This window comes from Zea mays, chromosome 3 (assembly GCF_902167145.1).
Source record: "Zea mays cultivar B73 chromosome 3, Zm-B73-REFERENCE-NAM-5.0, whole genome shotgun sequence".
NCBI classification, from domain to species: domain Eukaryota; kingdom Viridiplantae; phylum Streptophyta; class Magnoliopsida; order Poales; family Poaceae; genus Zea; species Zea mays.
Window position 1 is genome coordinate 8,149,451 of NC_050098.1, and position 70,000 is coordinate 8,219,450.

The 70,000-nt window shown below is 50.7% G+C and overlaps 4 protein-coding genes across 5 annotated transcripts; 1 reads left to right on the forward strand and 3 right to left on the reverse strand.

Moving 5' to 3' along the window:
- The first annotated feature begins 6,936 nt into the window (after positions 1–6,936).
- LOC103649650 (probable WRKY transcription factor 48) lies at positions 6,937–8,517 on the forward strand. Its single transcript, XM_008675381.3, has 3 exons — positions 6,937–7,546; positions 7,675–7,875; positions 8,031–8,517. Exons 1-3 carry the CDS (start codon positions 7,254–7,256, stop codon positions 8,356–8,358), a joined length of 822 nt encoding a protein of 273 aa, XP_008673603.1. The 5' UTR covers positions 6,937–7,253; the 3' UTR covers positions 8,359–8,517.
- Positions 8,518–11,922: 3,405 nt separating this feature from the next.
- LOC103649651 (probable WRKY transcription factor 72) lies at positions 11,923–14,569 on the reverse strand. Its single transcript, XM_008675382.3, has 3 exons — positions 14,137–14,569; positions 13,196–13,951; positions 11,923–13,038 (listed from the first exon to the last, which is right to left on the reverse strand). The coding sequence occupies exons 1-3, from the start codon at positions 14,236–14,238 to the stop codon at positions 12,253–12,255; spliced, it is 1,644 nt and encodes a 547-aa protein (XP_008673604.1). The 5' UTR covers positions 14,239–14,569; the 3' UTR covers positions 11,923–12,252.
- Positions 14,570–58,318: 43,749 nt separating this feature from the next.
- LOC103649652 (plant cysteine oxidase 1) lies at positions 58,319–62,715 on the reverse strand. 2 transcript variants are annotated; one of them, XM_008675383.4, is made up of 5 exons: positions 62,338–62,715; positions 60,844–60,962; positions 60,607–60,745; positions 60,287–60,511; positions 58,319–59,773 (listed from the first exon to the last, which is right to left on the reverse strand). In XM_008675383.4, exons 1-5 carry the CDS (start codon positions 62,573–62,575, stop codon positions 59,655–59,657), a joined length of 840 nt encoding a protein of 279 aa, XP_008673605.1. In that variant the 5' UTR covers positions 62,576–62,715; the 3' UTR covers positions 58,319–59,654. The 2 variants fall into 2 exon arrangements, with proteins under 2 accessions (XP_008673605.1, XP_008673606.1); XM_008675384.4 differs by having other exon boundaries at positions 58,603–59,770; positions 62,338–62,670.
- A 2,544-nt stretch (positions 62,716–65,259) lies between these two features.
- LOC100275548 (uncharacterized) lies at positions 65,260–69,900 on the reverse strand. Its single transcript, NM_001165451.1, has 8 exons — positions 69,694–69,900; positions 68,560–68,746; positions 68,404–68,495; positions 67,945–68,050; positions 66,681–66,889; positions 66,348–66,390; positions 65,891–66,147; positions 65,260–65,787 (listed from the first exon to the last, which is right to left on the reverse strand). The coding sequence occupies exons 1-8, from the start codon at positions 69,852–69,854 to the stop codon at positions 65,382–65,384; spliced, it is 1,461 nt and encodes a 486-aa protein (NP_001158923.1). The 5' UTR covers positions 69,855–69,900; the 3' UTR covers positions 65,260–65,381.
- Positions 69,901–70,000: the final 100 nt, after the last annotated feature.

Here is a 70,000-nt window from a genome sequence, read left to right on the forward strand (position 1 = left end):
GGCTTGTATTAGCGAAGATGTTGTCCTGCAGAACATTCTTTGAAAGAACACACCTATATGAGTTAGACTGTCTAACGTCGCAGTCTATGAGATTTGGGTGATCTCTAGTAAACTCATGAAGAGACCTTGGAGTACGACGTATATGCTCCACCCGAGAAGGGGACTACTGGTAGCCAAGTACTGGTCATGACTTCAAGTGAAACCAATTCACGCAAAACTTGCAATTCAAGGCATAGTCCATTGTCCAAGTTGTGGGTTGGTGTAACTTGGAGTTCTAGGCGGAAGTTCAACTTAACAGTCTCTGCTGAAAAACTAGTATATTAAACAGTAGTGAACAGTGGCGAAAACTGCAGATGGGCATTTGAGATCTGGTGGGGGATTGTTAGGATTTATGGGCTTGGCCCAATTAAGAATTTCTAATAATTCCAGGAAAATCTCAAAAGCCCATATAAGTGGATGGCAAAGGGATAGGTGGAACCAATAGCACCATATTGCTAGCTCTTGTGGAGTAGAGCTAGCTTAAATATGGAAGCCACACTCACTCACCAAGTCATGGATGAGAGGAGAGAGTGTGGAGAGCCACACGCGCGCTCGCTCGCTCGCCTCGCCTCGCCTGGCCGGGCCGGGGCGGGGCGGGGCGAAGGGCGCGGGCGCACGACATGCGCGTGAATGGTCCGCCGAAATCCGGCCCCTCGCCTTGCGGGGGCGCGGCTACCTTTTGCCGTTTGATTTTTTGGTTTCTTGGCTGTTACGCTTATCCTAACCGATCCCTATAAAATCTCAACTGATTGCGAGATTTTCGTGGGCGGATAAGCACGGGGGTCGCGGACTCGGCCCTATAAAAGGAGCCCGGCAGCCAGCCTCCAAATCATCTCCAGCTTCCAGTTCGCTTTCGTCTCTCTTCATAGCTGAGCCGCCTTTTAGTTCCCTTCGTCCCGACCGCAGAGGTGCATCTGCGATCAGGAGAGCAGGTCTCCGGAACCCTTCGTCTTCTAGATCCTGCACCGGGAGAGGGCGAATAAGGTTTTTGGGAAGCGTCTTCACGCGACTGCTCGTGATCTGCTGACCTCGTCGACCCTGCTGATTTCGCTACTTCGACATCGTCGACCCTGCTGATTCCGGCGCGTGCCATCTATCAGTAAGTCTAATCAGTACGCATCATCTGATTTGGCTTGTTATTTCAGTTCTTCTGATTTGGTCATGATTTATATTCGGAATTTAAACTGGAATCTGTCTAATTATTCAACAGCTGCAGACGTTCTTCGATTTTGTAGTTAATTTTCATGTACCCAGTTAGGGCTTGTTCGTTTTGCTCTCAATCCATGTGGATTGGGTGGGATTGGATGGGTTTCAATCCCAAACAAGTCAAAATCTTTCACAATTTTTTCCAATCCCATTCAATCCACATGAGATAGGAACAAGCCCTTACTTGGTTCGTCTGGCACAGCAGACTAGGTGGAAGTTGGCGCAGTTTTGGCCTCACAACTTTTGTCGGCAGTTTGATAGCTCACACTGTTCGTGTACAGTAATCTGTTCGTGTACAGTAACGGCAGTAAGTTTTGGCGTAAACTAGCAGGAGAGAATTTCTTCGTTTGTCTGGAGTAGAGATGTCAATGGGGAATTCCCCACCGGGTTATAGTATCCATACTCATCCCCATCATATTTGATCCATCCCTATAACCATCCTCATACCCATCATGGGTACAAAACTCATCACATACCCATCCCTATTTGGGTTTCGGGTCCCCAATAGGTCTCCATCCCCAATTAAGGGATAACTAGGTACTAACATGTAGCACAAATAATCTAGATTTTAGACATCACTACATCGACAAGCACTCATCCATGAACCATGATCCATTCATCCATCCATCAGAAAATACATAAGTACTTCGAGACCGATAGAAGAAATGGAGTTTTCTCACCTTCCTTGGTCACCATCTGAGTTCGTTGGCGCCTGAGAATCCATGGTTGTCACCGTCGTCTAGGCAGTGCATAACATATGGCTGGTTATTTTAGGGTTTTGTTTTTTACTAGTCTGCTAGTTGCCTTGTTGGGCTAGAACCTGGGGCCTGGTGCGCTGTCGTGCTGGGCTTGGTGGCCGGCTCGGCCTCAACTCATTCATACAAACATGACAGATGTACACGTATGAAATACCCATAGGTAATCGGGTTCGGATTATTGCTTCCCAAACCCATACCCGTTTACCCAATGGGTGAAGATTTTGTTCCATATCTATACCCATGGGATAATTTTTGTCTCAAACCCGTACCTTAATAGGGGAATTCCCCACAGGTTGGCGGATATCGGGCCCCATTGACATCTCTAGTCTGGAGCTGAACTTCCGAAGTCCACAGAATTTGATCTTTATCTGGAATGTGTATGATTATGACGGCATTGGAGGAGGCTATATTGTTGTTGTACCCCGCCTACCCGGCCCGTCTGAAGATGACCGGTCCTGCATCTGTATCTGTCGGCTGCCAGGCTTCAACAACGACAGCCTATAAATCTTATCTCTAAACTCTCGCGACCGATAGATACACATACAATGGCACGAGCCACGAGGTAGCTGCCGCGAACTCACCCAAGTGGACGCAGGAGCGACCGGCCTCGGCGCCGCCGTCCCTGTCGCGTACGTACGCACGGCGAGCCGTGGGGGTGAGGTTATGGGGCGCAGGGACCGGAGTTTGTCTCGCCGGAACGGACGCACGACGCCGCGGTTTGCACCACAGAAACGTACCCCGCGGTCGCGGTCACGGTCACGATGGTGGGGGTGCGTCGCTGCCGCCGAGGACGGACGCCACGGCGAGATGGCTACGCTAGCTGTTCCGTCGGAGATCGTTCGTTCGGTCACGGTCAGGCACCCGGCCGGGCCGGTCGCCGTCCTGGTGACGGTAATGTTTTCTCTTCTTGACCGGCTGATGCTGACGCTTCGATGTTGTGTGGAGAGCCGATCACATGTGTACTCATAATCTTGTGTTTATATATGTTTATGGTTATATCTGTTGCTCTTGGTGTAAGGTATGAACTTTCAAACTACACAGGATTTTTTTGCGATGCTTATAGATGTTTGGTGATGTTAAAGACTTAAACTAGGCAAAAAGTTGTAGAGAAATGATTAAAACACTTGTGTATATGTTGGAAGAACAATCTTTGTGGGGTGGGGGTACATACCAGAAGTTGTTTAGGGTCTGTTTGGTTGGGCTGTGGCTGTGAAAAAAATTGCTGTGGGCTGTGAGCTGTGGAAAAAGCTGTTGTAGGCTGTAAGCTGTTAAAAAGCTAAAAACTGTTTGGTGGAAACCACTAAAAGTTGTTAAAAATTCTTCGATATATGTTTTTATAGTTCTATCCGAAAAACCACTAAAAGCAGGTCCAGGGGTGCTTTCAGATTTGCACTACGGGAAAGTCGGCTTTTAGAAAAAGCTGCTTTCTGGATCCGGCCCTTTGGTTGTCTTTTGACTTTTAGGGGGCAAAAGCCAAAGCCAAAAGTCAAACCAAACACACCCTTAGTTAATTTCGGACACGGTAGCCCGAGCTAAGTTTTTTTCCTCAGATTTTATTAGTGTTTATTTTCAAATTCTAATTTTTTTTGAAGAATCCGGCTGAGCTTAAATAAAGTAAAATTATGCACAAGTGTGGTTTCGAAACTTGATTGTTGCCTCCACATATTTATACTTACCTATCCAACAAAACTCATATATTTTTTATACCTTACTAAAACAAAGTTTACTTATATATGATATATAAAAATCATAGCAATATACACAAACATATGACCAATTTTTCATGAAACGAGTCTAAGGGTACACACCGCGCGGCTAAAATTTTGTATCCACACCTAATAGATCGAATATCGTGTATTTACCCATTGAATATATTTAAGAAAGTTAATAAATAATAAAACTATATCGACAAAATCTCTAACCTATAAAGCATCGGTTTTTTCTAGTTTCCACCGTTATCCCTTTTGTAAAAAAAATCTTATACTTCTTTCTAATCTAATCCGCGATCTTGATGTGGATTGTTACCTCCTATACACCCAAACCTAACATGATACGAAGCCGCACGCAACATAGCGCTCCCGATTAATATCAGCTCGCTAGCTAAAGGAGGATGAATTAGTACCGAGCGTAGCTATAAAAAGAGGCAAATTTATTTTTCAACTCATATCTTTATCGGCCATTTGGATAAGATAAATTGCAGTATATATCTGTAGTTTAATATATAGTATGTAGGTCATATGTGCACTTTGATTTTAAATTTTTTTTGTAGGGAGGGTTCATCACACTACCTGCCACTTAGCCCTCATGTATCCGTTGCACCACTATACCATCAAATATGACAGTTAGCCGGTCAAGTCTAAGTACAACACAATGACAGTTAGCCGGATACAACACAATGACAGTTAGCCGGTCAAGTCTAGGTACCTAGCCGCGCTGCGGAGCCACAATGGCGCAACAGAGGTGCTGGTGTCTCCATGGCACGTGGGGCTGCAGGACGTGACCACGACTTGGTGGCTGGCGCATCTGGTGGCTCTGCCATGGTGCGACTACAATGGGTTTTGGGAAATTTTTTTTTGCCGTGAGGTACTGAGGTAGGCTTTGTCGCTCCGTTGGGCCTCATGGTCCACGACAAACTATTAGGTTAGTTAGATATGAGAAGTAGAAAGAAGATATTTTTGTCCAAATTAACAGAAATCCTTTATTTATTTGATTCATTTTCTATCCATGTATATACACTATATACATGTATATATATTGAAGTTATTTTGCAAAAAATAATGGGTATTCATTTGAATACCCTTGAATTCAATGGGGCCCGCCCCTACCGGATAGTATCACATCGCTAGCTGAAGGAGGATGAATTAGTACCGAGTGCAACTATATAAAAAGGGGCAAATCTATTTTTTAACTCATATATTTATCGGCCTTTAGGCTAAGATAAAATACAGTATATATTTGCAGTTTAATATCTAGTATATAGGTCATATTTCCACTTTGATTTTAAATTTATTTTTTGTAGGGAGGGTTCATCACACTGCCTACCACTGAGCCCTCGTGTATCCGTTGCACCACTATACCATCAAATATGATTAGTGTCGTAACGCACAAACATTATAGTAATGTAGTAAAGTTACAGGTAAATGACACAGTAAACCTGTGCCGCTGCCGTACCGGTCCTTGTTACCACACGAGCTAGCCATCCAACTCGTCAAGACTAGACAGACGAGGCCAAGCTTGCCGCTTGCCGGATCAAAACTTAAAATGACCCAAAGCTAGTAGCTGTCTCTGTCCAGAGTGTGTGTACGTCGACTACGAGATCGTTGCGTGCTCGGAGCTCGGGGTCTCCTATCCCCGTACACACTACTCGACCCGATAGGTCCAGCAACGAACTAATAAACGCACGTGCATTTTGTTTCTTTGTTCTCTCTTTCTTTCCCAGTTCCTGCGTGTGGGATGGGATGGGTTAACAATGACCAATGCAAATGCTTGCCCCCAGCCCCGGCCCTCGCTTGAGCGGTGGCTGGTTGGCTAACGATGCTCGTTGCATGTGCCTCGACGGCTCGATGGCGACGTCGTCGTCGTCTCTCCGCCAGCTACCTCGCCGGTTCGCCTGCATTTCGCCATATACGCACCACGTACATCGGTACATGGAAAAGGTGGCTACGTCTCTCTGTCGTCTAGTATACGTATTTCTTATTGTCCACCGGCGATCTCTTACTCCCCCTACTAGCTAGCTAGAAGCTAGAAGATATACCAATGCAAGTGGATGGAACTGAACGGAACGGAAACATGCGTTGCATTTCAGGGACGTAGTCGCCATCTCAAGGACAAATACTGATCAATAATAATTTGGTGTGACAAATAATTTATAAAATATTAAGATCAATAATATATATATATATATATATATATATATATATATATATATATATATATATATATATATTGTTTATTTTTATGTAATTATATGTCATCCGTAAGGTCACGGCATTGTACTTTTATTAGACATCGATGATCGATCCATTGGTAATTAAGGGCGAATATGTAAAAGGTAAACGGGTAAACAATAGACGCATTTCTACGTGCGCGCGGAACACGTCGCTGTCGGCCGTGGCCTACCACGCGCAGAATTTTACTATTGCAGATCCAGATCCAGTAGTACACGCTAGCTGTTTTATCGTGCAACGCGAATCACCCCGGACGACGTCGGCACGGTTACTTTTAATTTTCTGGCTCTTTATTTGTGCTGCTGCACCGGCGGCGCCGGCGCGGAACCGGCCGCCGATGGCTCGTGTGGCTACCTAGCTCGATGGCCGGCCGGAGAAAGTGAGACCAGCTTCGTCGTCGACACCGGTGCATGGTCGTCGTCGTCATTGCAATAATGGATTAGAGGCGGCCGGCCGGTAAAGCTCTGACAGGTGTATGTACGCTTGGCTCCAGCCGGCCAGCCCAGGTCCAGGTGCATGCACCGTACTATACTACGTACCGTGCCCAAAGTGCCAGTAATGCGCTCGATCGACCCATCAGGAAAATATCCAGCGGACGCTATTTTGGACCTCAAGATGACAACGACGACGGCGACCGTCCGGATGATCAGACTCGGTTCCAGGCCTTCATCATCGGTTGGAGTTTGTTTGGATGGCCACGGAATGCAGTCGTACATGCATGCTGGCCAGTCAGTGCGCGGTCAGGTCACCGCGCGCGCGCCCGGCCGGAACCAACGGCCGGCGGCGGTCTCGGCGGCGGCTCGTAGCTTCTATTGACTTGGCAGCAGCGCAGGGTTAGCTCGTCCCGTCGAAAACTCCAAAAGCCGGTCACGCCATTCGACACGTGCAGACTGCAGACCCATATCTGCGAATCGTCGAACGAACCTTCTGCGTGCGCGGCCGCTGTGTGTGAAGAAGCTCACAAGCCTGCTCGCTCGTTTGTTTGCTTCCAGATGCTTGAGCTCTCTCTCTCTCTCTCTCTCTCTCTCTCTCTCTCTCTCTCTCTCTTCGATCGCCTCATCATCACCTAGCTAGCTTAGCACAGCAGTACGTCCACAGACGACGACGATGTTGCCAGCGCCGTTCGGGCACTAGCTAGGTAGTATAAATTGGCGAGCTTGACACGGGGTCGCCTGTCCCGTCACACGCAACGCAACGGCAGCAGCTCAGCTCAGCTCGCTCGCTCGCTATAGCTCCACAGTGGCCGGCCGGCCGGTGTCCTGCCGTGTGCCGTGCGCGTGCGTCTACTCTAGTACTCTACTACATGGCGGCCTCGCTAGGACTCGCCCACGAGACGAGCTACGCCGCCTACCACCCGCCGTCCGCGCCCGCCTCCTCGTACTTCCCACCACTACCACCACCCGACCTCCTCGTGGCGGACCTCCCGCCGCCCGCCGCCGCCACCATGGCCGATGACTACTTCCAGTTCGGATTCGACGGCCAGGAGATGGTGGGCGCTCCCGCTCCCGCCTGCGGCGGCTACGACTGCTCGGCGCCGGTGTTCGCCAACAGTTCTTCAGACGCCGCCGCCGCCGTCGGCAATGGCATGAGCCTGCTGTAAGTTCCCGTACGTGGATAGGTGTCGTCGATATCTGCGTGCAAATGTGCGCTGCCGCCGTCACACGTTGCGTGGGTAGTGTGCTATGCTCATCCGATCAGTTGCGTGGTTGGATCATCGGATTCAGGAGCTATGGCGTCGACGGCGACGGCGACGGGAGGAGGCCGATGAGCGGACCACCATATGGCACCGGTGGGAACGGCGGCGGCCGGCCGCCGTCGTCGTCACGGATTGGGTTCCGGACGCGGTCGGAGGTGGACGTGCTGGACGATGGCTTCAAGTGGCGCAAGTACGGCAAAAAGACGGTCAAGAGCAGCCCCAACCCGAGGTACAAATCAGAATACAATACTCCAACACTAGCTAGGCGCCGACGACGATCGCTTCGTCACTTCAAGTTCCCCCATTCCATGGTCACGCCACGCCCATAAGCATGCATGACGTGGTGCTGATCGCCGCCGCGCGGCGCCGGCCGTGCGTGTGCAGGAACTACTACCGGTGCTCGGCGGAGGGCTGCGGCGTTAAGAAGCGCGTGGAGCGGGACAGCGACGACCCGCGCTACGTCGTCACCACCTACGACGGCGTCCACAACCACGCCGCGCTGGGCCCGGGCGCCGCCTCCTACCTGTGCCAACCACCGCCTCCGCGCGGCGCAACCGCAACCGCAACCGTAACGCCCTTCTCGCCTCCACGCTCGGCCTCGGCGCCGGCGCCCCTGGCTGCAGCGCCCAGCTGGAGCGCCGCCTGTGACGCGTGGGAGGCGCAGCTGCACGCCGCGGCGGCGGCTGCTCACTCGTCGGAGTCGTCGTACTGATCCGATCCATCATCGATCAGTTATTAGACGCACGTACGGATCACGTAGCTAGAATGTTCACGTTTTTTTTTGCTCACGTAGTACTCCTCTGTTTGCACTATCCAGCGACTAATAAAAAGAAACGAAGGGAGTATATAAGAGTACCATAGTACTACCATACATACTTGTCGTTACAGTACTCAGACACACACACATCTCTGATTAGCTGAGCGTTCCCTTCGATTTTAATAATACAGGTTCACGCATATATCTCGGTGCACTGTACTGAATACTGACTAAGCTAGCTGCCAGACTTTGCTTAGGAAAACAATACCTATATATGTCCAATAAGAACATACAGACTTTCTAAAAAAAATGGTAGATATTGTTGTCACCATCATCCTGATAAGTTCCCGGCCAAAGTTTGCACACAGGCTGCGACTGCTTAATGCTTATCTCCCATGTTAGGGCCCGTTCCTTTTCTGTACAATCCACGTGGACGAGAAGGGATTGGTGTGTTTCAATCCATAGCAAGTCAAAGTTTCTATTAATTTTTTCCAGTCACATTCAATTTATGTGATATTAGGAATAACATAGTAAAACAGAGTTGTATTTTGCGACGTGTATAATGCAAAAACATTAGTTAAAACGCGGGACTCCATTCGTCCCTTGGTCTGTACTCCTCATCTTCTCAGAGAAGATGAACAATATACAACATTACAAAAAAACTGTGGTGTTTTTGGAAACTACTCCACTAAGAACCTCAATTTTCTTCTCTTCTCTTTACACAAAGTTTGGTTTTCCAATTAAACCAAACATATCTTAGTTTTAAGAAATACTATAATTTTAGTGTTGTAAAGTAATACTATATTATTTGTACCATGTGCAATTGTTAACTATAGTATGGAGGGGATTGAGCGGGCTAGCTAAAATCCCTTAGGTCTCGTTTGAATGCTTTGAATTGAATTTCAGTCTAATAATCGTAATTTAGATGTAGAATCAGTTAGACTAATATGGTTTTATACAAAATATATTTATATACTGCTATTGGTTATATGGGGGAGATATTTATACGCTACATTTCTACAATAGCGGAACGATGCAACGAACGTGTCATAAGTTGCAGATTAGAAACATGGACTACTGATACATAAAATCAATTTTTATTTCTCAACCTACGAATTAAGAATACGCTTATATCTAAACTTTGGAAAATGATGAAATGTCAAATTCCAAACCAAATAATCTTAAGTAAATCCTAGTTCCTTTAAAAATGAAGGGACCCAAACTATCTATTACTGATTTTAGCTCCATCAATCTCCTTCAACCCTCTTCTCCCAAACAAGGCCTAAGAAGAAAACGTGGTACTGAATTGAACAAAAACACACCAAAACGGACTCCTAGATAGCCAAAGTAAGTCGGTCTGCTCCAGGTTCGAGGGCCGGCCTGGCTGGGTTTGGGCCATAGCCAGGTTTAATCTGGCCTGGCCGGGATCAAAGTCATCCTGGTTTAGACAGAAACCTAGTACGAGTATTTTTCAGAAACTGAAGAAGACATGAACAAAGCCCTGTTCCAGAAGCTGAAGAAATGGACAGCACTCAGCGCACGTCAAGACTGAAGAGCTAGCGGATCGTTCGTAAGTCTCCTACGATATATATTTAGTCAACTTTGATCGGTTCGCCTGTCCACGTCTTCTCCGACGAGCAGCAGAGCAATCGCGGCCCAGCTGCATGCGTCTCTGGCTAATCTCCAACTATTATTACGGTAGTTGTTTGACTTGGTTCAGATCAGCGTCCAAAGTCTTGATCCAGACCTCGTTTCTGGTGACCGTGCGCTGCTTCGTATACGCGCCTGCTCGGTCTCTAGCTTAGAGACGTACAATGTACGCCGACGGGCACCGTGCGCGGCTCGCTCGCCCTCCGCCTGGGGACGCCCGGCGACGACGCGCGCGTGCGCCCCGCCGGACCCGTCAGCTGAGCCGTTCATGGCGTCTGAGGTGGTAATCCGTCGGAGTAGTCATGGCCCGCCGCACGACGACGTGGACGACGCCAGTTAGCATGGTGCCCGTGTCGATCCCGGCCCGCGGCTCGCCGGGCACGCCGACGTCGTGCAACGAGAAGGCCAAGGTCCACGTCTTCTTGTCGCCACTGGGGGACATGCAGGCGGAGAAAATCCGATGCAGAACATGCAGATGATCACGGGGATGTGCATGAAGAGCATGCGGCAGTTCAACGAGTCGCTGGCCAAGATGAAAATGTACATGAGGAAGAGCGCAGCAGTTCAGCAAGTCGTCGCTGGGCAAATTTATTTATTATTATGATCTACAAGTATATTCCTCTGTCAATATTATTTGCTAATTAAGACATAAGTTAACATGCAGTTTCAGATTTTAGTCACCCCTATAGACAACCATATTGCAGTTTGGTCACAAATATTAGACGATTAAACATAATAGTACTATTAAGATTCAGCATCATCGTCCTTCTCTAACATAATTACCTTAAAATTATATTTCTCACAGCTACATATTTATATTATCATGACTCTTAATTTATTGTACTCTACATCCCAAATTAAAATTTATTTTAGTTAATTAATAGGTTCATACAATACTTAAGATATGTGTTTTATATACGTGTCTAGATTAATTTTCATCCACTTGAATATAGACATATAAACTAAGAGATAAAACTAATACTATTTTTTGGACGAAGAAAGTATTTATGTTTCTCAAATATTTAGGTCTAATTGGCAAGGAAAATACGTCAACGACAATTCATATCCCTTCATCAAAATTTAAATTACCATGATATTATTTCTTTCTTGCAAGCCGTGATCATGCTTCTATCTCTTCTCTTCTCTACGCATAAAAGGTATCAAAGCCTTTCGTCCAAACTGGTTGTTAGGGTGCTAACTAAATTGTTTCAATTTCACATTATAACTTAAATTATATTTTTCTAATTCTTTGTGCTTTGTGAAAAATTATATAATATTGATGATTGGTTACATATAGTATATATCATTTCCTTGGTAATAGTACAACATATGTTCGAATTTGAATTATCATAGTATTGTTTCTTCACCGTCTCAACACATGATGTGCATGATTCTAATAGTAACATATATCTTAATAATCATCTGTAGTTTAATTGTGCTTGCCTGGCCTGATCTTTAACGCTCATCGAGTGCAGTTTCCTTCTTGAAGAAATAAAAATAAAATTCAGCCAAGTCAAAACCTCCCTTGGGATGAACAAATCAAATGCCCCCTGATCTGTCTCGTTAAACCCTCCCTTGGGATGCACAAATCAAATGTCCCCTGATCTGTCATCTCAAAGCGAGCGACTTGCTTGCCCGGTCCAGCGGCATCATATCATTTGTTTCATTTGAAAGTTGATGAGTACGGTGTGCGTTACATTGTCCTTGTAATGGAAAGAAATAAAAAGGTATAAGGTTTAATTTGGATCCCATCAAATTTAACTTGAACAGCTTCATGAAAACTCTTTGGTGCATGTGTATACGTACTCTCTCGTCCTTCATTATAGTTATTTAAACTTTTTTAGAATCAAAGCATCTTAAATTTGATCAAATCAGGAAAGTTGGAACCACTTACAATATTTGAGAATAATTTGGTAGACAGGGAGTACAATTTTTGACTCGTTGTGCTATATGTACATCTATCGATCAAATTGATTATCCCTGTTACATTGACATATTATGATCACTATTCCCATTTCCCAAGCCGGCCAATTACTAACACTCCAATGAACAAAGAAAAATTAACCATGTGATGGAATTATTAATTACACATGAACCACCGATCCATGCATGCCTATGTGTGTGGGGTCAAAAACGGCGATCTGCCCTTGCAAGTCGATCTTATGCATGAGCGAATGCTGCATGCGCCATCGATCTTGATCACTTCTGGGTAGCAGCGGCTCCGCCGCGCCCCATGACGGACGTGATCGCCGCTGCCAGCACCGACTGGAAGCTCGGATCCGACGTGATCGCCTTCGCGAGCGTGTCCGTGACGGCGGGCGCCACCGCACCATGGCCGTCGCCCAGGCTATTAGCTCTCTGCAGGTACGACTGGGCGTACAGCTGTTCCGGTCTCGATGGCACGCCCAGGCTTCCACCGAACAGGTGCCCCAACGCCGACGAGATCTTGGTGTCGTAGGACGGGTGGGCGCCGCCGTACGCCAGGTACCCGCTGCTCCACGCCGCGGGGACCGCCTTGGACTCGAACCCCGCTGCTGCTGCGGCGGCGGCGGCGGCGTAGGGCAAGGAGGAGTGCACGAGGGAGTGCGGCGCGGCGGGGGAGGTGAGGTCGAGCGTGATGGTGGGGCAGGACGCGGCGGTGGAGACCATGGTGGTGGGGCCGAGAAGCCCGGCGGCGGCCGCCAGCGAGTGGTATTGGTGGCCGTGGACGAGCGAGGCCGAGGCGGCGGAGGTGGTGGATCCATAGGTGAGCATGGCCACCGCCGCGGAGGTCGTGGACGCCATGGCCGTCGCCGCCGGCGGGAGCGGGTGGTTGTGCGCGCAATCGTACGTGGTGATCAGGACCGACGTGTCCTCCGCGCACCGCTGCACCTGCTTCCTCACCGGGCAGTGCGGCGCCACCGTGCAGCGGTAGTAGGCGCGCGGGCACGGGTTCCCCTTGGAGATCTTCTGCCCGTACTTCCGCCATTGGCAGCCATCGGGCATCTGATGATCATCACCGAGACAAAATCACAAAACAATTATCATATATATGCATGCAACGCGCTAATCTGTGTTTATTTGGGACAATTTTCTCAAGTTCAATTTGAAAAATCCATATTAACAAGGGCAACAGATCGGCTTGTGTCACGCACGCACGTACCGTGGGAGTGTCACACTTGACCCTGACGGAAACCCTAGCCTTCTTGGCCTGCTGCTGCACCTCGTCGTCAGCTGACCCGTCTCCGGCACCGGCACTCGGGCTCTTACGGGCGGCGCCCGCGGCGGCCAGGGCAGGCTTCGTGGTGTCGGTGTCCCCGGCGCTGCCGCTGCTGTCGGAGCTCAGGTTCAGGACCGGCGCCGTGGACGCGTCGTGGCTGGCCTTGTCGTCGTCCGCGGCCGCCGCCGTGCCCGATGGCGGAAGCCCGCGCGCGAAGCCGAGACCGAGGGAGATCTGGTGGCGGCGTTCGTCGTCGGCGGTATTGGGCATCTCGTCAGCGGTGCCAGACGAGGACGCCGACCTGTCGTCGTGCCCCTTGCGGCGAGGGCCGCCGCCGCTGCTATTCGCCCTCGTGCCGAGGCTCAGGGAGACGAGGTCGTCGTAGGGTTCGTCGCCGTCGTCGGTGCCGGGCAGCAGAGCCGGCGCCGCGGGGATCTTGTTCTCTGCCGCCGCCTTGGCTGACGATGATGCCAGCTCGCGCACCTTGACGACGTCGAGGAAGTGCGTCTGCAGGGACTGGTACTGGCCGACGATGCGGGACAGCATCGACTTGAGGCGCTCGTTCTCCTCCCTCACCTCGCCCATCTCCGCCCTGGCCGCCTCCAGCCTGCGCTCCTCCTGTTTGACGCCCGCCGCCGCCGCTTCTCTTTGCGTCGACGGAAAGCTTTCGAAGACTATTGGGAGAGCGCTTCCTACCATCTGCGTGCGCGCGTACACAAATATAAGTAATAAGTAAAGGTCTCGTCCATGCTGCTCGATCAGATCTCTTTAATTCGGTAGCGACGTAGTGTTGAAGATCTATGACAACAAAACTAAATGAAGAAGAAGAAGAAGAGGAAGAGAGAAAGGATCGAGCGGCAGGTCGGTCATGTAGTTCATCGTACCGATGCGGCGATCTCTGGCTTGGTGGCGTCGGACCTCTTCTCCTCCTTGGCCTGCGGCGGCGGCGGAGGAGGACGAGGACTTTCCACGACCGCGACCTCCATGGAAATTCCGGCACCCAACCAACCAAGGTAGCTAGACGCACCGGCCTACCCTTTACCAGCTAGCAATCGGCAACAAGCAGCGCCCTGTCGTGTCCTGGGCGTAGTACCTCTCTGCCGAGCTCGCTCGTCTCCTTATAAAGAAGGAACAAGGAAGGAGAGAGGGCGGGCACAGCACTGCAAGCCCATGCCCAAGTGCCCAACAAGCAGCCTGCAGTTTCTGACTCGCTTGGGATAATTAAACAAACAGTGGTAGATGCCTCACCGAATCCCAGTGGCGGAGCCTAGCTATCACACGATTCAGTCGTGTCCAGTCGTCTTCGTCGTCCTCCTCGTCCATACGGATGGGCACATCAAGATTAAATGCCAGCTGGCCCACGCACCGGCCGGCCCCACGGGCAAGCGAGCGAGCGAGCAATAGAATAGTCGCCGCCGCCGCCATCGTCGTCTTCGCCGCAGCTGCAGTCTCGCCAACGTATCATGCGTGTCGCTGCCGCCGCGTTACGCTGGTCCACGGTTCTCAGCTACGCGAGGTACTCCTACCTACCTAGCCAGCTGCCGCCGGGCTCCGGCGGCGGCGACCGACCTGCCGGGCGGTCGGTCCATGGATCTGGCGGTTACCCGCTCTGAATCCATGGATCATGGACCTGATGACAAAAAATGCATGCGTCCGGCGATTTGTTTAGGGCGCGTGCTGTTGACTTTGGTACGGCCGGCCCGGTGCCAGCAAGTCCACGAAGCAACCGATCGGGAGGTTTATTTGAGGAATTCTTCAGCCATCGACGATGGATCAAATCTGAAGAAAAGGAATTCTTCAGCCGTCGTCGTCGATGCATGGATCAAATCGGGAGCTTTCCCAAATCGGGAGCTTTGCTTACGATGGATGAGCAATCAGCCACACAGTCGGCGTCACCACCCACGCGCTTACGTATATATCGCCACGTGCGGGATCCGAGAAGAGCACGCAGCGCATGCACACAGCGCATGCACACAGCATGTGATCGACCGACGCGAGCGTACATACGGGAGGCGGACGGAACGGAACGGAAGATATGCCGCCGCCTCACGACGATCGGCGGAGTCTGGTTGATTGGAAGACACGCTCCTCCAGCCCTATTTCAAAAAAGCTATGTGATGCGCTGAACACTATTTCAAAAAGGCCACCGATCGAACGCTTTTGTTTTGTTTTTGAATCGCAAGGTATTAGGAGACTATATATAGGAGCTGCACACATGCTGGATCTGACTGAATCATCGGACTCGTTTCATGGCTGCGCATGTCATGTGATGGAGGCCAGCCTTTTTCAACGATCTGGTCAAATCTTTGGAGTGGGCCGCACATTTTCCTTCTGCTCTTAATAATTAAGCAAAGACCTCGCCGAAACTATTAGGCGAGAAAACAAATGTCTTTTCTTCTTCCTCCGCCGGGTGTTTATTTGATTCTTGGAAGCAACCGCGCGCGCGCTGCTCTACGTCAGCACGGAGCCCTCCGCCTGCCACAAAATTCAAGCTCACCAGCCCACGGCGGGCGGGCGTACGGTTCTCGCCGCCGAGTTCGATTCCCGCCGGCGGTGTTCTCATTTCGTAGACTAGCTACCGGACGAACCAAGTCAGGAGGCCGGCGGAGATCATCCTGCTCCCAAAGTCGTCTTTTTCCACATGGATGGAAACGAAGAGCTGTACTCAAGTACTCGAGGTCAACAGTGTTCTGTCAGGACGGAGTTATGCAAGTGTCAGCGCTAGATAATGGATCTGTAGCGACACCACATTATTGCGGTCTCTGTTAAGTTTGGGGAAAACAGCAGGGATCGGACCGGCGCCGCAGTCAAGCTGGGATCACCTTGTTTAGCTAGCTAACCTGATGGGCCCAACGACGACAGAGACTCTACAGTTTGTTTCTGGGACTAAACGCTGACATGGAAAGAAGGACACGCCTGCTGTGTTCGCAACCGTACACAATACAATACAATCAACGCTGCATTAATTACCTGCTCATTTTCATAGTTAAACCACCGGATATCGGTGGCGAGTTGTTAGCGAATTAGTTAATGGGTTGTTGATCTGTCAAAACTAAGTATATACTTAACATGCATGTACAGGGCGCTGTTTGGTGGTGAGACTCTCATATTTGCTTCCTTGAAAGGGTTCAGACGACAACAACAGGGATCACTCACGTGTTGTTAATAATGGAGAGAAAAAAAAGAAAGTTGTTTAGTTACTTCAGTTGACTTTTATCATGGATCAGTATAGATAGCTGAGTTGCAGACTTGCAGTGTGGAGGGATAATTCAGCAAGGTGGAATCAAGTACCTTAAAGAAATAATATGTAATGTATATATATTTATGCTGTTAGGTAAAAACAATGACAGCACAGACAGATGTGAAAGTAGGAGACGTCAGTATTTTTGACTTGCGGATGTTGATCGAGTTTCAATGTACTGAATACTACTACCCAAGCTGAATAGATCTTCAACCCTGTGTGCTTAGCGTAGACTATTATTCTTTTGGCGAGGACCTCACTCCACTACAATTTTACTCTCCATGACTCCATGCAATGACTCATCAGCTACTATAGTTAGTTTATTGCCCCTATTTACCACCATTAACGATAACAGTGGGGATGGGCTATAGATATGGCTGCACTAGTCAGCTTCCAGGAAATAAATAGCCAAGCCAAGCTCGAATTGTCTCTGTGACTCACATATACTGACGCAAGATGTACTATTGTTCTCATTTATTCAAGGAAAAATATACTAGTTCGACTGTATAAATAGATAAACAGTAGTATCACCATAACAGGGATCGAGCATCTGTTGTTTACTGTTGGAACTTGCTCTCAATCGCAAGGAGGCCAACAAGGGTGAACAGTGGTGACAACAGGGTTACGTGCTAGAAGGCAATAGCTCTGTTAATCTGGCCTCCCACGGGCACTGTGCGGGGGTATTTATAGGTACCTGAGCGCCCAGCGCCTTGTGCTAAGGACGCATGTGCCCTCAGCTACCTAGGTTATCCCCAGAATATTCTCATAAAGCGGGGTCACAGACTGTAATTACAGGGATGCCTTTACAAATTAGGCCCGTAACAGACGGCGGCCACGCAGGGCCCGTTACAATGGGCCGGATCGCACGCGGGCCTCTCAGCTGGACGAGGCCGCACTGTGGGATGACTTCGTCGCCGGTCTTCGTCTGGTGCCGAAACAGCGAAGGGTGTCCCTGCCTGTTTTGTCTCTGTCAGACCGGCGGCTGCTGCGAAGGCTTCGAGCGAAGGGTGGCGTCTTTGCCTTCGCCCCAACATTTGCCCTCCGAGGGACCAGTTCGACAAAGTCACCTGGTGCCGAAGACGTCGCAAGATGGCGGAGACGCTGCCCTCGCTCGAAGTGGTTCCGCGGGGGTTTTTGATGTGACCGTTGATTGACGGCGTACTGTTGGATTGCGGGTTTCCCGAAGCGCCGCGCCCTGTCGGATTGCGGGTTTCCCGAAGAGCCGCGCCCTGCCTATAAAAGGGGGCGGGGGTCGGCGCTTTTTGAACTTCACTTTCCGCGCTCCGTGAAAACCCTAGCCGCCCGCCGTCTTGCTGCTCGTCTGCCCCCCGTGCTCTTGTTCGCCGGAGATCTGGCTCGAGTGAAGCAGACCGCCCGCCGCCGCCGACGGTACGTAGCGATGCCGTCCTCTTCTTCTTCCGCTGCCGCTACGCCGCCGGCCGATTCCTCGCCGCCGGTCGCCGCCTCGTCTGAGGAGACGCTGAGTAGTTTGATGGCGGAGGAGTTGCGCGCCGGCGATTCTGTTAATTTTGGCGTGTCGCGGATGTCGTCGGCCCGCGTGCAAGATATGCAGCGGTTGGGTTATTTCGGCGGCGGAGTTGCTCGTGCCCCGGGGACGGAGGAAGTCCCCGAGCCGGAGGGTGAGTTGGTTGTTTTCGAGGCGTTCTTCGCCGCCGGTCTCCGCTTGCCTGCGCACCGGTTTGTTGGCGAAGTCCTGCGCAGGTTCAACGTTCAAATACATCAGCTGACACCGAATGCCGTGGTGGCACTGTCGAAGTATGTCTGGGCGACGACTTCGTACGGCGGACAGCCATCGGTTGAAGTTTTTGCGAAGTATTATTGTTTGCACTGGCAGAAGAGGATGATTGGGGACGAAGTTGCTCAGTTTGGGTCCTGCACATTCACGCCGAAGACCGGCAAGACCACATGCAAGTAGTCGAGTTGGTTCCTTGCGCCCGCAACAAGTGGGGCAACTGGAATGAATTTTGGATTTATGTTGCTGAGGGTACCGTCGAAGGCCATGAGGGACTCCCCGTGTCCGAGATGTGTTCTCATTATTACTCAGCGTATCCGTCTTTTGAAGTGGCAGAGGAGGATGTGGACGAAGGGGCCCTTCGGTGCGCCGCCGGTCAGAGCAGTGGGCGCGATTTAGTTGAAGAGTTTGTGGCGTACGGGGTGTGGCCCTTGGCGCATGGCTGGGCGTTGGGCGAAGTGTGCCCTCGCCAGATGCCTTTTCACGGTGGAAGGGTGGTGCGAAGTCCTGCCTTCGCACTGAATCTGCGAAACCGCGACCCGGCCGCCTTTGTGTGTGATGCGGAGGAAGGGGCGGCGCGACTCGTTGGACGCTACGTGCCGAGGACAGAGGGCCAGCGCAGCTTTGATATCCGCGGGTCGAATGACCGTTTGAACATGGTTTTCGAATTAAATCAATTGCCGTATGACGGCTATCCTGGTCAAGACGACGCGGACCGCCGTGGGAAGAAGCCAGTGGTGGAGACTGGAGACGACCCTGCGCCGGCGGCCGCCCCATCCTCCAAAAAGAGAAAATTAGGTACTGCTATGGGAGGACTTGGGGTTTCTGATAGTTTTGCTAGAGAGTTGATGAGGACGTGCGCGGCCCCGGGGGGAAGGATGTCTTCGCCCGAGCTCCGGGAGTCTTCGGCTCGGATGCTGAGGGTTACCGGGGGTTGCTGGCCTAGGAATGTTCCTATCCCCCGCGCGGCTGGCGAGGACTTTTTTACATCTCGCATGGTTCGCGAATGGAGAGTTTTTCCTTACGGGCAGAATATTGCTGCTGTTGTGTCGGCAGTGATGGACAAGGACCGCCAGGGAGCAGCACAAAAGCGCCAGGCGGCTGTCCGGCTTCATGGAGCTAGGCCGAAGAGGCAGCGGGGGTCCTCGAAGGCTACGGCCTCCGGCGGAGGCAAGCCGCCGCTGGCGGCGAAGTCGGGCGCCCCTGCATCTAGCAAGGCGCCGGAGGCGACGGCAGGTGCCGGAGGCTCCAAATCGACGAAGGTGGTGCCGCCGCCCAGCGGAGTGGCGGAGGTCGCGAAGGCGGCCCGAGCGCTGCCGTCGGCGGGCAAGCGTGTCGCCGACTTCGCCACCGATATTAGTGTGGAGGACTATCTTGGTGGTGAGTTTTTTTTATTATTGTTACTTATTCGTCGTTACGTCGCAGAGTCGGACGAAGGCCAACTTGCTATAGTTGCACCTGCCGCGGTGACGACGACGGCTGCCGTGCCGCCGAAGGCGAAGGGCGGGGCTCTTAGCGCCGGAGGCGAGGTGGCGGTCCTCGCGGCTGTGAGGGATGAGGCAGGCGCTGCGTCCCGCCGGCTGAAGGAGGTGGTGGAGTCGCTGAGTCAGGTCCGCTGAGCCAGACTTCGGTTTTTTTTCTCTGCGGTCTTATGTGTGTTGTGCAGGTGGCTGACTTCGCCAACCGCACGGCGTCGGGGGCCCTCACGGCGGTTGTGTCTGCCGAAGTCGAGAGACTTCGGACACAACATGCTGACGCCGTCCGAGAGAAGTCGGCCGCCGACAGCAAGTGCCGCAAGCTGGCGGACAGGGTGGCCGCGCTGGAGGGAGAGAAGGCTGACCTCCGGCGCCAATTGGCGGGGGAGAGGAGGGAGACCAACGAGGCCCTCGTCCAGGCGCAGGCTGCGCAGGCGGAGGCCAAGCTGGCCCGGGCGGAGGGCAATCTTGCCAGGGAGCGCGCCGAGCAGCTGCAGGAGCGGCTCATCGCCCTGGAGAGCCGCGTGGAGCGGGCCGAGGCCGCGATGCACGCGGAGGCCGAACGGACGCGCACACAGCTTATGGATACATATCGTGAGCTGGGTGCGCGGACCGGCGACTTCGATGTACCGGACCGAGAGCCCGGGCTTCGCTGTCTGGAATGGGTGCAGGAGGAGCTGCAGGAACTCCCCACTGTCGTGGGGGGGTTTATGTCGTACGCCTCCCTGGTCACCTGCGAGGGGGCGATGAACGGGCTCTCTCGCGAAGGGTGCCGGCACTTCGAGGTCTTCGACCAGGCTGATGAAGATTTTGATCGAGATATCTATAAGGCTGAAGACCCCGTAGTGAAGGAGTCTGCCAGGGCTATCTATGACCGGATGTGGGGTCCGCACGGTCAGGAGGTGGTCAGGGAGCGGGCCGAGACGGCGAGGGCTCAGGTAATGTCTTCGTTTGTTTGGCGTTTGTTGGATGTGGGTTGTGCGTGTGTTTGCTGAATTTTGTGTGTTTTATCTTAGGCGGTGCGTGGCGAGCGGGTGGACGACTTCGGGGCGTTGAACAGCGCGCTGCCTGACCCGGAGCCGACCTCGGCGGAGGCCGTGTCTGGGGTCGCCCCGGAGCCAACCCTGGAGACTGCGCCGGATGCTCCCACATCCGCCGCGGCCGGCGAAGACCTGCCCCCACGGGTGGCCGAAGGCGCGCCTGATGCCCCCGCAGCTGCTGTGCCGAGTGCTGAAGATCCCGCGGCGGTGGCGGCGGAAACAGCAGCGGAAGCGACGGCGGGGCCAACGGCGGAGGCTCCCGCAACGTCAGGGCCTTCGCAGGTGGCGTAGTGGGTGTATAGGGTTGGAGAATTTTGGATATGTTGCTGAATTTTGGTTGCTGCGCAGGTTCAAGATTTTGGGCCTGCGCACGCAACCGCTACTACTGAATTTTTGGCGGCTTCGACCGCGGAAGGTGGTAATGAATGTGGTGGGTCTGCATCTGAGTTTTTTGATTTTACTGACTCTGGGTGCTCGGTTGAGTGGACTGAGGAGTCGTCGGAGGAGGACTTGGATTATTTTGCGGCCTTGGATGTGGCTGCGGCGGAGGCCTCGCCACACGCCGCGGGCGCACAAGATGTGCCAGGTCCTAGCGCCGGGCGCCGACGACGAAGGGCGGTTGCAAAGCGTAGGGTTAGTGGGGAGGAGGGGGCTCGGCTAGGGCTGGAAACGAGCCGAGCCGAGCTCGGCTCGGCTCGGCTCGGTGCGGCTCGGTGCCTGAACGAGCTCGGCTAGGCTCGGCTCGTCCATTCCACGAGCTGGTGAAAGAGGCTCGGCTCGGCTCGACCTTGGCTCGCGAGCCGGCTCGGCTCGCGAGCCATATTTTGGTACTTTTCGTTACATTATTTGGTGAATTAACATTATATAAATTTGAAATATAGAATCATCATTCTACATTATGAGTAAATTAAATTATAACTTGTAATATATTCATCATCAAAGACTAAAAAATGAGCTATTATCCATAAAATTATCTAATATTCATTATTATTCCATAAATTGACCATTTTTGCAAGGCTCGCGAGCCGGCTCGCGAGCTGGAACGAGCCAGCTCGGCTCGGCTCGCTGCAAAAACGAGCTCGAAGAAGAGGCTCGGCTCGGCTCGTTCGAGGCTCGCGAGCCGCTCCGAGCCGAGCCGAGCCGCTCCGAGCTCGAGCCGGCTCGCGAGCCTCGAGCTAATTTTCCAGCCCTAGGCTCGGCTTTGTGTGAGTAGGGCTGGTCGGCAGGAGCTGTTGTCTTTGCCGGCCGCCGCGAGTACAGGGGAAGGGGAACTGCGAAGTCTTTTTGCGGGTGAGGAGCTTAGGATAATGTTATTTAATTATAGGGAGATGAGAATTATTCCTAAGGTTGAGCCGATGTAGAGTGTGGCGCCCTCGCTTGTATATGTGTAAAGGCTTGTATGATGAAGTCGTGTGCTGTCGCTTGTCTGTGCCTGCGAAGGCGCTGTGTACTTTGTCTGGTGTGTTTTGTTATGCTGTGCTGGTGCGATTATAGTCGGTCTTGGCGCGGACGGTTTGATGTTGTCGTTTCTGCTTTTGTTGTGCTGGTCCGGCTGCGCCCTTAGGCGACTTCTGCGCGGATGGTCTTCGCGGTAGACTTTGGTTTTTTTTCGCACTTGTTGTGCTAGTCCGGCTGCGCCCTTAGGCGACTTCCGCGCGGATAGTCTTCGCGGTAGACTTCGGTTTTTTTCGCACTTGTTGTGCTAGTCCGGTTGCACCCTTAGGCGACTTCTGCGCGGATAGTCTTCGCGGTAGACTTCGGTTTTTTCGCACTTGTTGTGCTAGTCCGGCTGCACCCTTAGGCGACTTCTGCGCGGATAGTCTTCGCGGTAGACTTCGGTTTTTTCGCACTTGTTGTGCTAGTCCGGCTGCACCCTTAGGCGACTTCTGCGCGGATTTGTCGCACGCGAGGGTGGCTAGCGCCTAGCCTCGCGGTGACCTCGAATTGGTCGAATGTCGAAGACCGTCGTCGCGGTCTTTTTTCGACGCATGTTTTTGCGGGGGATTTTTCTCTCATATATTACATGGCTCCGCCTCGTTAAAAACCTCACCCCCCGGGAGGAAAAGAGTGCGGGCCGGTACAAGATTGTTTTTGGCGAATTACAAGAGCGAAATCAGCCCTGATGAGTCAAACAAAAAATTTGCGGAGGCTGTCGATGTTTCAGGAGTGCTCCAGGTCCTCGCCGTTTGGCGTTGTGAGCCTGTAAGCGCTGGGGGAAGCTTTTGTCTTGACTATAAAGGGGCCCTCCCACTTGGGCTCCAGCTTGCCCCTGGACTCCGTCCGAGCTGTCCGGACGAGTACGAGGTCCCCTTCGCTGAACTCCCTCGGGATGACTGTGTGGTCGCGCCATGCTTTGGTTTGGGCTTGGTATTTGTTTAGGGCCTGTAGGGCGAAGACTCGGTCTCCGTCAATGAGGTCCTTTGAAGTTGGCTCGTCCACGTCGGGGACGGCTGACGGAACTGTTCGCGGGGACCCGTGCTTTATTTCTTGCGGGGTCATGGCCTCCGATCCGTATAGAAGGCGGAAGGGAGTAAACCCGGTTGCCCTGCACTCAGTCGTGTTCAGTGCCCAGACTACCTCAGGTAACAAATCAGTCCATCTGCCCTTTTTTCATCAAGGAGCATCTTCTTGACAGTTGTGAAGATTTTCCCATTGGCGCGTTCCACGACCCCGTTGGATTGCGGGTGATAAACTGAAGCGAAGGCAAGCTTGGTGCCGATGGAAAAACAAAAATCCTTGAAATCTTGGCTGTCAAACTGCTTGCCGTTGTCAACTGTTAGTTCGGACGGTACTCCGAAGCGGCAAACAATATTTTGCCAGAAGAATTTTTGGGCAGTCTTTGATGTTATTGTGGAAACAGCCCTCGCCTCGATCCATTTGGTGAAGTACTCGACGGCGACGAAGGCGAACTTAAGGTTCCCTTGAGCGGTGGGCAGGGGCCCGACAATATCCAGGCCCCAGCGCTGGAGAGGCCATGTATGGGCGATCAGCTTTGTATACTGCGAGGGGCTGCCTGATCGAGGAGAAAACTTCTGGCAGGCTTCGCAGGACCTTGTGACCCGATTTGCGGCGCAGATCATTGTGGGCCAGTAAAACCCTTGGCGGATCACCTTGGCAGCTAGGGCCCTTGGCCCTGCGTGTGAGCCGCACGTGCCACTATGGACTTCACGTAGGATCTGCATGCCTTTGGTTTCGGTGACGCACTTAAGCATTGGTTGACTGACCCCTTTTTTGTAGAGTTGGCCCTCAATCAGTGCGAAGTCCCGGCTCCGATGTTTGAGGCGCTTGGCCTCGCTGACGTCGGTTGGATGATAATACCCCTGTAGGAACAGGGTTATTGGTGCCCGCCAATTCTTGGTCATGATTAGGTTGACTATGCGGTGGCCCTCGCTGTCATTAGTTATTTGGAGCCCTTCGGGGCTCCGGATGGCTGGCGTGCCGATGACATGAAAGAACACATCGGAGGGCAAGGACTCGCCCCTGGCGGCGGCCTTGGCCAATGCGTCAGCCTCCTCATTCTTGGCCCTGTCCACATGCTGCAGGGTGAATCCCTTGAATTGCCTCTCGAGACTTCGGATGGCCGCGAGGTATTGCATAAGGGCGGGGTCTTTTGCTGCGTAGTCTTTCTCGACCTGCCCGGCAACTATTTTGGAGTCTGTTTTGATGATACATGTGGTGACTCCGAGGGCCCTTAGCTTGCGGAGGCCGAGGATAACTGCTTCATATTCTGCGATATTGTTTGTGCATCTGTCGGATTCCAGAGCGAAGCTGAGGCGTGCTGCATATTTGTGCTTGACTCCTGCTGGTGAGGTGACGACTGCAGCGGCGCCTGCCCCCGCATGGCACCATGTGCCGTCGCAATGGATGGTCCAAACCCTCTCTGTGGACGGGTCAGACTGTGTTATTGGCCCAGTCCAGTCAACGACGAAGTCTGCCAGGACTTGTGACTTGATGGCTGTCCTGGGCTCAAAGCTGATGTGGTAGCCAGATAGTTCGGCTGCCCACTTGGCAATCCTCACCGATGCCTCCGGGTTTCTGAATAACTCGCCGAGTCCCCTGTCTGAGGTGACTCGGATCTTGAATGCTTCAAAGTGATGGTGCAGCTTGCGCGAAGACATAACGACCGCGTAGGCAATCTTCTCCAGTTCTGTCATGTTGCACTTGGATGGTGTCAGTACCTCGGAGACATAGTAAACAGGGCACTGCCTGACCCCGCCCTCAACTGTCTGCTCCTGCACTAGTGCCGCGCCGTCTGCTGGTTGCCGTAGACCGCGCCCGGGCACGAAGTCCCGCTCTATGTTGCGCGCCGTCTGCTGGTTGCCGTAGACCGTAATGGCACCTAGCGGACCTGGTATCTTCATACATAGGTACAGTCCGTGGATGGCAGCTTCGAACTTATTGATGGAGCCCCGGCCCATGATGGCGTTGTATGGATATACCATATCCACGATATCGAAGGTTACTTGCTCACTTCGGGCATTGGGTGCTACACCGAAGGAGAGGGGCAACTCTATTTTGCCAACGGGAAAGGTGCCCTTGCCGCCGAAGCCATACAGCGGGTTGTCCGAAGGCTTGAGCAGGCTGTGGCTTATACCCATGCGGTTGAAGGCGTGGAGGAAGATGATGTCCGCCTGACTGCCGTTGTCGACTAGGACTTTGTGTAAGTCCCAGCCTGCCACGCTGCAATTGATGACCATAGCGTCGATGTGGGGGCGCTGCGCAGGTCGACGTCTCGTGCGTCGAAGGTTAGCGGTATGTGGGACCACTTTGTCTGCACGACTGGGCCAGTGACGGCGACATGGTTGATGATGCGGTAGTGGTCCCGCTTCTGCCGCTTGGTGTCGAAGTCAGTGCTGGACCCCCCAGTTATCATGTGAATGACTCCGCGATATGGTTGATCGGCGAAGTCTTCCTGCTTTGGGGCATGGGGGATGTTTTGATGTTGCTGGTGTGGTGGTGGGGGCGGAGGAGGTACGATTTGTACTTCCTGATGGTGTTGGTAAGCGTGGTGCGGTGGATGCGGGGCGGGGGCGTGGATATATGGTGGAGGGGGCTGCTGGTAGTTGTGCGCGACAATTCTGGGGTTGTCGGCTGGCTGCGCCCGCGCCATTCTGTCTCTGGTGGCCTTCGTTTCGGGGCAGTCTTTGGTTTGGTGGGCACAGTCTTCGCCGTGGAAAAGGCAGTAGAATCGGCGCGTCGGCTGTGCGCGCCCTCGGCCCCTGCCACGAGTTCCATTTCCACGGCCCTGGGGGGGATATTCCTGGCGACGAGGGGGTCAGCAGCGGGATGCTGGTTGGCGATGTTGTGCACTTGCTGCTGACTGCGACCGTCTCGACCGGAGTCTGGCTGCGGAGTCCTCGTCCACGTGCGGCTGGACTGCGGGGCATCTTTGGGTTTCCGCTGTGACTCAACCTTGCGCTGGTGGAGCTCTTCGGATTTGGCATATTTTTCAAAGAGCTGATATAGCTCCTGGAGGTTCTTGGGTGGATCTCTGATACAGTGGCTGTAGAGGACGCCGACACGAAGGCCACTGATGGCGTAGTGGATAGCGATCTGATCATCAACGGAGGGCAGCTGTGACTTGAGTGTTAAGAATTTGCGGTAATACTCCCGCAGAGTCTTCTTTTCCAACTGCTTGCAAAGCGAGAGCTTGGCCAAGGCGTCGGTGTCTGGGCGGTACCCTTGGAAGTTGAGCAGGAACTTGTCCCTGAGACTTCTCCATGAATCAATGGACAGCGGAGGCAATCTGGTGAACCAGGTGAGAGCTGGGCCCTCTAGGGCGATGATGAAAGACTTCGCCATTGTGGCGTCGTCCCCTCCGGCGGATGCAACGACGACCTGATAACTCATTATGTATTGCGCCGGGTCGGTGCTGCCGTTGTACTTGGGATAGGTCCCTGCTCTGAAGTTAGCTGGCCAAGGCGTCACTTGCAGGTGTGGCGCCAGGGGACTTCGCTCGTCGAGATAGTTGACCCCTTGGAATGGCGCGGCGTGCTGGAAGGTGTAGTCACGCTGGGGGAAACGCGGGTCTTCCGACTGTGCTCGGTGCTGCAAGGGTGGCCCATGCTGCAGGCCCAGGTGGCCTTCGCGCGTGTCTTCCGGTTGTGCGCGCTGCTGGAGGGGTGGCCCTTGCTGCAGGCCAAGGTGGCCTTCGCGCTGCATCAGCGCGATCTCGCGCTTGAGGTCTTGGGCCTTCTGCTCCTCGTCGCGTATCATTTGCCGCACTTTGGCTAGTGCGGACACACGCTGGCGCTTGGCCTCCAGTATCTCTTTCTGCCTCTGGAGATTGCGGTTCTTGAGGCGCAGGGCACGCAGCTGTAGTTGTTCTTCCGCTGAGACGCCGAGGACTTCACCGTCCTCGGTGAGGTCCGCGCCTTCCAGTGGGGCGAAGCCTGGGGGCAGCTGCGATTGTCCTTCGGGGCCGGAGGTGCGGAAGGTGTCGTCTTCGCAGGTGCGGGGAACATTGTCTTCAGTGGGCTCTTGGTGGGTGGATTGGGTGAGGGCGAGGGCCTTGCCCTTTCTTGCGGCGAGCAGTGCTGCCTTCGCAGCCTCGTCAGCCTTCGGGTTAGCTCTCTTGGGTGCCATCGCGGGTGGTTTTGTCGTAGCACGAACGGTGGGCGCCAAATGTTGGAACTTGCCCTCAATCGCAAGGAGGCCAACAAGGGTGAACAGTGGTGACAACAGGGTTACGTGCTAGAAGGCAATAGCTCTGTTAATCTGGCCTCCCACGGGCACTGTGCGGGGGTATTTATAGGTACCTGAGCGCCCAGCGCCTTGTGCTAAGGACGCATGTGCCCTCAGCTACCTAGGTTATCCCCAGAATATTCCCATAAAGCGGGGTTACAGACTGTAATTACAGGGATGCCTTTACAAATTAGGCCCGTAACAGACAGCGGCCACGCAGGGCCCGTTACAATGGGCCGGATCGCACGCGGGCCTCTCAGCTGGACGAGGCCGCACTGTGGGATGACTTCGTCGCCGGTCTTCGTCTCGTGCCGAAACAGCGAAGGGTGTCCCTGCCTGTTTTGTCTCTGTCAGACCGGCGGCTGCTGCGAAGGCTTCGAGCGAAGGGTGGCGTCTTTGCCTTCGCCCCAACATTTACATGTTTCTTGTGTGTTCTACGGTATGAAAGAGTTGTGCTGCCAATAGGAATAAGTACTAAGTACTGAAATATTAAGTGAATAGATACCAACTAGCATGTGGGCTTTTCATGTGATGCCAATTAGCATGAGAATCATCTAGCTTTAACTTATCATTACGAGGACGTAGCTTGTCATCAAGCAACCAAACCTCATGGATATTTTGTCTGTCATCTCGTCCCATGTGATTTACACTTTATACATATTCTCGAAACTACATCTATTCGTTATTTTGACTTGATTAGATTATAATTAACTTTTATCTCTACCTAGTAAGTAGCTTGTTTTATTTGATACAATCTTTTACCAAGCTATTAAATTAATTTAAAGCTATGGATTTACCTTATAGCCACGATAAAAAAAAATAACCTATCAGATCACCCATATACACCAATCGGTATGTATTTACCCACATACCCATACGGCCATACCCATATGTGTATGTGTCACTCGTCGGATCACCCATATCCAAAAAAGTTAAACATCTATTAAAATAATACATTATACACACATCAAGTATATCCAACTAAATACCATTACGAAAATTCTAGCTTCACTCAATCATCCATCCAACAACACCATATAGACAATTATATAAAATAGCAACACTAGTATAGTACTATTGTTGGGGACCATAATTAGGGGTACCCTCAAGACTCCTAATTCTCAGCTGGTAACCCCCATCAGCATAAAGCTGCTAAGGCCTGATGGGTGCGATTAAGTCAGGGATCAGTCCATTCGAGTGACTCGATCACGCCTCGCCCGAGCCTAGCCTCGGACAAGGGCAGCCGACCCCGGAGGATTTCCGTCTCGCCCGAGGCCCCCCCTCCGACGGCGAACATATCTCCGGCTCGCCCGAGGCCCTGTCTTCGCTAAGAAGCAACCCTGACTAAATCGCCGCACCGACCGACCAAGTCGCAGGAGCATTTAATGCAAAGGTAGCCTGACACCTTTATCCTGACGCGCGCCCTCCGGCAGAGCCGAAGTGACCGCCGTCACTTCACCGCTCCACTGACCGGCCTGACAGAAGGACAGCGTCGCCTGCGCCACTCCGACTGCAGTGTCACCTGACAGAGTGAGACTGAAAGGCAGTCAGGCCCTGCCAAAGGCACCATAAGAAACTCCGCTCCGCCCGACCCAGGGCTCGGACTCGGGCTAAGCCCCGGAAGACGGCGAACTCCGCTCCGCCCGACCCAGGGCTCGGACTCGGGCTAAGCCCCGGAAGACGGCGAACTCCGCTCCGCCCGACCCAGGGCTCGGACTCGGGCTAAGTCCCGGAAGACGACGAACTCCGCTCCGCGCGACCCAGGGCTCGGACTCGGGCTAAGTCCCGGAAGACGACGAACTCCGCTCCGCCCGACCCAGGGCTCGGACTCGGGCTCAGCCCCAGAAGACGACGAACTCCGCTTCGCCTGACCCCAGGGCTCGGACTCCGCCCTGGCCTCTGCCGACGACCTCCGCCTCGCCCGACCCAGGTGCTCGGACTCGGCCTCGACCATGGAAGACAGACTCAACCTCGGCTTCGGAGGAGCCTCCACATCGCCCAACCTAGGGCGCAGGCTAGCCACGTCAACAGGAGGCGCCATCATCACCCTACCCCGAGCTGACTCGGGCCGCAGGGAACAAGACCGGTGTCCCATCTGGCTAGCTCCGCCAGATAGGCAATGATGGCGCCCCGCATGCTCTGTGACGACGGCAGCTCTCAGCCCCCTTACGGAAGCAAGAGGACGTCAGCAAGGACCCAACCGCTCCGACAGCTGTCCCTCCGCCAGGCTCCATCGCTCCTCCGACGGCCACGACATCACACCAGCTGGGTGCCAAAATCTCTCCGGCTGCCACATCGGCATGTACTTAGGGCGCTAGCTCTCCCCCGCTAGACAGCACTCTGCTACACCCCCCATTGTACACCTGGATCCTCTCCTTACGCCTATAAAAGGAAGGACCAGGGCCCTCTTAGAGAGGGTTGGCCGCGCGGGGACGAGGACGAGACAGGCGCTCTCTCGGGGCCGCTCGCTTCCCTCTCCCGCGTGGACGCTTGTAACCCCCTACTGCAAGCGCACCCGACCTGGGCGCGGGACAAACACGAATGCCGCGGGATTCCCACCTCTCTCACGCCGGTCTCCGGCCGCCTCGCTTCTCCCCCCTTCGCGCTCGCCCTCGCGCTCGACCCATCTGGGCTAGGGCACGCGGCGACACTCACTCGTCGGCCCAAGGGACCCCCCGGTCTCGGAACGCCGACAGTTGGCGCGCCAGGTAGGGGCCTGCTGCGTGTTGACGAACAGCTTCCCGTCAAGCTCCGGATGGGTAGTCTCTAGCAACCTCTCCAACCCGGGACGGTGCTCCGTTTCGGGAGTCTTGAGTTCATGTCCTTCAACGGCAGCTACGACATGATGCTCCTTCCACCGCCGTGCGGCAACGACAATGGCAGCCGACAGCCCGCCCGCCGGCGACGAAATCGACGACGTCTTCCCCGCGTGGCGGAAGAACAACATTCGAGCTCGTCCCGCCTTCTTCCCCGCCGACGGAGGGGAAGGCAGGGCAACCAAGGCCAAGCAGGAGGCAGCGCCTCGTCGGCTGTCGAGCGAGTCAACAGCGCCGGCACCCCAACGAGGGGTGCACCGGGTATCGACTTCGCGCCTGAGACGAAGACGAGCGCCGTCTCCCCGCGACACGCCAATCCCGAGCAAGTGGACGACGCCAGCGCGCTTGCGAAAAGCATGCAGGACGTCGCCCTCGTACTTGAGACGACGGTGCAGTCAGCCCTCGATGTGACTTCATCGCCGCTCGTCGACCAAAAGGTACCGACCGATTCCCATCCTACGTCATTTGGATTCAGCCTCAACCCGCCTAGCGACCTCGCTTTGGCGGACGCTCTCGTAGAGGCGAGTCCCAACCCTCTGGGGTTTCGCATGCGGTCGCCTTGGGACCGGTTGACGAACGTCTCGACCTACGGGCCCTCTGGGTCCGAGGAAGACGACGACCCCAACATCTGTTGGGATTTCTCTGGACTTGGCAACCCCAGTGCCATGCGGGACTTCATGACCGCATGTGACTTCTGCCTCTCCGACTGTTCCGACGGTAGCCGCAGCCTCGACGACGAGGACTGCGGCCCAAGCCGCGAATGTTTCCACGTCGATCTAGGGGGTCCCTCCGAAGGCAATCATCTCGGCATGCCGGAGGACGGTGATCTCCCTAGGCCGGTGCCTCGCGCTGACATCCCACGAGAGCTAGCTGTGGTCCCCGTTCCGGCGGGGGGTCATGACCCACAGCTCGAGCAAGTCCGCGGGGCGCAGGCCAGGTTCGACGAGGGAGCAGGAGCGCTTGAGCCAATCCGTCGGGACGTCGGGCAGGCATGGGCGGGCCAACCCCCAGCCGAAGAAATACGTCATCTGCCTCAGGGTTTCCAGCACCGCGTCGCCGACGACGCCAGGGTCAGGCCGCCACCCGCATCTAGTGGTGTCGGCCAGAACCTGGCTGCAGCAGGGACGCTCCTCCGCGCGATGCCGGAGCCATCCACCACCGAGGGTCGGCGAATCCAGGGGGAGCTCAAGAGTCTCCTGGAAGGCGCCGCGGTCCGACAGGCCGAGAGCTCTGCCTCCCGAAGGCAAGGATACCCCTCGGAACCTCATGCCGCGACTTCCCGATTCATGCGGGAAGCCTCGGTCTACACCGGGCGCACGCGCAACACCGCGCCTGCGGCCCCGGGCCGTCTCGGCAACGAGCACCATCATCGCGACCGTCGGGCCCACCTCGACGAGAGGGTGCGCCGAGGCTATCACCCCAGGCGTGGGGGACGCTACGACAGCGGGGAGGATCGGAGTCCCTCGCCCGAACCGCCCGGTCTGCAGGCCTTCAGCCGGGCCATCCGACGGGCACCATTCCCGACCCGGTTCCGACCCCCGACTACTATCACAAAGTACTCGGGGGAGACGAGACCGGAACTGTGGCTCACGACTACCGTCTGGCCTGCCAACTGGGTGGAACGGACGACGACAACCTCATCATCTGCAACCTCCCCCTGTTCCTCTCCGACACCGCTCGCGCCTGGTTGGAGCACCTGCCTCCGGGGCAGATCTCCAGCTGGGACGACCTGGTCCAAGCCTTTGCCGGCAATTTCCGGGGCACGTACGTGCGCCCCGGGAACTCCTGGGACCTCCGAAGCTGCCGGCAGCAGCCGGGAGAGTCTCTCCGGGACTACATCCGGCGGTTCTCGAAGCAACGCACCGAGCTGCCCAACATCACCGACTCGGATGTCATCGGCGCGTTCCTTGCCGGCACCACCTGCCGCGACCTGGTGAGAGCACCTAGAGGGGGGGGGGGGGGGGGTGAATAGGTGATCCTGTAAACTTCAAAACTTAAGCCACAAAACTTTGATTAAGTGTTAGCACAGTTAATGCCAAGTGGCTAGAGAGAAGATCTTGCACAATAGGATAATCACACGGAGTTCAACACAGAGAAGACACAGTGATTTATCCCGTGGTTCGGCCAAGTACAAAACTTGCCTACTCCACGTTGTGGCGTCCCAACGGACGAGAGTTGCACTCAACTCCTCTCAAGTGATCCAATGATCAACTTGAATACCACAGTGTTATGCTTTTCCTTTCAATTTCCCGTTTGCGAGGAATCTCCACAACTTGGAGTCTCTCGCCCTTACACTTGAGATTCAACAAAAAATACGGAGTAAGGGAGGGAAGCAACACACACAAATCCACAGCAAAATGCGCACACACACGGCCAAGAATCGAGCTCAAAAGACTATCTCAAAGTTCTCACTAGAACGGAGCTCGAATCACTTAGAATGACAAACGAATGCGCAAAGACTGAGTGTGGATGATCAAGAATGCTCTAAGGTTGCTTGGTGTCCTCCTCCATGCACCTAGGGGTCCCTTTTATAGCCCCAAGGCAGCTAGGAGCCGTTGAGAGCAAATCTGGAAGGCTGATCTTGCCTTCTGTCGTCGGGCGCACCGGACAGTCCGGTGCACACCGAACACTGTCCGGTGCCCGATTTCCTTCCTCAAACAGCACAGTCGACCGTTACTGATCTGGGAGCCGTTGGCGCACCGGACATGTCCGGTGCACACCGGACAGTCCGGTGCCCCCTTCCGACCGTTGGCTTGGCCACGTGTCGCGCGCAGAATCCGCGGCCGACCGTTGGCCCTAGCCGACCGTTGGCTCACCGGACAGTCCGGTGCACACCGGACAGTCCGGTGAATTTTAGCCGTACGCCGTCGGCGAATTCCCGAGAGCGGCCTGTTCGGCCGAGGCAGCCTGGCGCACCGGACACTGTCCGGTGCACCACCGGACAGTCCGGTGCCCCAGACCGAAACAGCCCCTTGGCTGTACACAGCCACCTTTTTCCTTTTCTTTTTCTTCCTGTTTCCAATACTTAGACAAGTATATTAGTACACAAAACCAATGTACTAAGACTTAGAAACATACCTTTGCTCTTGATTTGCACTTTGTTCATCCATTGCATAAATTCACATTTTAAGCACTTGAGTTGGCACTCAATCACCAAAATACTTAGAAATGGCCCAAGGGCACATTTCCCTTTCAATCTCCCCCTTTTTGGTGATTTATGCCAACACAACATAAAGCAACTAGAACAAGTGCAAAACCACTTCAAATAACACTTAAATTTATTTTGATTCATGTTTGGCATATATGGATCATCCTTTGCCACCACTTGGTTTGTTTTTGAAATCAAACTCAAATCTCTATCTCTAAGTCAAACACACATGTTAAAGCATATAGAGAGTTATTCCAAAAGAGATTGATCAAAGATTTCAAAAACTCCCCCTATTTCCCATAATCACCACTTCTCCCCACAAGAAGCCAACTTTTGACAAGAGACACAATAAAAGAGTTTTGCTAAAACAAAAAGCTCTATTCTACTATTTTCAAAATCTCTCAAGTGGCAGCTGATTCATTTATTTCTTTGGCCTTTATTTTCTCCCCCTTTGGCATCAAGCACCAAAACGGGATCAATCTTGGCCCTTTAACCCCATTGCCTCACCAAAATCTTCAATTAAGAGTACAAAGGCAATAAGATCATAGAGATGAACTTGGAATAAGTTACCCTCTCATCGGAGTGCAGTGGAAGTCTTGCATGGTCCAAGTTCACCTTTCCCTTTCAATTCACCTTCGAGACTAAATCAAGCAAACTCAAGCAAATGGTTAGTCTCAAAGGGTCAAGTTGTAACACATCTTCCCCTAAACATGTGCATCACTTTGCAACGGACTTGTGAGGTCCAGGGAGTGTTTGTACAACTTGAGCACCACAATAAGCAACAAAATGCAGAATGAACCTGATTAAAGGCATAAACACATGTATGCTATAATTCAATCCAAGTTCCGCGAATCTAAGACATTTAGCTCACTACGCAGCCTGCAAAAGGTCTTCTCATCTAGAGGCTTGGTAAAGATATCGGCTAGCTGGTTCTCGGTGCTAACATGAAACACTTCGATATCTCCCTTTTGCTGGTGGTCTCTCAAAAAGTGATGCCGGATGTCTATGTGCTTTGTGCGGCTGTGCTCAACAGGATTCTCCGCCATGCGGATAGCACTCTCATTGTCACATAGGAGTGGGACTTTGCTCAGATTGTAGCCAAAGTCCCGGAGGGTTTGCCTCATCCAAAGTAGTTGCGCGCAACACTGACCTGCGGCAACGTACTCGGCCTCAGCGGTGGATAGGGCAACGGAGGTTTGTTTCTTAGAGTTCCATGACACCAGGGACCTTCCTAAGAATTGGCACGTCCCCGATGTACTCTTCCTATCGACCTTACATCCAGCATAGTCGGAGTCTGAGTATCCAACTAAGTCAAAGGTAGACCCCTTTGGATACCAGAGCCCGAAGCAAGGCGTAGCAACCAAATATCTAAGAATTCGCTTTACCGCCACTAAGTGACACTCCTTAGGATCGGATTGAAATTTAGCACACATGCATACACTAAGCATAATATCCGGTCTACTAGCACATAAGTAAAGCAAAGAACCTATCATTGACCGGTATGCTTTTTGATCAACGGACTTACCTCCTTTGTTGAGGTCGGTGTGTCCGTCGGTCCCCATCGGAGTCTTTGCGGGCTTGGCGTCCTTCATCCCAAACCGCTTTAGCAGATCTTGCGTGTACTTCGTTTGGGAGATGAAGGTGCCGTCCTTGAGTTGCTTCACTTGGAACCCAAGGAAGTAGTTCAACTCGCCCATCATCGACATCTCGAATTTCTGCGTCATCACCCTGCTAAACTCTTCACAAGACTTTTGGTTAGTAGAACCAAATATTATGTCATCGACATAAATTTGGCACACAAACAAATCACCATCACATGTCTTTGTAAAAAGAGTTGGATCGGCTTTCCCAACCTTGAAAGCATTAGCAATTAAAAAGTCTCTAAGGCATTCATACCATGCTCTTGGGGCTTGCTTAAGTCCATAGAGCGCCTTAGAGAGCTTACACACATAGTCGGGGTACTGTTCATTCTCGAAGCCAGGGGGTTGCTCCACGTACACCTCCTCCTTGATTGGCCCGCTGAGGAAAGCGCTCTTCACATCCATTTGGTACAACCTGAAAGAATGGTGAGCGGCATATGCTAGCAAAATACGAATTGATTCTAGCCTAGCCACAGGAGCAAACGTCTCCTCAAAGTCCAAACCTGCGACTTCGGCATAACCTTTTGCCACAAGTCGAGCCTTGTTCCTCGTCACCACCCCATGCTCGTCCTGTTTGTTGCGGAATACCCACTTGGTTCCCACAACATTTTGCTTCGGACGAGGCACCAGTGTCCAAACTTCATTGCGCTTGAAGTTGTTGAGCTCCTCCTGCATGGCCAATACCCAATCCAGATCTAGCAAGGCCTCCTCTACCCTGAAAGGCTCAATAGAAGAGACAAAGGAGTAATGCTCACAAAAATTAACTAATCGAGATCGAGTAGTTACTCCCTTGCTAATATCACCCAGAATTTGGTCGACGGGATGATCCCTTTGAATCATCGCTCGAACTTGGGTTGGAGGTGCCGGTTGCGCATCTTCCTCCATCACATGATCATCTTGTGCTCCCCCTTGATCATCCGCCTCCTGTTGATGAACCTGTTCATCGTCTTGAGTTGGGGGTAGCACCGTAGTTGAGGAAGATGGTTGATCTCGTTCATCTTGTTCCTGTGGCCGTACTTCCCCAATCGCCATGGTTCGTATGGCTGCCGTCGGAACATCTTCTTCATCTACATCATCACAATCAACAACTTGCTCTCTTGGAGAGCCATTAGTCTCATCAAATACAACGTCGCTAGAGACTTCAACCAAACCCGATGATTTGTTGAAGACTCTATACGCCTTTGTATTTGAGTCATAACCTAACAAAAACCCTTCTACTGCTTTGGGAGCAAATTTAGAATTTCTACCCTTCTTCACTAGAATGTAGCACTTGCTCCCAAATACACGAAAGTATGATACATTGGGTTTGTTACCGGTTAGAAGCTCATATGACGTCTTCTTGAGGAGGCGGTGAAGGTAGACCCTGTTGATGGCATGGCAAGCCGTGTTCACGGCTTCCGACCAAAAACGCTCGGGGGTCTTGAACTCTCCAAGCATAGTCCTCGCCATGTCGATTAGCGTCCTGTTCTTCCTCTCTACCACACCATTTTGCTGTGGTGTGTAGGGAGCGGAGAACTCATGCTTGATCCCTTCCTCCTCAAGGAACTCCTCCACTTGAAGGTTCTTGAACTCGGACCCGTTGTCGCTCCTTATCTTCTTCACCTTGAGCTCAAACTCATTTTGAGCTCTCCTGAGGAAGCGCTTGAGGGTCCCTTGGGTTTCAGACTTATCCTGCAAAAAGAATACCCAAGTGAAGCGGGAAAAGTCATCAACAATAACTAGACCATACTTACTTCCTCCTATACTCAAATAGGCGACGGGTCCGAAGAGGTCCATATGCAGCAGCTCCAGGGGTCTTGAAGTGGTCATCACATTCTTGCTGTGATGTGCTCCTCCCACTTGTTTACCTGCTTGACAAGCTGCACAAGGTCTATCTTTTTCGAATTGCACGTTAGTCAAACCTATCACGTGTTCTCCCTTTAGAAGCTTGTGAAGGTTCTTCATCCCCACATGTGCTAAGCGGCGATGCCACAGCCAGCCCATGCTAGTCTTAGCTATTAAGCATGCATCTAGACCGGCCTCTTCTTTTGCAAAATCAACTAAATAAAGTTTGTCGTCTAATACACCCTTAAAAGCTAGTGAACCATCACTTCTTCTAAAGACAGACACATCTACATTTGTAAATAGACAGTTATACCCCATGTTGCATAATTGGCTAACAGATAGCAAATTATAACCAAGAGACTCAACTAAAAACACATTAGAGATAGAGTGCTCATTAGAAATTGCAATTTTACCTAACCCTTTTACCTTGCCTTGATTCCCATCACCGAAAATTATTGAATCTTGGGAATCCTTATTCTTGACGTAGGAGGTGAACATCTTCTTCTCCCCCGTCATATGGTTTGTGCATCCGCTGTCGATAATCCAGCTTGAACCCCCGGATGCATAAACCTGCAAGGCAAATTTAGGCTTGGGTCTTAGGTACCCAACTCATGTTGGGTCCTACAAGGTTAGCACAAATATCCTTAGGGACCCAAATGCAAGTTTTGTCTCCCTTGCATCTTGCCCCTAATTTTCTAGCAACTATCTTCCTATCCTTTCTACAAATAGCAAAGGAAGCATTTAAAGCACAATAAATTGTAGAAGGTTCATTTACTACTTTCCTAGGAGCATGAATAATATTCTTTCTAGGCACATGATGAATAGCATTTCTCCTAGTTACATTTCTACCATGCATATAGGAAGAACTAGAAGCAGTCATGGCATAAGAATCATAAGCATGTGAATTAAAAGCATCATAACTTCTAAAAGCATTTCTAGAATTTTTCCTATCATGATACAAGAAGGCATGGTTCTTTTTAGCACTAGTAGCCATAGGGGCCTTCCCTTTCTCCTTAGCGGGAATGGGAGCCTTATGGCTTGTCAAGTTCTTGACTTCCCTCTTGAAGCCAAGCCCATCCTTAATTGAGGGGTGTCTACCAATTGTGTAGGCATCCCTTGCAAATTTTAGTTTATCAAAATCACTCTTGCTAGTCTTAAGTTGGGCATTAAGACTAGCTACTTCCTCATTTAATTTAGAAATGCACCCTAGGTGTTCACTACAAGCATCAACATTAAAGTCTTTACACCTAGTGCAAATCACAACATGTTCTACACAAGATGTTAATTTACTAGATTTTTCTAGCTTAGCATTTAAATCATCATTTATGCTCTTTAAGCTAGAAATTGTCTCATGGCAAGAAGATAATTCACAAGACAGCATTTCATTTCTCTTAACTTCTAAAGCATGGGATTTTTGTGCTTCTACAAATTTGTCATGCTCTTCATATAAAAGGTCCTCTTGTTTTTCTAGTAATCTATTCTTGTCATTCAAGGCATCAATCAACTCATTAATCTTATCAATTTTAGATCTATCTAATCCCTTGAATAAGCATGAGTAATCTATCTCATCATCATCACTAGACTCATCCTCACTAGTGAAAGGGAAATGTGCCCTTGGGCCATTTCTAAGTATTTTGGTGATTGAGTGCAAACACAAGTGCTTAAATGTGAAAATATGCCCATTGATGAACAAAGTGCAAATCACAAGTAAAGGTATGTTTCTAAGCCTTAGTACATTAGTTTTGTGTACTAACATCTTGTCTAAGTGTTAGAAACAGAAGAAAAGAAGTGGAGAGTGGCTGTGTACAGCCAAAGGCTGCTTCGGACTGGGGCACCGGACTGTCCGGTGTGCACCGGACAGTGTCCGGTGCGCCAGACCACCACAGAGCAAACCAGCCGCTCTCGGGTTTTTCTCCGGCGACTTCGGCTAAAATTCACCGGACTGTCCGGTGTGCACCGGACTGTCCGGTGTGCACCGGACTGTCCGGTGAGCCAACGGTCGGCCGGGCCAACGGTCGGCCGCGCGATCGGCGCGCGACACGTGGCCGAGCCAACGGGCGGAAAGGTACACCGGACTGTCCGGTGTGCACCGGACATGTCCGGTGCGCCAACTGTGCGCAGATCTGACTCAGACAGCAACGGGCGGATGCGCTGTTTAAGGAAACAAATCAGGCACCGGACAGTGTCCGGTGTGCACCGGACTGTCCGGTGCGCCACGAGACAGAAGGCAGAGATGGCCTTCCTGATTTGTTCCCAACGGCTCCTAGCTGCCTTGGGGCTATAAAAGGGACCCCTTGGCGCATGGAGGAGTACACCAAGCATTCTTTGAGCACTCTTGATCACTCACACATCAATCTCGCGCACTTGTTCGACATTCTAGTGATTTGAGCTCCGTTCTAGTGTGCTAGTCTTTTGAGCTCAAGTCTGGGTCTTGTGTGTGCGTATTCGCTGTGATCTTTGTGTCGTGTGTGAGTTGCTAATCCCTCCCTTGCTCTGTGATTCTCTGTGAACATTTTTTGTAAGGGCGAGAGGCTCCAAGTTGTGGAGATTCCTCGCAAACGGGATTGAGAAAAGAAAAGCAAGAACACCGTGGTATTCAAGTTGATCATTGGATCACTTGAGAGGAGTTGAGTGCAACTCTCGTCCGTTGGGACGCCACAACGTGGAGTAGGCAAGTTTTTGTACTTGGCCGAACCACGGGATAACCACCGTGTCATCTCTGTGATTGATTTCTTGTGGTTATTGTGTTTTGACTTCTCTCTAGCCACTTGGCCATACTTGTGCTAACACTTAACAAGTTTTTGTGGCTTAAGTTTTGAAGTTTTACAGGATCACCTATTCACCCCCCCCTCTAGGTGCTCTCAATTGGTATCAGAGCCGTTCTCTTCAAGAAAGGGACTAACCGCCCGAAGAGATGGATCCTAAGGGGAAGGGAATTGTGATCAACGACAAGGAGAAGGAGTCCTTCGTCAACGAGCCAAGGGATGACAAGTCCAATGACTCGGGCTCGGGCCACAAGCGAAAAGATGGGAAGAAGAAGAAGACAAGACGCATCAAGGAGATCGTCTACTACGACAGCGATGAGTCCTCTTCTTCCCAAAAGGACGACGACCACGACAAACAAAAGACGGTTAACTCAAACTTTTCTTTTGATTATTCGCGCATTCCATATAGCTCAAATGCTCATTTGCTCCCCATTCCACTTGGCAAGCCTCCTCACTTTGATGGAGAGGACTACGGATTTTGGAGTCACAAAATGCGTACTCACCTATTTTCTCTCCATCCAAGCATTTGGGAGATTGTGGAAAATGGAATGAAATTTGATAGCTCGGATAGCCCTTCATTCATTAATGAGCAAATCCATAAGAATGCACAAGCTACCACTGTTCTTCTAGCTTCATTGTGCAGGGATGAATATAACAAAGTGAGCGGCTTGGATAACGCCAAGCAGATCTGGGACACCCTCAAGATCTCTCATGAAGGAAATGACGTTACCTTGCTCACCAAAACGGAGTTGGTGGAAGGCGAGCTTGGACGGTTCGCGATGATAAGGGGCGAGGAGCCAACTCAGACATACAACCGGCTCAAGACCCTTATCAACAAAATAAGGAGCTACGGAAGCACGCGATGGACGGACCACGACGTCGTCCGACTAATGCTCAGGTCCTTTACCGTTCTTGATCCTCATTTGGTGAATAATATTCGTGAGAATCCCAGGTACACCAAAATGTCGCCCGAAGAAGTCCTAGGAAAATTCGTCAGCGGGCGAATGATGATCAAGGAGGCAAGGTATGTGGACGACGCCTTGAATGGACTGATCAACGAGCCGCAACCTTTTGCTCTCAAAGCCACAAGGAGCAAGGAGACGCTACCCAACAAGGTGGCGCAAATTGAGGCGGCCGGTCTTAATGATGAAGAAATGGCCCTCATTATCAAGAGATTCAAGACGGTGCTAAAGGATCGCAATGGACAGCCGAGCAAGACTAAGACCAAGGGGAAGCGATCATGCTTCAAATGCGGTAAGCTTGGTCATTTTATTGCTAACTGTCCTGATAATGAAAGTGACCAGGAAAAGGAGAACAAAAGGGAGAAGAAGAAGCACTACAAGAAAGCCAAGGGCGAGGCGCATATAGGCAAGGAGTGGGATTCGGATTGCTCCTCCTCCGACTCCGACAATGAGGGACTCGCCGCCACCGCCTTCAACAAATCGGCCCTCTTCCCCAACGAGCGTCACACGTGTCTCATGGCTAAGGAAAAGAAAGTAAGTACTCGAAACTCTACTTATGCTTCTTCTAGTGGTGATGATTCTAGTGACGATGATGAAATAGACTATTCTAGTTTATTTAAAGGTCTAGATAGAATTACGATTGGCAAAATTAATGAATTAATTGATGCATTGAATGAGAAGGATAAACTCTTAGAGAAACAAGAGGATTTATTGTATGAAGAGCATGATAAATTTTTAGAAGCTCAAAAATCTCATGCTCTAGAAGTTAAAAGAAATGAAATGCTTACTTGTGAATTATCTTCATGCCATGAGACAATTTCAAAATTAAAGAGCATTAACGATGAGTTGAATGCTAAGATAGAAATAGCTAGTAAATCAACAACTTGTGTAGAAAATGTTGTTATTTGCAATAGATGTAAAGACTTTGATATTGATGCTTGTAGTGAACACATAGCTTCTATTGCAAAGTTAAATAATGAAGTGGCTAGTCTTAATGCCCAACTTAAGACTAGCAAAAGTGATTTTGAAAAACTAAAATTTGCTAGGGATGCCTACACGGTTGGTAGACACCCCTCAATTAAGGATGGACTTGGCTTCAAGAGGGAAGCCAAGAACTTAACAAGCCATAAGGCTCCCATTTCCGCCAAGGAGAAAGGGAAGGCCCCTATGGCTACTAGTGCTAAAAGGAACCATGCCTTTTTGTATCATGATAAAAGACAAACTAGAAATAGAAGTTATGATGCTTTTGATTCATATGTTTATGATTCTCATGCCATGTTTGCTCCTAGTTCTTCTTATGTGTATGATAGAAATATTACTAGGAGAAATGTTGTTCCTAAAAGAAATGTTGCAAATGTTCATAGAAAAGTAGTGAATGAACCCTCTACAATTTATTGTGCTTTGAATGCTTCATTTGCAATTTGTAGAAAGGATAGAAAAGTAATTGCTAGGAAGTTAGGGGCAAAATGCAAAGGTGATAAAACTTGCATTTGGGTCCCTAAGGAAATTGTGACTAACCTTGTAGGACCCAACAAGAGTTGGGTACCTAAGTCCCAAGCCTAAATTTGCCTTGCAGGTTTATGCATCCGGGGGTTCAAGCTGGATTATCGACAGCGGATGCACAAACCATATGACGGGGGAGAAGAAGATGTTCACCTCCTACGTCAAGAATAAAGATTCCCAAGATTCAATTATATTCGGTGATGGGAATCAAGGCAAGGTAAAAGGTTTAGGTAAAATTGCAATTTCTAATGAGCACTCCATATCTAATGTGTTTTTAGTTGAGTCTCTTGGATATAATCTGCTATCTGTGAGTCAATTATGCAATATGGGATATAACTGTCTATTTACAAATGTAGATGTGTCTGTCTTTAGAAGAAGTGATGGTTCACTAGCTTTTAAGGGTGTATTAGACGGCAAACTTTATTTAGTTGATTTTGCAAAAGAAGAGGCCGGTCTAGATGCATGCTTAATAGCTAAGACTAGCATGGGCTGGCTGTGGCATCGCCGCTTAGCACATGTGGGGATGAAGAACCTTCACAAGCTTCTAAAGGGAGAACACGTGATAGGTTTGACTAACGTGCATTTCGAAAAAGATAGACCTTGTGCAGCTTGTCAAGCAGGTAAACAAGTGGGAGGAGCACATCACAGCAAGAACGTGATGACCACTTCAAGACCCCTGGAGCTGCTGCATATGGACCTTTTTGGACCCGTCGCCTATCTGAGCATAGGAGGGAGTAAGTATGGTTTAGTTATTGTTGATGATTTTTCCCGCTTCACTTGGGTGTTCTTTTTGCAGGATAAGTCTGAAACCCAAGGGACCCTCAAGCGCTTCCTCAGGAGAGCTCAAAATGAGTTTGAGCTCAAAGTGAAGAAGGTAAGGAGCGACAACGGATCCGAGTTCAAGAACCTTCAAGTGGAGGAGTTCCTTGAAGAGGAAGGGATCAAGCACGAGTTCTCCGCTCCCTACACACCACAGCAAAATGGTGTGGTAGAGAGGAAGAACAGGACGCTCATCGATATGGCGAGGACGATGCTAGGAGAGTTCAAGACCCCCGAGTGCTTTTGGACGGAAGCCGTTAACACTGCTTGCCACGCCATCAACAGGGTCTACCTTCATCGCCTCCTCAAGAAGACGTCGTATGAGCTACTAACCGGTAACAAACCAAATGTATCGTACTTTCGTGTATTTGGGAGTAAATGCTACATTCTAGTGAAGAAGGGTAGAAATTCTAAGTTTGCTCCCAAAGTTGTAGAAGGGTTTTTATTAGGTTATGACTCAAATACAAAGGCGTATAGAGTCTTCAACAAATCATCGGGTTTGGTTGAAGTCTCTAGCAACGTTGTATTTGATGAGACTAATGGCTCTCCAAGAGAGCAAGTTGTTGATTGTGATGATGTAGATGAAGAAGATGTTCCGACGGCTGCTATACGAACCATGGCGATTGGAGAAGTGCGGCCACAGGAACAAGGTGAACGAGATCAATCATCTTCCTCAACAATGGTGCAACCCCCAACTCAAGACGATGAACAGGTTCATCAACAGGAGGCAAATGATCAAGGGGGAGCACAAGATGATCATGTGATGGAGGAAGAAGCGCAACCGGCACCTCCAACCCAAGTTCGAGTGATGATTCAAAGGGATCATCCCATCGACCAAATTCTGGGTGACATCAGCAAGGGAGTAACTACTCGTTCTCGATTAGTTAATTTTTGTGAGCATTACTCTTTTGTCTCTTCTATTGAGCCTTTCAGGGTAGAGGAGGCCTTGCTAGATCCGGACTGGGTGTTGGCCATGCAGGAGGAGCTCAACAACTTCAAGAGAAATGAAGTTTGGACGCTGGTGCCTCGTCCGAAGCAAAATGTTGTGGGAACCAAGTGGGTGTTCCACAACAAACAGGACGAGCACGGGGTGGTGACGAGAAACAAGGCTCGACTTGTGGCAAAAGGTTATGCCCAAGTCGCAGGTTTGGATTTCGAGGAGACTTTTGCTCCTGTGGCTAGGCTAGAATCAATTCGAATCTTGCTAGCATATGCCGCTCACCATTCTTTCAGGTTGTACCAAATGGATGTGAAGAGCGCTTTCCTCAACGGGCCAATCAAGGAGGAAGTATACGTAGAGCAACCCCCTGGCTTCGAGGATGAACGGTACCCCGGCCACGTGTGTAAGCTCTCTAAGGCGCTCTATGGACTTAAGCAAGCCCCAAGAGCATGGTATGAATGCCTTAGAGATTTCTTAATTGCTAATGCTTTCAAGGTTGGGAAAGCCGATCCAACTCTTTTTACAAAGACATGTGATGGTGATTTGTTTGTGTGCCAAATTTATGTCGATGACATAATATTTGGTTCTACTAACCAAAAGTCTTGTGAAGAGTTTAGCAGGGTGATGACGTAGAAATTCGAGATGTCGATGATGGGCGAGTTGAACTACTTCCTTGGGTTTTAAGTGAAGCAACTCAAGGACGGCACCTTCATCTCCCAAACGAAGTACACGCAAGATCTGCTAAAGCGGTTTGGGATGAAGGACGCCAAGCCCGCAAAGACTCCGATGGGGACCGACGGACACACCGACCTCAACAAAGGAGGTAAGTCCGTTGATCAAAAAGCATACCGGTCAATGATAGGTTCTTTGCTTTATTTATGTGCTAGTAGACCGGATATTATGCTTAGCGTATGCATGTGTGCTAGATTTCAATCCGATCCTAAGGAGTGCCACTTAGTAGCGGTGAAGCGAATTCTTAGATATTTGGTTGCTACGCCTTGCTTCGGGCTCTGGTATCCAAAGGGGTCTACCTTTGACTTAGTTGGATACTCAGACTCCGACTATGCTGGATGTAAGGTCGATAGGAAGAGTACATCGGGGACGTGCCAATTCTTAGGAAGGTCCCTGGTGTCATGGAACTCTAAGAAACAAACATCCGTTGCCCTATCCACCGCTGAGGCCGAATATGTTGCCGCAGGACAGTGTTGCGCGCAACTACTTTGGATGAGGCAAACCCTCCGGGACTTTGGCTACAATCTGAGCAAAGTCCCACTCCTATGTGATAATGAGAGTGCTATCCGCATGGCGGAAAATCCTGTTGAACACAGCCGCACAAAGCACATAGACATCCGGCATCACTTTTTGAGAGACCACCAGCAAAAGGGAGATATCGAAGTGTTTCATGTTAGCACCGAGAACCAGCTAGCCGATATCTTCACTAAGCCTCTAGATGAGAAGACCTTTTGCAGGTTGCGTAGTGAGCTAAATGTCATAGATTCGCGGAACCTGGATTGAATTGTAGCATACATGTACTTATGCTTTTTGATCATGTTCCTTTTTGCATTTTGTTGCTTATTATGGTGCTCACGTTGTACAAACACTCCCTGGACCTCACAAGTCCGTTGCAAAGTGATGCACATGTTTAGGGGGAGATGTGTTACAACTTGACCCTTTGAGACTAACCATGTGCTTGAGTATGATGATTTAGTCTCGGAGGAGGATTGAAAGGGAAAAGGTGGACTTGGACCATGAAAGACTTCCACTGCACTCCGATGAGAGGGTAACTAATTCCAAGTTCATCTCATGACATCTTATTGCCATTTGCTCTTAATTGAAGACTTTGGTGAGGCAATGGGGTTAATAGGCCAAGATTGATCCCGTTTTGGTGCTTGATGCCAAAGGGGGAGAAAATAAAGGCCAAAGTGATAAATGGATCAGCTACCACTTGAGAGATTTTGAAAATAGTAGAATAGAGTTTTTGTTTTGTCAAAAGCTTTTATTGTCTCTTATTGTCTCTATTTTCAAAAGTTGGCTTCTTGTGGGGAAAAGTGTTGATTATGGGAAATAGGGGGAGTTTTTGAAATCTTTGATCAATCTCTTTTGGAATGACTCTCTTTATACTTCAACATGTGTGTTTGACTTAGAGATAGAGATTTGAATTTGATTTGCAAAAGCAAACCAAGTGGTGGCAAAAGATGATCCATATATGCCAAAATTGAATAAAACTCAAAGTCAGTTTTTATTTGAAGTGATTTTGCACTTGTTCTAGTTGCTTTATGTTGTGTTGGCATAAATCACCAAAAAGGGGGAGATTGAAAGGGAAATGTGCCCTTGGGCCATTTCTAAGTATTTTGGTGATTGAGTGCAAACACAAGTGCTTAAATGTGAAAATATGCCCATTGATGAACAAAGTGCAAATCACAAGTAAAGGTATGTTTCTAAGCCTTAGTACATTAGTTTTGTGTACTAACATCTTGTCTAAGTGTTAGAAACAGAAGAAAAGAAGTGGAGAGTGGCTGTGTACAGCCAAAGGCTGCTTCGGACTGGGGCACCGGACTGTCCGGTGTGCACCGGACAGTGTCCGGTGCGCCAGACCACCACAGAGCAAACCAGCCGCTCTCGGGTTTTTCTCCGGCGACTTCGGCTAAAATTCACCGGACTGTCCGGTGTGCACCGGACTGTCCGGTGAGCCAACGGTCGGCCGGGCCAACGGTCGGCCGCGCGACACGTGGCCGAGCCAACGGTCGGAAAGGTACACCGGACTGTCCGGTGTGCACCGGACATGTCCGGTGCGCCAACTGTGCGCAGATCTGACTCAGACAGCAACGGGCGGATGCGCTGTTTAAGGAAACAAATCAGGCACCGGACAGTGTCCGGTGTGCACCGGACTGTCCGGTGCGCCACGAGACAGAAGGCAGAGATGGCCTTCCTGATTTGTTCCCAACGGCTCCTAGCTGCCTTGGGGCTATAAAAGGGACCCCTTGGCGCATGGAGGAGTACACCAAGCATTCTTTGAGCACTCTTGATCACTCACACATCAATCTCGCGCACTTGTTCGACATTCTAGTGATTTGAGCTCCTTTCTAGTGTGCTAGTCTTTTGAGCTCAAGTCTGGGTCTTGTGTGTGCGTATTCGCTGTGATCTTTGTGTCGTGTGTGAGTTGCTAATCCCTCCCTTGCTCTGTGATTCTCTGTGAACATTTTTTGTAAGGGCGAGAGGCTCCAAGTTGTGGAGATTCCTCGCAAACGGGATTGAGAAAAGAAAAGCAAGAACACCGTGGTATTCAAGTTGATCATTGGATCACTTGAGAGGAGTTGAGTGCAACTCTCGTCCGTTGGGACGCCACAACGTGGAGTAGGCAAGTTTTTGTACTTGGCCGAACCACGGGATAACCACCGTGTCATCTCTGTGATTGATTTCTTGTGGTTATTGTGTTTTGACTTCTCTCTAGCCACTTGGCCATACTTGTGCTAACACTTAACAAGTTTTTGTGGCTTAAGTTTTGAAGTTTTACAGGATCACCTATTCACCCCCCCCCTCTAGGTGCTCTCAACTAGAAGAAGCATAAGTAGGGTTTTGAGTACATACCTTCTTCTCCCTTGCCATGAGGCAGGTGTGATGCTCGTTGGGGAAGAGGGATGACTTGTTGAAGGCGGTGGCGGCGAGTCCTTCATTGTCGGAGTCGGAGGAGCAATCCGAATCCCACTCCTTTCCAATATGTGCCTCGCCCTTGGCCTTCTTGTAATGCTTCTTCTTCTCCCTTTTGTTCCCCTTTTCCTGGTCACTTTCATTATCGGGACAGTTAGCAATGAAATGGCCAATCTTACCACATTTGAAGCACGAGCGCTTCTCCTTTGTCTTGGTCTTGCTTGGCTGTCCCTTGCGACCTTTAAGCGCCGTCTTGAAACGCTTAATGATGAGGGCCATTTCCTCATTATTTAGCCCGACCGCCTCAACTTGTGCCACCTTACTTGGTAGCATCTCGTTGCTCCTTGTTGCCTTGAGAGCAATGGGTTGAGTCTCATGAATAGGACCGTTCAATGCGTCGTCCACGTATCTCGCCTCCTTGATCATCATTCGCCCGCTTACGAATTTCCCAAGAATTTCTTCGGGCGACATCTTGGTGTACCTAGGATTTTCACGAATATTGTTCACCAAATGAGGATCAAGAATGGTAAAGGACCTTAGCATTAGGCGAACGACGTCGTGGTCCGTCCATCGCGTGCTTCCGTAGCTCCTTATTTTGTTGATAAGGGTCTTGAGCCGGTTGTATGTTTGAGTTGGCTCCTCGCCCCTTATCATTGCGAACCGTCCAAGCTCGCCCTCCACCAACTCCATCTTTGTGAGCAAGGTGACATCATTCCCCTCATGAGAGATCTTGAGGGTGTCCCAAATCTGCTTGGCATTGTCCAAGCCGCTCACCTTGTGATACTCGTCCCTGCACAAAGAGGCTAACAACACAGTAGTAGCTTGTGCGTTTTTATGAATTTGTTCATTAATAAACATGGGACTATCCGTACTATCAAAGTGCATTCCACTCTCTACAATCTCCCATATGCTAGGATGGAGAGAGAACAAGTGACTTCGCATTTTGTGACTCCAAAATCCGTAGTCTTCTCCATCAAAATGAGGAGGTTTACCAAGTGGAATGGATAATAAATGAGCATTAGTACTTTGAGGAATACGAGAGTAATCAAAAGAAAAGTTCGAATTAACCGTCTTTCTTTTGTTGTGGTCGTCGTCATCCTTTTGGGAGGAGGAAGATTCGTCGCTGGAGTAGTAGACAATTTCCTTAATGCGCCTTGTCTTCTTCTTCCTCCCGTCTTTTCTTTTGTGGCCCGAGCCTGAGTCAGTGGGCTTGTCATCATTTGGCTCGTTGACGAAGGACTCCTTCTCCTTGTCGTTGATCACCATCCCCTTGCCCTTGGGATCCATCTCTTTGGGCGGTTAGTCCCTTTCTTGAAGAGAACGGCTCCGATACCAATTGAGAGCACCTAGAGGGGGGGGTGAATAGGTGATCCTGTAAACTTCAAAACTTAAGCCACAAAACTTTGATTAAGTGTTAGCACAGTTAATGCCAAGTGGCTAGAGAGAAGATCTTGCACAATAGGATAATCACACGGAGTTCAACACAGAGAAGACACAGTGATTTATCCCGTGGTTCGGCCAAGTACAAAACTTGCCTACTCCACGTTGTGGCGTCCCAACGGACGAGAGTTGCACTCAACTCCTCTCAAGTGATCCAATGATCAACTTGAATACCACAGTGTTATGCTTTTCCTTTCAATTTCCCGTTTGCGAGGAATCTCCACAACTTGGAGTCTCTCGCCCTTACACTTGAGATTCAACAAAAAATACGGAGTAAGGGAGGGAAGCAACACACACAAATCCACAGCAAAATGCGCACACACACGGCCAAGAATCGAGCTCAAAAGACTATCTCAAAGTTCTCACTAGAACGGAGCTCGAATCACTTAGAATGACAAACGAATGCGCAAAGACTGAGTGTGGATGATCAAGAATGCTCTAAGGTTGCTTGGTGTCCTCCTCCATGCACCTAGGGGTCCCTTTTATAGCCCCAAGGCAGCTAGGAGCCGTTGAGAGCAAATCTGGAAGGCTGATCTTGCCTTCTGTCGTCGGGCGCACCGGACAGTCCGGTGCCCGATTTCCTTCCTCAAACAGCGCAGTCGACCGTTACTGATCTAGGAGCCGTTGGCGCACCGGACATGTCCGGTGCACACCGGACAGTCCGGTGCCCCCTTCCGACCGTTGGCTTGGCCACGTGTCGCGCGCAGAATCCGCGGCCGACCGTTGGCCCTAGCCGACCGTTGGCTCACCGGACAGTCCGGTGAATTTTAGCCGTACGCCGTCGGCGAATTCCCGAGAGCGGCCTGTTCGGCCGAGGCAGCCTAGCGCACCGGACACTGTCCGGTGCACCACCGGACAGTCCGGTGCCCCAGACCGAAACAGCCCCTTGGTTGTACACAGCCACCTTTTTCCTTTTCTTTTTCTTCCTGTTTCCAATACTTAGACAAGTATATTAGTACACAAAACCAATGTACTAAGACTTAGAAACATACCTTTGCTCTTGATTTGCACTTTGTTCATCCATTGCATAAATTCACATTTTAAGCACTTGAGTTGGCACTCAATCACCAAAATACTTAGAAATGGCCCAAGGGCACATTTCCCTTTCACCTGGTGAGCAAGTTGGGTCGCAAGACCCCCACCAGGGCGAGCGAGCTGATGGACATCGCCACCAAGTTCGCCTCTGGCCAGGAGGCGGTCGAGGCCATCTTCCGAAAGGACAAGCAGCCCCAGGGCCGCCCATCGGAAGATGCTCCCGAGGCGTCTACTCAGCGCGGCGCCAAGAAGAAAGGCAAGAAGAAGTCGCAAGCGAAACGCGACGCCGCCGACGCGGACCTTGTCGCCGCCGCCGAGTACAAGAACCCTCGGAAGCCCCCCGGAGGTGCCAACCTCTTCGACAAGATGCTCAAGGAGCCGTGCCCCTATCATCAGGGGCCCGTCAAGCACACCCTTGAGGAGTGCGTCATGCTTCGGCGCCACTTCCACTGGGCCGGGCCACCCGCGGAGGGTGGCAGGGCCCGCGACGATGACAAGAAGGAAGATCACCAAGTAGGAGAGTTCCCCGAGGTCCGCGACTGCTTCATGATCTACGACGGGCAAGCGGCGAATGCCTCGGCTCGGCACCGCAAACAAGAGCGCCAGGAGGTCTGCTCGGTGAAGGTGGCGGCGCCAGTCTACCTAGACTGGTCCGACAAGCCCATCACCTTCGACCAAGCTGACCACCCCGACCACGTGCCGAGCCCGGGGAAATACCCGCTCGTCGTCGACCCCGTCATCGGCGACGTCAGGCTCACCAAGGTCCTTATGGACGGAGGCAGCAGCCTCAACATCATCTACGCCGAGACCCTCAGGCTCCTGCGCGTCGATCTGTCCTCCGTCCGAGCAGGCGCTGCACCCTTCCACGGGATCATTCCCGGGAAGCGCGTCCAGCCCCTCGGACGACTCGACCTTCCCGTCTGCTTCGGAACGCCCTCCAACTTCTGAAGGGAGACTCTAACGTTCGAGGTGGTCGGGTTCCGAGGAACCTACCACGCAGTACTGGGAAGGCCATGCTACGCGAAGTTCATGGTCGTCCCCAACTACACCTACCTGAAGCTCAAGATGCCGGGCCCCAACGGGGTCATCACCGTCGGCCCCACGTACAAGCACGCGTTCGAATGCGACGTGGAGTGCGTGGAGTACGCCGAGGCCCTCGCCGAGTCCGAGGCCCTCATCACCGACCTGGAAAGCCTCTCCAAAGAGGTGCCAGACGTGAAGCGTCATGCCGGCAACTTCGAGCCAGTGGAGACGGTCAAGGCCATCCCCCTCGACCCCAGCGGCGACGCCTCCAAGCAGATCTGGATCGGCTCCGGGCTCGACCCCAAATAGGAAGCAGTGCTCGTCGACTTTCTCCGCGCGAACGCCGACGTCTTCACGTGGAGTCCCTCGGACATGCCCGGCATACAGAGGGATGTCGCCGAGCACTCGCTGGATATTCGGGCCGGAGCCCGACCCGTCAAACAGCCTCTGCGCCGATTCGACGAGGAGAAGCGCAGAGTGATAGGCGAGGAGATCCACAAGCTAATGGCAGCAGGGTTCATCAAAGAGGTATTCCATCCTGAATGGCTTGCCAACCCTGTGCTTGTGAGAAAGAAAGGGGGAAATGGCGGATGTGTGTAGACTACACTGGTCTCAACAAAGCATGTCCGAAGGTTCCCTACCCTCTGCCTCGCATCGATCAAATCGTGGATTCCACTGCTGGGTGCGAAACCCTGTCTTTCCTCGATGCCTACTCTGGGTATCATCAAATCAGGATGAAAGAGTTCGACCAGCTCGCGACTTCTTTCATCACGCCCTTCGGCATGTACTGCTATGTCACCATGCCGTTCGGCTTGAGGAATGCGAGCGCGACGTACCAGCGGTGCATGAACCATGTGTTCGGCGAACACATTGGCCGCACGGTCGAGGCCTACGTCGATGACATAGTAGTCAAGACGAGGAAAGCTTCCGACCTCCTTTCTGACCTTGAAGTGACATTCCGATGCCTCAAGGCGAAAGGCGTCAAGCTCAATCCCGAGAAGTGTGTCTTCGGGGTGCCCCGAGGCATGCTCTTGGGGTTCATCGTCTCCGAGCGGGGCATCGAAGCCAACCCGGAGAAGATCGCAGCCATCACCAGCATGGGGCCCATCAAGGACTTAAAAGGCGTACAAAGGGTCATGGGATGTCTCGCGGCTCTGAGCCGTTTCATCTGATGCCTCGGCGAAAGAGGTCTGCCTCTGTACCGCCTCTTAAGGAAGGCCGAGTGCTTCACTTGGACCCCTGAGGCCGAGGAAGCTCTCGGGAACCTGAAGGCGCTCCTCACAAAGGCGCCTATCTTGGTGCCTCCAGCTACCGGAGAAGCCCTCTTGGTCTACGTCGCCGCGACCACTCAGGTGGTTAGCGCCGCGATTGTGGTCGAGAGGCAAGAAGAGGGGCATGCATTGCCCGTTCAGAGGCCAGTTTACTTCATCAGCGAGGTGCTGTCCGAAACCAAGATCCGCTACCCACAAGTTCAGAAGCTGCTGTATGCGGTGATTCTGACACGGCGAAAGTTGCGACACTACTTCGAGTCTCATCCGGTCACTGTGGTGTCATCCTTCCCCCTGGGGGAGATCATCCAGTGCCGAGAGGCCTCGGGCAGGATCGCAAAGTGGGCGGTGGAAATCATGGGCGAGACAATCTCGTTCGCCCCTCGGAAGGCCATCAAGTCCTAGGTCTTGGCGGACTTCGTAGCCGAATGGGTCGACACCCAGCTACCGACGGCTCCGATCCAACCGGAGCTCTGGACCATGTTTTTCGACGGGTCGCTGATGAAGACAGGAGCCGGCGCGGGCCTACTCTTCATCTCGCCCCTCGGGAAGCACCTACGCTATGTGCTACACCTCCATTTCCCGGTGTCCAACAATGTGGCTGAGTATGAGGCTCTGGTCAACGGGTTGCGGATCGCCATCGAGCTAGGGGTCCGGCGCCTCGACACCCGCGGTGACTCGCAGCTCGTCATCGACCAAGTCATGAAGAACTCCCACTGCCGCGACCCAAAGATGGAGGCCTACTGCGATGAGGTTCGGCACCTGGAAGACAAGTTTTACGGGCTCGAGCTTAACCACATCGCTCGGCGCTACAACGAGACTGCGGACGAGCTGGCTAAAATAGCCTCGGGGCGAACGACGGTTCCCCCGGACGTCTTCTCCCGGGACCTACATCAACCCTCCGTCAAGATCGTCGACACGCCCGAGCCTGAGGCGGCCTCGGCCCAGTCCGAGGTACCCTCGGTCCAGCCCGAGGTACCCACGGCACAGCCCGAGGCACCCTCAGCTCGGCCCGAGGCGCCCTCGGTTCAGCCCGAGGTACCCTCGGCCTCCGAGGGTGAGGCACTGCGCATCGAGGAGGAGCGAAGCGAGGCCACGCCTGATCGAAACTGGCAGACCCCGTACCTGCAATATCTCCGCCGAGGAGAGCTACCCCTCGACCGAGCCGAGGCTCGGCGGGTGGCGCGGCGCGCCAAGTCGTTCGTCTTGCTGGGCGATGAGAAGGAGCTCTACCACCGCAGCCCCTCAGGCATCCTCCAGCGATGCATCTCCGTCACCGAAGGTCAGGAACTCCTGCGAGAGATACACTCAGGGGCTTGCGGCCATCACGCAGCGCCTCGAGCCCTTGTCGGGAATGCTTTCCGACAAGGCTTCTACTGGCCAACGGCGGTGGCTGACGCCACTAGAATTGTCCACACCTGCGAAGGGTGCCAATTCTATGCGAAGCAGACCCACCTGCTCGCTCAGGCTCTACAGACGATACCCATCACCTGGCCTTTTGCCGTGTGGGGTCTGGACCTCGTTGGCCCTTTGCAGAAGGCACCTGGGGGCTACACGCACCTGCTGGTCGCCATCGACAAATTCTCCAAGTGGATCGAGGTCCGACCTCTGAACAACATCAGGTCCGAGCAGGCGGTGGCGTTCTTCACCAACATCATCCATCGCTTCGGGGTCCCGAACTCCATCATCACCGACAACGGCACCCAGTTCACCGGCAGAAAGTTCTTGGACTTCTGCGAGGATCACCACATCCGGGTGGACTGGGCCGCCGTGGCTCATCCCATGTCGAATGGGCAAGTAGAGCGTGCCAACGGCATGATTCTACAAGGGCTCAAGCCTCGGATTTACAACAACCTCAACAAGTTCGGCAAGCGATGGATGAAGGAACTCCCCTCGGTGGTCTGGAGCCTGAGGACGACGCCGAGCCGAGCCACGGGTTTCACGCCGTTCTTCCTAGTCTACGGGGCCGAGGCCATCTTGCCCACAGACCTGGAATACGACTCCCCGAGGACGAGGGCCTACAGCAATCAAAGCAACCAAGCTAGCTGAGAAGACTCGCTGGACCAGCTGGAAGAGGCTCGGGACAAGGCCTTACTACACTCGGCGCGGTACCAGCAGTCCCTGCGATGCTACCACGCCCGAGGGGTCCGGCCCCGAGACCTCCAGGTGGGCGACCTGGTGCTTCGGCTGCGACAAGACGCCCGAGGGAGGCACAAGCTCACGCCCCCCTGGGAGGGACCGTTCGTCATCGCCAAGGTTCTGAAGCCCGGAACGTACAAGCTGGCCAACAGTCAAGGCGAGGTCTACGGCAACGCTTGGAACATCCAACAACTACGTCGCTTCTACCCTTAAGATGTTTTCGAGTTGTTCATATACCTCGCACCCACGCAAAGTTTAGTCATCAAGGAAGGGTCGGCCTCGCCTCGGCAAAGCCCGACCCTCCCTCGGGGGCTAAAAGGGGGGGAACCCCCTCTGCGTTGAAATTTTCCTCGAAAAAAGATCTCTTCTGCCAGAGTATCTTTCGTGCTTTTTGACTGCTTCGAAAAGTGGATGCTGAAAACGACGGAGTACACGTAAGCAGTCAAGGCTGACCGAGCCGAGGGACTCCTACGCCTCCGGGATACGGATACCTCACTCATCACCTTCTGCGATAAGTAACTCGCGTTCGGATAAAGTGATTCTGCGGACCGAACAAGTCTTCACGTTCGGAAGCTCTTCTGCCGAAGCGATCCTTCGAGCCTTCTCGACTGAGTCGGTGACAGAGCCTCATGGACGGGTGAAAGTGCGCGTAAGCGGCAAGGCCGACCGAGCCGAGGGACTCCCACGCCTCCGGGATACGGATACCTCACTCATCACCTTCCGCGAGAAGCAACTCTCGCTCGCACAAACAACCCTGTTACCGACAAAAAAATCCAGATACTCGAAACAAGAGGAAAAGAGACGCAGCTTTACAACACAGCGAGGGTGTGTGTTCTGGCCTCGGCGGCCGCAGAAGGCACACGCTACAAGACAATCTGATCCTGCAGGCTCGGGTCTTGACGCTGGAAGGGGACAGCAAGAAAACCCCCTCTCACGGCGTGAAGACAACGCGCCCGTGATCCGTTCCTCGAACGGCTCGCGCACGCGCAACGGCCGCCTCGCCAACCGCTCGCGCCGACGCATTAACTCCGCAGCGGGACAGACAGCGCTTCTGGCAGGAAAAGCGGGCGACGCTTCGCCTTCGCCGAAATAACCGCGCCAAAAAAGGTACGCCGCGTCGTTCGATTTCATATCCTTTTCCTTTTTTCCTCTTTCTCTCTCTCTCTTGCAACAGGGACCGGGAAAGGGGGATACCCCGAAAAGGATCCTTCCCCGTGAAGGAACCAGGCTCCGAGCCTCCCTACTGATCAGAGGTTCGAAGGCTGGCCCCCCGAAGGGTTCGACAGCCGCCTCAGATCGCGTGGGCCCTACACCCACTACTGGTCAGAGGTTCGAAGGCCGGCCCCCCGAAGGGTTCCACGGCCGCCTCAGGCTACTCGGGCTCCGCGCCCATTACTGATCAGGGGTTTGAAGGCTGGCCCCCGAAGGGTTCACAGCCGCCTCAGACGCCGAGCGAGGGATGACCATGGGTACGTTCGATACATAACCAAGGCTCGGGCTGCACTCCCGAGGTACCCTAGGACATTTCCGAGACCAGCGGGAGCGATCTTGTAACGGAATCCCATCAGAGGGAGGCATCGAGCCCTCGGACCCCGTCGCCAGGGGACCGGGTCCGGCAGATCACCCGCAGGTACTTTTGGGCGTGCCTCTGGGCTCCTAGCCGACCCCTAACGAACGGGGCACGGACGTCCACTCGGATTACCCGCTTGCAGCTCACCGGAGACACCATGTTCGGCGCCCATCGAGGGCAACATGGCGCTTTCCCCCCTCCTCCTTGCGGAAAGGCGACGCGGGGGCGTATGTAAAAAAGCCGAGTCTGTCCCTGATCGCCCTCTCACCCTGTGCAGAGGCTCGGGGCTGCTCTCGCAAACCCGGCTCTGGCCGAACCGTTGACAGCGTCAACATACCAGCCCGAGAACTTGGGACCCGACCGTACACCCGGGCTACGGCCAGCTCGCATGAGGGAACAACCAGACCAGCCGAAGCATTACGCAAGGCATTAAGACCTCGAAGGAGTGAAACCACTCCTCCGAGGCCTCAGGGGCTACACCCGGCGGGTGCGCTCGCGCGCACCCACCGGAACAAAATGCAACCGAGAAAGGCTGGTCCCCTTGCAAAAAAGTGCGACGAAAGCCTCCAAGCGAGTGCTAACACTCCCTTCGAGGCTCGGGGGCTACTGTCGGGGACCATAATTAGGGGTACCCTCAAGACTCCTAATTCTCAGCTGGTAACCCCCATCAGCATAAAGCTGCTAAGGCCTGATGGGTGCGATTAAGTCAGGGATCAGTCCATTCGAGTGACTCGATCACGCCTCGCCCGAGCCTAGCCTCAGACAAGGGCAGCCGACCCCGGAGGATTTCCATCTCGCCCGAGGCCCCCCCTCCGACGGCGAACATATCTCCGGCTCACCCGAGGCCCTGCCTTCGCTAAGAAGCAACCCTGACTAAATCGCCGCACCGACCGACCAAGTCGCAGGAGCATTTAATGCAAAGGTAGCCTGACACCTTTATCCTGACGCGCGCCCTCCGGCAGAGCCGAAGTGACCGTCGTCACTTCGCCGCTCCACTGACCGGCCTAACAGAAGGACAGCGCCGCCTGCGCCACTCCGACTGCAGTGTCACCTGACAGAGTGAGACTGACAGGCAGTCAGGCCCTGCCAAAGGCACCATAAGAAACTCCGCTCCGCCCGACCCAGAGCTCGGACTCGGGCTAAGCCCCGGAAGACGGCGAACTCCGCTCCGCCCGACCCAGGGCTCGGACTCGGGCTAAGCCCCGGAAGACGGCGAACTCCGCTCCGCCCGACCCAGGGCTCGGACTCGGGCTAAGTCCCGGAAGACGACGAACTCCGCTCCGCCCGACCCAGGGCTCGGACTCGGGCTAAGTCCCGGAAGACGACGAACTCCGCTCCGCCCGACCCAGGGCTCGGACTCGGGCTCAGCCCCAGAAGACGACGAACTCCGCTTCGCCCGACCCCAGGGCTCGGACTCCGCCCTGGCCTCTGCCGACGACCTCCGCCTCGCCCGACCCAGGGGCTCGGACTCGGCCTCGACCATGGAAGATAGACTCAACCTCGGCTTCGGAGGAGCCTCCACATCGCCCAACCTAGGGCGCAGGCTAGCCACGTCAACAGGAGGCGCCATCATCACCCTACCCCGAGCTGACTCGGGCCGCAGGGAACAAGACCGGTGTCCCATCTGGCTAGCTCCGCCAGATAGACAATGATGGCGCCCCGCATGCTCTGTGATGACGGCGGCTCTCAGCCCCCTTACGGAAGCAAGAGGACGTCAGCAAGGACCCAACCGCTCCGACAGCTGTCCCTCCGTCAGGCTCCATCGCTCCTCTGACGGCCACGACATCACACCAGCTGGGTGCCAAAATCTCTCCGGCTGCCACATCGGCATGTACTTAGGGCGCTAGCTCTCCCCCGCTAGACACGTAGCACTCTGCTACACCCCCCATTGTATACCTGGATCCTCTCCTTACGCCTATAAAAGGAAGGACCAGGGCCCTCTTAGAGAGGGTTGGCCGCGCGGGGACGAGGACGAGACAGGCGCTCTCTCAGGGCCGCTCGCTTCCCTCTCCCGCGTGGACGCTTGTAACCTCCTACTGCAAGCGCACCCGACCTGGGTGCGGGACGAACACGAAGGCCGCGGGATTCCCACCTCTCTCACGCCGGTCTCCGGCCGCCTCGCTTCTCCCCCCTTCGCGCTCGCCCTCGCGCTCGACCCATCTGGGCTGGGGCACGCGGCGACACTCACTCGTCGGCCCAAGGGACCCCCGGTCTCGGAACGCCGACAACTATATAACACATTACATTTTCCATTACATGCTCATCAAATAATTGTTAAACATTCTATGACATTATCGTCCAAAATGTTGTTAAATAGTCAAAAGAGATGATGATTGAAGGTAAGTTCATGTTTTTGGACCAAGTTTATTATACTAGATATTTTATACCTACAGGTTAACGGGTATGAGTGAGGAAAGAACGTTCTACTCATCGGATATCGGGTCATTGCCACCTCTAGAGTCCATACTGGTGAACGCATCGAAGGGTGGGTCATGGATGGCAGTGACGAGGAGTGTGAGGCCGTGTGGGGCGCGTAGCTGGTTGAGCAACAGACCTAGCAGTTGCTTGACCAGGACAGGACTCAGCTCGATCGAGCAGCAGCATTTTTTTGAATGCATGTGGAAAAGGGATCCATGCATCAAGAGAACAAAAGCTGTCAAGTACATTGTGTGAAAGAATTTTCTGCTGCCATTTCGCTTTCAGCTGGGTAGAAACTTGAGAGGCTGGCTGCTTTGTATGACTATGCTGATGGCCACCTGTCAGTGTGTAGTCTTCACTCTTCAGAACGACTAGTGAAATCGGCATGTGTAGTTCATCGATCTCCATTTGTTGACTAGTATAACGAAATACAAATTGATGCATAAGGAGCAGCCTAGCTCATGGAAAATACAGATGTCAGGGTCAAAATCTGAACAGAGATGTCTAGCACTCGAGATGTCACCAGAAGTTTTTCTGGACTGTAGCGACAGCACATTGCGATATCTATCTGTGATGTGTGAACACTTGCATAGGCAGCTGCTTGGGCTGTGACAGTATTATACGGCAAGTTATCAGGAGACTTTTTTTTATCTCCGGTGGCAATGCGTGTTTGACAATTGACACTATTACAGGATACAATACACTTGATAATCGTCCGAGGATCCAGGTCGTATTCATACTGAAGCATGACTGTGACTTTCGGGACATCCTCATGGTCTTTCCACAATAATTCAGTCCGAAGTGAGTACTACCTCCGTTCATAAATATATAACACTATTGATTTTTTTTGAAAACTTTGACCACTCGTTTTATTCAAAATATTTATTCTAAAATGTAAAATTTTAAGTCAAGCACAAACTAAATCATATAAAAATAAATGATAACTCATTATTTTTTTAATAAAACGAGTGATTAAATTTTTTTTAAAAAAATCAACGGTGTCATATATTTACGAACGGTGAGCACTTACCATTGTGGTCCATCGTTTCTTCTTCCTAATCACTTCCTCCAAAACCAACATATACTGATCTGTTAAAAGCTGTTGAACTGCTGAAGAGGCAGGTAACGATGCTGTTGAACTGTTGAAGTGAGCAGTAGGCTTTTTTTTCCTCTCAGGAAACGCTGTGGGTGCAGCAACTTTTCTAGCAGCCGAACAGCTATAGGCACATCCTATCTCACAAGCATAGAAGTTCAGTGGTCCAAAATTTTCGGGCCCATATATGTTGATCCAACAAGATAAAAATCTCGAGATGGCTCGCTCTCCTCCAGCCATTCATATCTGTCACCTCCAGGCAATATAGTTGAGCCTGCTGTAAAATGTAGCTTTTCAATTAGCTGCCAATAGTTTAGTTTTATTCTTGTACGCTTACAAGTTACAATGTATATGTAATATGATCCATGAAATGATACAAAAATAAACTTAAGGAATATGAGTGGGCAATTAAGAATACAGTCTCTTAGCACTTTCAGTTGGGTGGAGCCTGACAATTTAGAAACAAACAAGGGCGTCATGCTTGCTTAACTAATAGAGAGTATCGTATGCAATTGCAAGCATATAATTTCATGCGGAAGATATACGTAGATTTAATGGAAGGGGCAGTTTTTAAGGATATGTATGCATATAAATATCTCATTTGTTCTATACCACCCACGGTTTAATTTTTATAAAATATTTTTCGGGGCAATGAGATATTATGTCAAGGAAAAGACGTAAACATATTATGTCAAGGAAAACAGTTGGTTAACAAAACAACAACAATATTCCAATACTGTAACACCTAATATAGTAATATTCGGCCATTTAACTCAGGTAAAAATCTTACCAACAGAAATTGCAGAGGAACGGACATTGTAGTACTGGCAGTGCCTTCCGCTGCCATCATCATATGGAGGGCCAAGGACATCAAGCACTGCACAAGCATTCTGTGCGGTAAAGCAATGCATATTACCACCATCTTCTGGATATAGTACCGCCGTTTCATGAGGTGCAGTCAAGATGCCATCAACCTTCACCTTTGCCAAACGTGGTCCTGCTTGCAACTGAACATCTATGATCAAAGGAGAGAGAAAAGAAAAAAAAAGGCAATTTGTTAAGCTATATGTGAAAGTGCTAAGCTTAGGGAAATAAATGAACCAACAATACCAGGTGTGTCTTGTTGAGAAGCAGCCCAGTCATAAGATTTTATATGCATGGCACCAAACAAAAGCTTGCTGAACACAGTCATGCCAGGGTGATTGTGGAGAGGAATGACACCCCTCGATGGCAAACAAAAGATGCCGATCTGTACGAACAAGTGCAGTTATGTACACCATATAGCTTATGTGACAGCTTCGATATGGTAAATTGTCAAGAACTGCTGTTAGTAGTGGGTAAGCATACCGAGAAAGCCTCGCACTTGTATAGGTGCAAGTAAGTGATTTTTGGAGTGCCGTAGGGGTCAACACGTCGGAAATATGGCATGCTGGATGTTAGACGAACATCTGCTGCTGTGATACTATCTGCAGGACATAATTAAATGGCGAAACAAATGTCAGCAAAAACCAAAATTCGTTCGTTTTCGTTAGGTGTAACATTGTAACATGGTTGGCGGCAGCCTCTCAAGGATATGAATACCCGTTAGCTAGAGAGCATGGATCTTTGAAATGTGAAGGCCTAACGCATGTATGAAACTTGCAGTGCAACTCTCATGCATAATTGCAGTTGCAAACCTATGGCAACGACAACGAGGAACGGAAGTTGCCACATGTCGGCGGCACGAAAGAAAATAGATTGAGGTGACTTTTAACTGGAAGTTGACTAGAAAAAAATGGGTTGGATCATTATATAAAAAATGACTATGTGCTAAACTCAGCATGAAAAAAGTTTTACTTGTGGAACCCAAAGGTGTATCCAAAAGGAAAACCAAAGAACCAACTGGCATGCATGTAGACGTAAACATAACAGCGTGAGCATCTTTCGCCACACGGACATCACGGTAGGTCGTCAATGGCGAATCAATACACATTATCAGAAGGGATGCTACAACAACAGCTTCCGCCATTGGCCTCATCGTTCGAGAAACATGCTTAACAGACCTGGCAAGTTGCCATTATCATGGTACCTGGCAACAAGCAGGTTTCGGTGGCCAAATGAAATAAAAGAGAACCCTAGCTAGTGCAGCCCCAAGCATGGATGGACGTATTGACTGCATGTCTGCATCCCTCGCCACGCAAAGCGAGACAATACCAGCAGTTACAGCACATGGTTTCTGTTCTCAATTGCCCGTCTTAATTTATTTCCACCAGGAACACAAGTGGCTCAATAAGTCAGGCATATTTCGTGTTTTTCGTTCTCGCCAATAGCATGCTACTTGCAGGCTGCAAACAAACACTCATGACATAAGTTGGCACTGGACATTTCTATCTAACCTTGGTAACTGAATCAAAAGGAAATGTGTCATTCCGTTGGTTGTTTGTTGGTTTACTTGCAGAAAGATTTTCTTCGATCGTGGGAAAGAGAGACTATAGTCTAAGTTAGCAACGACTGCACCTCGACGTTTACTAGATGATGAGTATAGAAAGATCCTCAAAGTTTTTCTTTCGAGAGGCTGAATAATCTTGATCCTTATTTCCACCAAATTAAGTGTAATTCCCAGGAACCGAACAAATCTAGTCGAGGTGTCACAGGATCCACGACGTTTCCCCGTCCAACTATGAACTACGGTCGCATATAATGTGACAAGTGGCTAGACCGCTATAACGTCGAATACAAACCACGCATATATAGTTCACTGCGCACACGGCAGGAACATGACCACACGCACAAGGGTACGAGTACGATCTCTGGTACTGGAACGAGGACGATGCGGGCAGACGTCGGGAATCGATCAGTTACCTAGAACGGACTTGATCCTCTCGACGCCGGCCGGCGGTGGAACCGCGCCTGGACCAGCTCCGGTGAAGACCTCGCGGCACGCCTCGAAGAGCCGCTGCACGGCGGTGGCGGGCGCGGCCATCGTTCGGGGTGCCGCCGCCGCCGCCGCCGCCCGTGCCCGCCGGCGGCGTCTCTTGGCGCCCGCCTGCTGTCTTTCCAGCTCTGGGAGTGGGAGGCCGCCGCTGGACTCCACCCGCATCAAAGCCCTCAAGGGAGCGTGAAAGGGCGAGGGCTTGGAGAGAGCTTTGCACGACGGCTGCGAAAAGTACTGGCGTGGCGCTCTTGCGTTGATTGAGCTGGGGAAACTTAGGAGTAGCCGAAGATTTTTTATAGACGAAGGTGGTGGCCGGTGAGTGTTCTGTCTGGCCAGACATTTAAGAGTCCAAAAGAATGCTAAAAAGTTTTCACCAAATAAAAATATTATTGGAGGGAGGCTAAAAATTTTTAGAGGTGAAATATTGTGTCTACTCCAACATCTTCTTAAACAAAACCAAAAAACTGCACTCAGATTTTTTTTAAAAAAAAACGTCATCCAAGCAGCCCACATTGCACATATCTATGGCCCCTCGAATATTTGGAAATGTAGGCGTTTGTTATCTCCAGGCAGCTGCCAACACTTCCTGATTGATGCCTCCACCGGAACAAGACTGTGCGCGGGAGCCATCAATCACGTGAAAATATGCAGAAGTGGAGGAGGCAGATGTGGGACACGAAATTTTAGGAGGATGAGAGAGGTATTGAAGCAAAGAAAATCATTATTCTCTACTAATATATGTTCTGAGATTGGTTTACCGACTTCTTTTAAGCTACTTAAAGGCTATCTCCAGTAACTTCTCTATCTCATCTCATATTCCAAACCTCACTCCACAAACAGTGTCAAACCGTATCATCTACAGTGTTGTGTCCCTATTTTACACGATCCACCGAAGATAGCCTAAGTGCGTATTTGGAAGCACACCGGTTTTAAAAAATATTTTCTATCCTCAATTTCTAAAAACTGGTTTATGAAAAAAAAGATGGGTGTGAATGTTTGGAACTCAATTTCTAAAAAAGCTATTTTCTAGTTTTTGGATAAGCAATTACTAGCATACCATTCCTCTATTTTGAAAAGCGGCGGCAATAGATGTAACTTCCATGAAACCAATAATGACATTATGTAATTAAATAAACAAAAGTTGGTTTTAGCTAGGAGAGACTAGCCTCTTGATTTTAATAAACTACGAATCCAATTTCTATAAACTGAGACATAAAGTGATATATTTGGAACCATTCTGATTAATATAATTTGGTTTCTTAAAAGTTGGGTGCTTCCAAGTTCCAAACAGGCTCTAAGACTAACAAGGGTATGAGTATATTTGTTTGAAAATTACTATTTTCGTTCTCAAATATTTATCGTCTGCTAGTTTATTTTTCAACTAAAACACGATAAATAAAAAATTTGAAGAGAGAGTAGTTTATAAAATATGTTTGCGTTATTTATGTCACGAATACACGCAGCACTAACAACAACAACAATAGTAGTAGTAAGCAAATATAACTACAAAAGTTGAACGCGTAAACTACTTTGTTTGGTTGTGTAGCATGACCAGTGAAATGTTCATGCTTGTGGAGTTAACTGAAATAGATAAAAAGGAGAATTCCATTCAAAATCTTTGTACCATGAAATAATGCAAAGGGAGTAGTAGGAAAACAAAAACAGATTTGCAACAAAAGCAATGGGAGACTATTTGGTGCACACGCTCAGGAATCAAATAGCCGGTAATCGATGGCGTCTTTTAATTTACAGCTATACGTGATCTATGGTTCGGCCTAATACCACTATCTAGGGGGTGTTTGAATGCACTAGAGATAATAGTTAGTGGCTAAAATTAACTAGAGATATCCAAACACCCAACTATTAGTTATTCTTAGTAAATTAGCTACTAGTTAGCTAACTAGTTATTAGCTAGCTAATTCTACTAGTATATTTTTAGCTAACTAACTATTATCTCTACTGTATTCAAATACCTTCTAAATTTCCTTACGTTCAAAAATAGTTATTGATCATCTGGAACTTTTGCATCCCAGAATTCTAATCAGATTTCAACTGCTATATACATACATGACAAAGCGCCCATGCATGCATGTTGTTATATAGTAAGGCACAGCCTGCTCCCTCTTCGCTTTCGTGTTGTCGTCGTCGTCCTACTCCACTCTGTTGCCGCCGCCGGTGTACACAAACCAATGAAAATTGAGTCCCCTCTCAAGTTTTATAAGCTGCTGCCGCCTGCCGGCCGGAGAGGCAGAGGAACCATCGCATCAGGCATTCCTGTGGGCTGGGCAGCCAGGCCAAACAGCTGTGGAAAACCTGCAGGGTGGGCTGCTGGGCAGCTGGGGTCCTTCCTGCCTTCTTGTTGCTTGCCTATTTTGTCATGTACGTGCCATGCAGAACCCAGGATCCCCCCGTGCCCATGGCCGTGACCGTGAGTGCTCGCTCGTCCCCACAGGATTCCAATGGAGAAAAGGTCTGTGACCATCACCTTGTCTGGTTGTTCCACGAAGCTTTGGAGCTGCAGGCATAAAACAAACAGCAAAGCATAGGCGCATTAATTGCCCGTAGCATCGGCATTATCCTCACCAAGTCCAAAGGCGACACAAACAACACAAGCAACAGCGGTATAGCGACCAACACATGCGGCGCCCATGGTAATGCAACCTCTGGTATCACTTCTACCTCTAGCATTCTGTAGTATCCTGCAGGCTGCAGCTGTGGGATGCATGATGCAATCACGCCGCGCACCCAGGCCCAGTTGACATACCTTTCTTTCTTTTTATATATACAAGCTTTTCTCTTGTCTGCATGTAGCAGAACTGGAAGCTCACCGAGATAGCGTAATACTAATTCAGTTCCAAACTATGTAGCTTTGACTCTTTTTTTGGTACATCAATTTTACTATGCATGGCAAAATTTACGTAAAAAAAAGTCAAAGTGACTTATAATTTGGAACTGGGGATGTAATGATTAATCAATACTCCTCTTCCTCGCTGTCGTCGAATTCCTGGGGCCTCCAGAACCTGGAGACCTCCTTCTCCTTGCCTGGCAAGGACACTACAGGGGCAGAAGCCGTCGCGAAGTCACGGTAGTGCAGCATGCAGCCTTCCGGAGAGCTGCCCGCCATGGCGATCCTGCACCCGTCCACGGCCATGGCCGACACCCTGCTCCGCACACCCAGTCTCGAAGGTTCGCCACAGCCCAACGTGTTCAGCGAGTGCCCCGTCCGTGTTTCCCAGACGTGGACCTGGCCGTCCGACGGCACTCCGGTCACCACCTTGTATTGGTCCAAGTGAAGCAATGTCACCGGGCCGCTCGATTGCATCTCCGCCACTGTGTTTGGGAGCTCCTGAGCCTTGCGGATGTCCCATAGAAGAGCCCTGGTCAACAAACAATGACAGGTAGTGGTTTAGGCCTAATGATCTCGTTCAAAGCTGCAGGAATAGATGAAGTTCGGTGCTCGCAAGGATTTTGTGAGCTTACCTGTCTTTCGTGCCAGTACATATTAACCATTCAGAAGGCATCATCTCACAAGAAAGTATTCTGTGGTTCTGGAGTGCAAGGACAGAAGCCTTCTTCATTGTCCTCAAGTCAATCGCTGTCACTTCAGCTCCAGCAGCGATATAGCAAAGGGATTCATGGCATTTCATAGCAATTGGTGGCCCGTTTGAGTTGAGGTGAGCACTGCCTACACATGATGATGAACCACTCGAAGGAGACACTGTGTCCCAAACTTTAACCTGATGCAACATATAAGCATGAAAAAAATGTAACATGGTTACTAAGGAAAAAGGACTTGCATCAGCATCAAACCACTCTCCGAGACCATAAGGTAAAGCCAGTCAAAAAGAATAGAAGATATAGTCATTGACAAAATTATCTTTATTTTTTTTTCTTATTGTGGCATGTCAGATACATTTGCGACAGATGGTCCCATTACCTTTGAGTCTTTGGAACAGCTCACCAACAGGGACGATTTATGCCTGAAAGATAAAAGGAAAGGAAAAGAAGGGTTCAAACTAGGAATTTGTTTTAATGACAATATTTGAAGATGTCATATCATACTATGATTAGTTTTTCTCCTTCAACATATAATGGTACATGAAGCAGTGAGAAGTAAGATACATATGCTGCAGGCAACTATTATGATAATAAAATTATATGAAAAATATTACTTGAAGCAGAGTGCTAGAACATGTATGTGCTGGATAGCAGCATTATACACATTGTAACAGTATAGTGAGCTTCATTCAGATAGTTTGACAGTGCATACCACGCAACAGATAAAAATGACAGTGCCTTTTCATGCCCATGAAATGTTGCTATTAGTGGGTGATTTTTCGCCCTCGTACTCATAGACCATAGACGAATGGTGCAGTCTTCCCCTCCACTTGCAAGTAGTTTAGATTCACCATCCATAAGCAATCTGTCAGCCAGAGCAGTCACAGGCGCTGAATGGCCCTTGTAACAGCGTGAGTAGCCCTACATAAAAAAATGTTGAAGGCCAATCTAACAACGGTTGATGTGTCCAATAAAGATAAATGTAAACTAGAAGACATGTATGCAATGTGCTCATACTATGCAAATTGGGCAACGTTTTAAGTAAAATCAAGTAGAAAAGCTTGTGATAGCCAATCATGAGGGTTTGCATTCATATATCATATCACAATGGGCAAAACCTATATCATATGAGGTAAACTCATACCAGAGGATAAGAAAGGAAGCTTATCATAAATAGACGTGGAGATTTGAAAAGGGGAGCAAAGAATGGAAACAGTATGCCAGTATCCACATCTTCATCTCTGTACCAGTGGGATTTGGAACTACAATCATGTCTCAAAAAAATAAAAGGTCTAAAATATATTCTTTCAAAACCATGGAGGCATAGAACACAGCAGATGTGCTATAGCTTGTACTGTACAAAATGCATGCTGCTATAAATAATACTACGGCCATGTATACGGGCATTGTAATGCTTTCAAATAGTACTTTGATGACATGGCAGATCTACAAGCAGGTACGCATGGGAAGAGGCTCGAAGCAACTAAGCATATCCTGTAAGAGGCTAATCCTTAAAGGAGGAACAGAAGATATCATACAAAAGCAAGAGCAGCATGTTAATTGTTAATAGCCTTGTGTGGATTGTGGAAGCACATGGAAGGCAGACAAGGCAAGGCGAGGAAGCACAGCAGCACAACTTTATCTAATAGCTACCAGAGCTGGTGCAGAGTGAAGGTCCTCACAATATTGTGGAAGAAAAACAAGATCATCATATACATACAAATACACAACAGAAGCCACAAATTAAAAGGAAAACAGCATTACAATATGTGAGGTGGATGCAAATTAATCTCACTTTATTTAACATTTCACAATAGGGAAGGCTTTCTCATTGTTGTTTTGTCATTATGGGGATATCCCTTCAAAGCATGTTAAAAATTGCAGTTGTTCATAAGCAAATGCACATGCTGTAACCTGTAGGCAAGGAGAGCAGTACAAGCGGGGTATTGTAATAGGGTAATGTTAAAATGAGGTACCTTCCAACAAAGACGGATTGTTCTGTCTGTGCTTGAAGTGACTAATGCTTTTTCATTTTTTTGTGTATCACTTCGAAACAGTGGCGTATCAATCAGAGGAAATAGCCTGCCCGATTAATAAATAATACTTTAGAGATCTCAACCACTGCTATTTCAGCTATTTAAGGAGTGAATCTAAGTAGCAGTATAGCATTATCTGCACTAGAAGTTTAGCACTGTAGTTGTATTGGAGACACATGGAGAAATTGAGAGACTCATGATTAACGGAAAAGGGCAACAATAAATATAACTATAATATAAGACAGTAAAACATATAACTTTTACTCTCTTGGTCATTGTTTTATAGTTGAAATAAAATCAAGGGCTTAATTTTCAACCCTTAATTCTCCTCACAGATTAAGAATAATTATGATTACATGAGAATGAACAATACTGCAACAGTTATTCGTTTTCAGTTACCTCAGACAAGTGATCCTTGCACTATGGTTCCTGTGTGTTTCTACAATTTCAGTTTCTGGCAAATCAATATTCAGTTTTTTGGCTGCTGGACCCTGCAAAGAAGAAATTATACATCGTGTGCAGGTTCAGACAAAAAAAGGTTATATTTCAACTCACTTGACAAAACCAGATGGAGTTCCTATCCATCATTACATGACTTGGTGTTGTTCCCGCAGGATCTAAGTAATAAAGAGCTGATATGGGGTCACCAAATTTCATCTGATGTATTTCAGTGTGTCTATGGATGTATAGTTCTCTTAGCCCCAAAGCATCACAAGGCACTTTCTCAAATGGCCATTGATCCCTGAATGTTTAATAAATAATTATATGAAACAAATATAAGTAGGCTATAAGATGAACATTGTTTTTTTATCAGCAACAAGAAAGCCTTCCATTCCCAAGCAAGTTGGGGTAGGCTACAGCCTACATATGAGACCCAACAAGAGACACAAAAAATGAGGATATAAAATCTAAAGTGGTATAGATAGGTTGATTTGCTACGAATGATGGACCATTGGACCCCCAATGGTTTTCTTGTTAATATATGTCACTATCAAATTTCATGTATCTTAGCATTAAAAGTAAACCATGTGCATAGTCATTAAAAACAACATCTCAATCCCTGGACAGAATTACATAATCCATTTGACATTGTTCACTGCTAATTTGAAGCTTCAGCATCCTAATTTATCATGGAAAACAGCACTGCCGTTGTCATTCCCTATCCCTAACATATAGGCACTTCGCAACAGGGCACTCAAATGCATGGTCACTTGGTCAGTGCTGAAAAAAAAACTGATCTTGTTCTGGCAATCAATGAATAAATCGCAAGTTTCACAAGGATGACCCTCTACAGATGCAATAGTACAATCCCTGAAATCCAAAATATCGTAGAATTGAAAGATTTGTCCCACTACATTTTACGAACTGCAAATTGGATAGCCCTAGAATAAACGCCGGTCCAAATAACTAAAATTAAGAAACACAAATAATTGTCCTCCCCTCCTTGTTTGTGCCTTCCTACTTTCCTATGCCCAGCTGCCACCAGAACTAGCATATGACCCCGGAAAGTAACAAAAGTCTTCACAAGGTTCAACCCTGCCCCATCTCCAAAGTCCAAATAGCAATCACCGATAATCCATTGCTCCCTAAATTTTGCCCTAGTCGAAGGCAAACGCGCAACGGGATGTACCAGCGGATGATGAATCCCAGATTCTGAATCACACAAGAGGGAAGCGTTGGAGTCACGACCTGAAGAGGCGGTACCAGACCGCGTCGCAATACGCGGCGGCGCGCAGGGGGCGGCAGGCCATGGCGAGGCTGGCGACGTCGCGGGCGCCGAGGTAGCCGGCGCAGTGAGCCAGCACGTCGCCATCAAGGTCGGCGAGCGTACGCACAGGCGGCGCCGACATCGCCGGCGAGGAGAACACCGGGGGTCTGGCGGCGGGCCCGGTGGCCACAGTTCCCGGCAGCGCAGCGCAGCGAAGCAAGCGCTTTGGAGCTGATAAGACTGTCTTCAGCGGTTCCCCTAAATTTATCCCCCTATATCTCACTCACG

Bases quoted from the DNA above. Each gene is read 5' to 3' on its own strand.
- LOC103649650 (XM_008675381.3), top strand. From the start codon at position 7,254: ATGGCGGCCTCGCTAGGACTCGCCCACGAGACGAGCTACGCCGCCTAC. The intron at 7,547-7,674 runs GTAAGTTCCCGT...CATCGGATTCAG, and splicing joins GGCAATGGCATGAGCCTGCT to GAGCTATGGCGTCGACGGCG. The intron at 7,876-8,030 runs GTACAAATCAGA...GTGCGTGTGCAG, and splicing joins AAGAGCAGCCCCAACCCGAG to GAACTACTACCGGTGCTCGG.
- LOC103649651 (XM_008675382.3), bottom strand. From the start codon at position 14,238: ATGGAGGTCGCGGTCGTGGAAAGTCCTCGTCCTCCTCCGCCGCCGCCG. The intron at 13,952-14,136 runs GTACGATGAACT...GCGCGCACGCAG, and splicing joins AGCCAGAGATCGCCGCATCG to ATGGTAGGAAGCGCTCTCCC. The intron at 13,039-13,195 runs GTACGTGCGTGC...GATGATCATCAG, and splicing joins TCAAGTGTGACACTCCCACG to ATGCCCGATGGCTGCCAATG.
- LOC103649652 (XM_008675383.4), bottom strand. From the start codon at position 62,575: ATGCGGGTGGAGTCCAGCGGCGGCCTCCCACTCCCAGAGCTGGAAAGA. The intron at 60,963-62,337 runs GTAACTGATCGA...TATGTCCTGCAG, and splicing joins GAGGATCAAGTCCGTTCTAG to ATAGTATCACAGCAGCAGAT. The intron at 59,774-60,286 runs GTAAGATTTTTA...TACATTTTACAG, and splicing joins TTCCTCTGCAATTTCTGTTG to CAGGCTCAACTATATTGCCT.
- LOC100275548 (NM_001165451.1), bottom strand. From the start codon at position 69,854: ATGTCGGCGCCGCCTGTGCGTACGCTCGCCGACCTTGATGGCGACGTG. The intron at 68,051-68,403 runs GTAACTGAAAAC...TTAATCGGGCAG, and splicing joins GCAAGGATCACTTGTCTGAG to GCTATTTCCTCTGATTGATA. The intron at 65,788-65,890 runs GTAAGCTCACAA...TTTGTTGACCAG, and splicing joins TGTACTGGCACGAAAGACAG to GGCTCTTCTATGGGACATCC.